The 72,089-nt window shown below is 37.7% G+C and overlaps 3 protein-coding genes across 4 annotated transcripts in view; 1 reads left to right on the plus strand and 2 right to left on the minus strand.

Moving 5' to 3' along the window:
* The first annotated feature begins 3,781 nt into the window (after positions 1 to 3,781).
* Positions 3,782 to 29,286, plus strand: IL17RA (interleukin 17 receptor A). Its single transcript, XM_052001641.1, has 13 exons — positions 3,782 to 4,461; positions 10,597 to 10,624; positions 11,671 to 11,817; positions 13,733 to 13,857; positions 16,488 to 16,614; positions 20,213 to 20,260; positions 20,643 to 20,806; positions 21,367 to 21,438; positions 22,184 to 22,271; positions 22,417 to 22,428; positions 22,883 to 22,984; positions 24,532 to 24,570; positions 26,100 to 29,286. Exons 1-13 carry the CDS (start codon positions 4,327 to 4,329, stop codon positions 27,599 to 27,601), a joined length of 2,589 nt encoding a protein of 862 aa, XP_051857601.1. The 5' UTR covers positions 3,782 to 4,326; the 3' UTR covers positions 27,602 to 29,286.
* Positions 29,287 to 39,398: 10,112 nt separating this feature from the next.
* On the minus strand, positions 39,399 to 46,294 carry TMEM121B (transmembrane protein 121B). The gene has a single exon (XM_052001638.1). The coding sequence runs from the start codon at positions 44,570 to 44,572 to the stop codon at positions 42,803 to 42,805; it is 1,770 nt and encodes a 589-aa protein (XP_051857598.1). The 5' UTR covers positions 44,573 to 46,294; the 3' UTR covers positions 39,399 to 42,802.
* Positions 46,295 to 71,488: 25,194 nt separating this feature from the next.
* HDHD5 (haloacid dehalogenase like hydrolase domain containing 5) overlaps positions 71,489 to 72,089 on the minus strand; it is a 19,013-nt gene continuing 18,412 nt past the window's right edge. For both annotated transcript variants that reach the window (XM_052001639.1, XM_052001640.1), the window contains exon 8: positions 71,489 to 72,089. This exon is cut by the window's right edge and continues 518 nt beyond it. The gene's annotated coding sequence lies outside the window, so the exon portion shown is untranslated.

The raw sequence follows: 72,089 nt of genomic DNA on the forward strand, positions 1-72,089 counted from the left end.
TTGACTCATTGTTGTATACCTATGAAACCTGGGCAGTCTACCAGTGCCATGCTAGAAAATCGAAGATTATTTGAATTGTCTTAGGAAGATTCTGAAAATCACTTGGCAAGATAAGGTACCAGATACTGAGGTCCTCTCTTAAGCTGAGCTACCATGCATTCAAATTCTATTGCAGATAGTACAACTCCAGTGGGCTGGCCACTTAGCCAAATGCCAAACACAAGTTTACCTAAAGGACTACATTGTGGAGAACCCGAACAAGTCAAGTACTTACATGGAGGTCAGAAGAAGAGGTAGAAGGACACTCCCAAGGTCTCTCTGAAGAACACTAGTATTTATTCTAGGACATGGAAGACATTGGCACAGAGTTGTCCAGCATAGCGTGCCCACAACAAAGAAGGCACTGTGCTCTATGAGCAAAGCAGAATTGCAGTGGTTCAAAAGAAACATAAGATGTACAAATCTAGACACATCTTCATCCCAAATGTTCATATAGATGATTTGTGCCTGACTTACAGTAAAGCGTTCCCAGCTTGTATTGGTCTGATCAACTACAGCTGAACAAACTGTATCTTGACTCCAACATGATGATGTCATTGGTCCTTTTTAAGTACAAAGGATAAACAAAAACATCTCTGTCACTGTGCATTTTTTCTGGTTATTTCCCATGGTTATAATGTTCTTCCTCCTCATCTCATTGTCTGTTTGTTAAGCTATTTTTAAATGCTTTCACTTTCTCCTTAATTGTTCCTGAGTACTCCTTTTTCAACTTCCTTTTTAAATAGAATCTAAACCAGTATCTGTGGCCAGAGATAGTTCTTCAAAATTTCTTCAATTTCTCCCAGATTTCCCCTCTCCAAGTCCAATTTCATGTTCCTTGAGAAATCCAAACCTCTCCAAGGAATCTATACTATTTTATTTTCTTTCTTATTCAGCTTAAGCCCTTTCCTGCTTCTCCCCTTTCCCCTGCACCTCTCACAACCAAAGAGCCAGAAGTAGAATTGCCTGTCTGCTAAACTGGGTGATCACTTCTTTCAAAGTTTAAAGAGAGAGTTCTGTTTGAGATAGAATAGTCAGATGAGGCTTCACAGTAGAAGTGAGACAACTTGGACCTTAAAGAATGAGTTCAATATGGAAATATGAAAGAAAGAAGAGAAGCTAGAGGAACAAAGGAACAGCATGAACTAAGCTATAGAAGTAAGAAAGTACACTAGACAATGAAACCAGACTGGAAGAGTAAGTATAAGTTAACCAATACTAACAAAGTTAGCTGAATAGACAGGGTCTGATCAGATCACAGAAAGTCTTGAAAATGAAGCTAAGGTCTAAGTAGAAGCCACTAAATATGAGTTTTTTGAGCAGGGGATTAACATGATAAAAATGGTGAGTTAGGAAGATTAATCTGGCATCAGCATGCAGGATAGACTAAGGACTAGAATCTACTTAGGAAACTGTTGCAATAATTCAGAGATGAAATGAAATAGTGGATCATGATAATGGCAGTAGATATGGGAAGGAATTGATGGATATAAGACTGAGATTCTTTACCTGTGATCTAGGAATCACTGGATAGATTTCAGGTGATGGGTAAACTGGAATGGAAGAGAAATTATTTCTTCATTTTCAGTAACTTCAAACTGAAAATTGGCATTTCTTTCAATAATTTAAAAATATTGTTCTGAAAAGAGGTCCATGAAAGTTATTACACTGCCAAAGAGGTCAATCAATCAGAGAGGGGGAGAGAGAGACAGACAGACAGACAGACAGACAGAGACAGAAGATAAGAATGACTAATTGCATGTGGGTGATAAAGGAAAGGAATTTTCATTTCCTTTCCCCAATTCCCCAGTTAATCAATCAATAAACCTACTATGTGCCAGGCACTATACTAACCATTGTTTCATTGTCTAGTTTGTAGGTACAAATAGAGGGGAAAATAGTTTCTGCCCTCAAATAATCCACAATCTAAATAAAGAGGTGATGAACAAATATACACAAACTACATACAACATAGAGTAAATATAAGATAATTCAAAGAAGGAAGGCACTAGAATTAATGGGGGTTGGGAAAGACTTCCTGTAGAAAACAGAATTTTAGTTGGAACTGAAGAGGAAGTCAGATCAGTAGTTGGAGTAGAGGATGGAAACCATTCTAGCCACAACAAGGCAGTCAGAGAAAATGCCCAATGTCTTGTGTGTGGAAGAAAAAGACTAGTGTCACTGGAGCACAAGAGAAGGATAAGTTATGGAGTGCTTTGAATGTCTAACAGAGCACTTTGTATTTGATCCTAAAGGAGATAGGGGGCCAGAGTGACATAATCAGATCTGATTTAGGAAAATCATCTTGCTGGTTGAAGAGAAGATGGACTACAGTGAGAAGAGACATGAGGGAAGCAGACCTACCAGGTCTGCTTGCAACCCACCACAGATTATTGCAACAGTCGAGGAGTGAAGTGATAAGAACCCACACCAGAGTTGAATACACCAGAAAAAAGTAGACATATTCAAAAGAAGTTTTGAAGATGAAATGGACAGACCTTAGCAACACTTTGGGTGGAGAGGGGAAGTTTGTATTGCCAAGGAGTTCAGGGTAACAAGTTTGCAAGTTTGAGGGACTAAGAAGATGATATTGTCCTCAGCAATAATAGAGAAGATAGGATCGTAGAAGAGGAGTATTTAAAAGGGAAGATAAGGAGTTCAATTGTAGACATGTTTGGTCTAAGGTGTCAATTAGACATTAAGTTTGAGATGTCTGAAAGGCAGTTGAAGATTTGAGATTAGAGATCAACAGTTCTCTGCTCTGAAAGTGGAGCAGGGTAGTTAGAACTGTGGTCGTGTAGCACTACCAGCAAAGAGACTACAAATAAATCCACTGGAGCTGATAAAAATAATAAAATGATTGCCAAATGGCAAACAAGGAAATATTAGTAACTGGAGAAAGCAGTTTTGATGGGATGATAAGGTCAGAAGACAGACTGTAAGGGGTGAAGAAGAGAGAGAAAGCACCTATCATTCACTATCTTTTCAAGAAGTTTAGCTACGAAGGGTAGACAAGATAAAGGATGAGAAACTGTATGGATAGAAAGATCAAACAAAGATGGTTTTGTTTGTGTTTTTCCAGAAGAGGGAGATACAGAGCATGTTTGTAGAAGGTATGGTCATAGATAAGGAAGTAGTGATAAGAAAGGGCAATCCCATTGGGTAGACAGATGACAGGTGGGGGGGGGGGGTGTTTAAACAGTCGGAAGCCCTGAAGACAACCAACAGTTAGAATTAGCACTTCTGGGGACTGAAAGAGGTTTCAAGTACAACCCAATTTTTCCCCTCTTGGTGAGAAAGAAAAAATTTTCTCTTCTCTTCACAAACCTATAGACTAGCATCTAACAAAAATTTTCTTTAAAGAGTATGGCTATGAAAAAAAGGCACGTTAATGAAGCAGCTAGGTGGCTCAGTGAATAGTGCCCGACCTGAAATCAGAGTTGAGTTCAAATGCAAGCTTAGATAAGTCATTTAATCCTTTTTGCCTCAATTTCCTCATCTATAAAATGAACTGGCTGGAGAAGGAAATATCAAACCGCTCCAATATATTTGCTAAGAAAACCTCCAAAAACTGGGATTACAACGGAATAGCAACTACAATGGCTTGGACGTTGAAGTGACTCTGGAGTAAGATCTCCTTTCACTCTCCCCATACTTGTTGGGTGACCTTTGAATAGATCTTGTTTTCTGCGCCTTATTTTCGTATAAAATGAGGGGCCTTGGGCTAGATGGTTTCTGAGGCCCCTCAATCCTAAGAGGTGTTAGAGGAACAATGGGAAAAGAGAAAGGAGCCTATTTTTAAACTGTCCAGGATCTGACTGATTTATTTGAAACTTCTAAAGATGGAAACTAACTCAAGTTACCATCTTTTCCACACCTTGAAGCTTTGAAAGTTCCTCGAGCCAAGCGGTCAGGATGGCAGAGACGGGATTTGAGTTTAGCATTTCCTGACTTCGATGCCTGTATACAGATACAATATGCGTCATTTAAAAAAAAAAAAAAAAAAGCAACTACTGTATAGGCAGAACTTCTACGTGACTTTGTTGTCATGCGCTGGGCTCTTCCTTAAAACACCCGACCGGAGTACGAGAGGAGGTGTGGCAGGTAAGGGGAGGGCAGAAAGTGGGGGAGCTGCAGCAAACCCCGCCCCGCCGGCCCGGGCCGAAAGCAGGAAGCGGGCGGCAGTGCAGCGGTACGGGCTGGCTGGCATCCTTGCGAGGAAAGCCCCTCCCCGCCGTGGTCCGGGTCCACGGGCCCCCAGCCGCCGCTGCCTCGCGCCCCGGGACTATGGGGAGTCCACCTCCGGAGCCCGCCGGACTCCCGCGGCGGCTCGGACTCCTGCTGCAGCTCCTGGCTGTTGTGTCTCCCGCCTGCTCGGCCCTGTGGCTCCTCGACAACCCGGAGCCGAGCTGCTCGGAGCCGGTAAGTCAGACGGTGACCCCAACGCCGGGGAGGGCAAGGATGGACAGCCAGGGCGCGGGCAGCTGAGGGAGAGTCTGGCCTGGGACGGAGAGGGTAGAGAGGAGCGGCGCCGGGGCCGAGAAAAGGACGGTTTGGAGATGGGAGAGTTTTGTGACGGAGGCAGAAAGTATGAAGAGGAAAAAAACTCCCCAGAGAGTCAGCTGCCCAGACTAGAGGGAGTGTGGAAAGCGATCCCCGTCGTGGGCTTGCACAATCCTGAGATCTCGAACCGAAAGAAAGCTTATCCGTCTGATCCTCGGGATCCAGAGGCCGAGCACTTCCAAGAGGTCTGGGGTGTGAGTGAGGGTAGATATTGAGAAGTCCTGAAATCGGATGGGGAAAAACAAATTACGTCTTTTTAAAAATATATATAAGTAGTTTATTTTGTAAGAAAATTTTGCATTATTCTGTTAATAGAAGCAATTAGGTGGTAGAGTGGGAAAGAAAAGCTCGACTTGGAATTGGAGATCTGATTTCAAGGAAAAGTTTTCTGATTTAGTGGAGTTTTTCCATGGATCCTGAATCTTGACCGACCAAATTGTGGAATCTTTGAGCAAGCCGTTTTAACTTCTCTGGGCCTCAATTTCCTCATCTGTAAAGTGGGGATAACAATAACATCTAGTTCACAGAGTTGTTGTAAAGACCAAATGAGACAAGCATTTTGCTATATTTAAATATTATTTATAAAATAAATCATTTATAAATCATATAATATATAAATATTGTTGTTACTGTAATTATTATTATATTAGGTCCATCAGACTTCCAAAGCAGTCTGTGACCCCAAAAATATTAAGAACTCCTCACCACTTAAATTTTACAGACGAAGCAACTGAGCCCCAAAGAGAGACAGAGAGACAAGACACACAGGGAGACACATACACCGAGAAACTTGCCTGCCTTAAAGGAAATTAAGTCTAGTTGCTAAAATTGTAGAAGTGCCCAAATGGCCTTTCTAATAGATGTGCAGTTACAGTTTCAGTGTGATGGATAAATCAAGTTCATTAATTCAACAGACATTTATTAAGCTTCTAATACTTACCAAGTACTTTGGGGGGCAAAGAGGTTGCAATGGGGTGCAGAGCAGATAAGTATAAAAAATCGAGGTTTTGTGAACTGAGATGTTGCATAATTGAGCAAACTAATCTCTTAAATTTTAGAAACTTCCAAGATCCACATGGAATGTGGAATTCTAATTTCTTACACATCAAGCTTAGAAGTAGATGGTCATTCTCTTGTCTTTGACAAGACCCAAAGTCATTTAAAGGAAATGGGGAAAGGGGGAGAAATCCCTAATCATTACTGAGTCACCGTGAACTCACTGAGGTAAGACTAAGAAGTGATGGTCAAGCTGCAATTTTTAAAGCCATTTTTGAGAGTTCTCCTGACCAATGGATTTCTCCAACCCACAGGTGGCTCCTTCCTGCCTCTGTCCAAAACCCTGTGGTATTAACATGGGGTGTTTGTTTAATAGCTACTGTTCTGAACCTGCAGGAAGTGGGACACACCTAAGTGTCAGTTAGTGGTCTGTACTTTAGAGAACATCCTTTTTTAAAAAATAACATTCTTCCAGTCTATTGTCTATATACATAATGAGGAATATCTGAGTTAGAGATGGGAGAGACTTTAGATATGATTTAGTTCAATCTCCTTGTTTTACAAATAATATCACAGTAAATGATTGAACTGTAACAGAAACTCAGATCTTCTGATACCAAGTCCAATGCTCTTTTCACTATATTGCTTGGTGTCTGAGTCAGAAGGTAGGAATTAGAATAGTAGAACTTATTAGTTGGTGGATGATTTACCAGCTAAGAAACAAAAGGTATTGATTTGGTGCTGGGGGTGGGGGGGAGAGACATTTGGGCACTTCAAAGTAAAAATGTGAAGGATCTTAAAAGATGCTTTTATAGGCCCCTCTGTCATTAGCCAAGGCAAGGAAACATTTTCTAACTTAGCGTACCTTTTTGGTGGACCCTGGCTTCCCTATGAAATCTATAAATTCAGCATTCATTAAATACCCATTATGCACAAACCAATATATATAATGTAAGCTGTACAAGTTGTGTACCAAACTGCTGATAATCTAATAAGGTAAAGCCTCTTAAACTGGATCAAAACCTAATATAGAATCTCCTAACTGAATGTGGGGACACAAAATTATGATTTGTTATCAGTAAATGTTTGATTTGTATATCTATTTTATATACCTATATACCTGGATCACAAACATTTCTTAGGCAAAAAGAGATCGTGTGTGGAAAAAAAGCTTCAGAAATCTTGTAATAAGAGAGAAAGGATATACATACATCAATGATTTTTAGAGGAATAGTGGGAGAGGAAAATAGGTGAGGATCAGATCAGAAAGAACCTTAAATGGAAGACTAATAAAGTATGGACTGTATTGAGTAGGAAATAAGGAATAATAAAAAAAATTTGAACAGGGAATAATAATGGTAAGAATGATCAGAGAGACGTACTCAGTAGTCAAACTTTTGAACTCTCATGGACCCATTTCACTGAGATATTTATCAGGGGAAAGAAGCCTGTCACCTATCTCAAAATTCTCTATAATTAGATAATACAAATATAATTCCCCCCCCTTTCAAATAAAAATGGTTAGATTCAGCTTGGTTAAGTGATATACCCACACATAAATTACATAACTTAATAATCCTTAAGTCAGGATACAAACTCAGCACTCCTAGTTCTAGATCCAGTGCTTCCTAAACTTATACTATCTGGTTTATAAATATTTTCTAGTAGTAGTGATGGTTTTTGTATGGAACCATCCACATTCTCAAATCCATTCCCAATTGCAGATTACTGTGTCTAAGACAAATTTATAGTTATGGAAGAAAATAGAGACAGAAGAATCATTCTCTGTATTTTACAGATAAATCTCATCTGGTGATCAAACCACATCCTTCTTGCCTACACTCTGACTAGGCTAAACATTAACCATTCATTAATATAAACTATACAATATAAAACAACAGCTAAGAAATACAGCAAATAAAATGAGATTTCCCCCCCCCCTTTAAATCCCTTCTACCACAAATATTTTTTTAAAATCTTTGTCAGTTGTTATGATTTCTTTTAATTCTTTTAATGTTTATCTTCTCTGAGGTAGACTGATTTGTGGGGTTCTTTTTTCTTATTTTTATGTAATTAGTCTTCTGATGTTGCTATTCTTAAAAGAATAGTCAGTTTGAGGCAGAGGGCAAAGAGCTAACTCTTTCATCACTATTTACTTATTTATTCAGTGAACATTGTGTCCACTTTGTATTGAGCATTATATTAGATGCTGATGAAGAGCAACAAATAATACCATATTTGTCATACAGCATTTATTAAACCTGGAGATGGGGAAACAAGAATTGAAATCAAGGGACAGCAAATAGTTCTTTCTATTTGGCAGGAGTAATATAAGACAAAACAAGGAAAGGCAGATTGGAGGCAGATTATAGAGGGACAGTTTAATTAAAGGTAAGAATGTGTATGGAACCAGAGAGAGATAGGGCTAGAAAATAGGTAAGTAGTCTTGATCCTAAAGAACGGATAATGAATCACACCTTCCTCTTCTCTGTGCAGAGGTGAGAGAGTACAGATGTAGAATATTTCCTACATTGTCAGACAGTTACATGTTCATTGATTTTATTTATCTAAGTCTTCTTTGTTGAAGGGTAGATAGGGGGTAAATTGGGAAATGATTATTGTATAAATGCAGAATAAATTTACAAAACAAGATGGAGGGAAGAGAAGAAGAAGGGATAGTCAAGATTGTGAAAGTCCTGGTATTTCTCCCTGGACTAAGAGACTCATTTTCCTGGTCCTCAGTAGCAACTGACACTGTTAGATGTTCTCCTAGTTACTCTTTCCTCTATGAGTTTCTGAGTATTGAAGTCTCCTGATTCTCTGGTTTACTGATTCATCATTTGAGTCATACTCACTATGTGTGTAGTATTCCTCAAGTTTCTTCCTTGGACCCTCTTCTATTCTCTTTCACTCAGTGATTTCTTCAACTCCCTTGTGTGCTGTTCCTACCTTTACGCAGATAGACTTGAAATCACTATATCCAGATCTATATCTCTAAGTCTCTCTCCTAATCTCCAGTCCATCATTAACTGATATTGGGCATATCCATCTGGATGTTCTGATAGCATCTCAAATTCAACATATCCTAAACAAAATTCAGTATCTTCTTTCCCAATCCCAAACCCGTTCATCTTCCAAGCTTCTTTATGGCTATTATCCTTCAACACACTCAGATTCACAATCATGTTGTCAGCCTCAGCTTCTCACTCTCATTCCATTAGCCTAGTAATGACTGTCTCCATAGCATCTCTAAATCCTCCCCCTGCTTTCCATTTAAGCTGTTCCACCTCAGTTCAAACCCTGTTGGCCAGCTATAGCCTCCTAATTGTCTTCCCTGTGTCAGGTATCTCCCCTTTTCAACATTTTCCACACAGTGGCCAAAGTAATTTCCCTAAAGGGCAGGGATTTTGTCATACAACCCACTCCACAGTGCTCAGCAAACTCCCATGGTTCCCCTGTGCATTTAAAGCTTCTCAGACCTTGATTGCTTCTTCCCTTTCTAGTCCTTGAACTCTACAATCTATATATAGCTACTGTTCCATGTGAAGTTTACCCCCTCTCCAAAGGGTTTTGTTAAGTTTAAATGAGGTAATTGGATATAAAACACTTTGAAAATCTTAAAGAGAAACTTATCAGTTATCATCATCATCATCATCATTGTGTGGAATAGAGAGATAAAGTGAAGAACTTACAGGAATGTGTGAATTCTTTTTCTGTATTTTATTTTCATTATTTCTGTGTTTCCCCTATAACTGTATAATATGTGTAGGCCCATATGTACTTGAGCTTTGGCCAGCTATATCTGAAGCCTGAAGGCCTGATTTTCTGTTTCCTAAAAATCAAGTGTTTTCGGGAAAACAGAAACCTTCCTTTCCAATCTCTCTGGATAGCAACAACCAATTAAATTCCTCCCCCTCCTCTTCTCAATGCTCTCTTACTCTCTTGTATAAAAGCTGTGTATCTTTACTACTTCTTAGCCCTCCTACCATGAGTTTTCTCTTTCCCTTATCTCGTTATAGAACGGCTCATCCTCTGAAGGTATAATAAATGACCTTTCTGCTTTCTATTTTGAGTGATCTCTGAGTAGTCATTTTGGGTAAGGGTCTTCTACATCCCACACAATCATCATCATCATCATTCTTTCACTAGACTTCTAGTCTAGTGATGACCATTCCCTGAGCCTTCCACTACACTTCTGTTGATTTGAAGCAGTATTTATAGAGAAATATAGAAGTATAGTAGTAAATGTTTAACAATCAGCTCTGAGGGTGGGGAATGGTAGAAAATCTGTGCTCTCACACTTGTTTAATCTGCCTTATTAACACTTTCTTAAATCTAGACAATCAATAAAAAAAAAATCAAATCTTATACTGATTTTTAGAAAGTACTAATTTTAAAGGTATAAATGTCCACACTGAAAATGTAAGTTTGTGCTTAGAACTGGCTCTAACACATCCCTATACCATTTCCCATCTCCATGCCTTTATTTGCTATTCCCTGTGCCTGAAATATACTTCCTTTTCACCTGGTTCCTTCAAAATGTAGGTAAAGTAATGATTTCTATTTGAAGCTTTTAAAAATTTTATTTCATTCCCCCAGATTTTTGACCTTGCCCTCCCATAATCATCTAATATTTTGAATACAATATACTATATATTTTATAAATGCCTGTTATCTCCTCCCCCCATAGAATGTAAGTTATTAGAGGGTAGGAACTGTTTAACTTTTTTTTTTATTTCTGGCACTTAACAAAGTGTCTTAATATTTGTTGATTCATTTGTAACCAGAATGCCTTAAAATAGTGGCCATTTGTTTTGTTTCAGTTGCAGTATCTATCTCCTTCACTGTTTTAGACAATTTGGAAAGAAGGTTGGGGTGGTAATGGACAGTCTGAAGGCAGACAGACATGAGAAATTTCATTCAGGGAATCAAGGAAGGAGGAAGTTTTGAGAGTACTACAATTTGTAAGCTGTAATTAATTTCTTGTTTCTCCCACAGGAGCTTTTAAACTGTACTGTCCAGAAGAGTAAGTCATCTCTTTTTTAATTCCCTTTTGTTTTATTAATAAAATGATAATCATTTTTCTAAGTTCTTGCATAGCACATTACCCTAATTACCAACACTTGGCTTTCAGGCTTACATCATGGATTATTACTAATGCTAAAGAATATCTTTAAATTGATACAAGATTGCCTTACTTTAAGAATGCCTTTATATATCAGTATGAATTTCAAAAACAGATTACAATTACTATTAGCTTTTTTTAAGATTCATCATCTCCTTTAAAAAGACGGCCTAAGTGAATTTTAAAAGATTCCATTTAAATTCATTTACTAAAATCAATTAGGTAAAGTGAAGTATACTTATGTCTTTTTTTTTTATTTTGTTTGGAACTAGGAAGAAGGAACTTTTCTGGGAAGAGTTTAAGGATTTTGTGCCATCAATGCTCTTAAAGGAATTTTGTCTCTCCTTGCTGCAATCTAGTAGCCATAGCTTCTCAATTAGTATGCCCAAAGCACAAGCCTAACTCTGTCATTACCCTTCTAAAGAAACTAGTAGCTAAAGGATCAAATAATAACCTTCTCTGTTTGGTATTTAGAGATCTTCCCAACCTGATTCCAGCCAACCTTTCTAACCTTATTAGGTATTACATGTTAAACCCCAGGCTCTTCTCTTCTAGTCTGCTCAAACTAGTTCTTCCCATACAGCATTTCAATTCTCATCTTTCCCAACTCCATGCTTTTGCACAGGAGACATCCACTCCTCCACCAATGCATATTGCTGTCTAAAATGCACTCCTTAATCTCAGACTCCTAGGATCATAGATTTAGAACTAAAAGAAAGCTTAGAGGTCAGTTGGCACAACTCCTAAAGTTTACAGTTAAGGAAACTGAGATTTAGATGACTTCAAAGAAATTAAAATCATATAGATAGCAAATGGCAAAGCCAGGATCTGGACCCTAAGCTCTGATTCCCATTTTAGCTTACCCTGCCATAAATTTATATATTTCAGGCAATTCGACTCTTCTTATCATCTTTCCAAGAAATAAACAAGTTTTATTCTCATTGAAGGTAACTGCCTGGATGACAGTTGGATCTACCCTTGCAACATGACACCCTCTGACCCCAGAGATGTCAACATCCAGCTGGGCTTTGAACATAGCAGAAAAGGAGACCTGTTTCCTGTGGTGCACATTGACTGGAAAGTGGGGACAGATGGTAAGGAGGTGATGGTCAGAAATGTTACAAAGCCAAACATTTTCATTACTGAAGTTAGAATTTTGGCTGGTTCTGGGTTCTGACAACTGGGTCATAGGATCAGAGCATTAGCAGCAAAGGAGATCTCAAAAGCTATCTGGTCTGATGCTATTGTTTTATAAATGAAGAGGTCCAGAAGCAGGAGGGGACCTGCCCAATATCATATAGCTCATTAATTGTCAAGCTGGGAGTGGGACCCAAGTCCCCTGATTCTCATTCCAGCATTATTTGCATTAAGAATTTATGTTCATCATAAGGAAGTTCTTCAGAACATATATGAGAGGTATCATGACTAAACGGATTCAAACCTGGTCTCAGACACAGGAAGGCTTGGGTTCAAAACTTGTCTCTGTGTCCTGGACAACTCTTTTAATCTCTCAGTGTCCCCAATCAGTTCTCCAAGACACTGGCAGAAGTTTTCTCAGCAGAGTTCTCTATACTAATAAAATCACAATTCTTATGCCCAAAGGGCTATCAAACTGTGCATACTCTTTGATCCAGTAGTGTCTTTATTGGGTCTGTATCCCAAAGAGATCATAAAGGGAAGGGCACCCACATGTGCAAAAATGTTTGTAGCAATGCTTTTTATAGTGGTAGGAAACTGAAAACTGAGTGGATGCCCATCAGTTGGTAGATGGCTGGATAAGTTATGGTATATGAATGTTCTGTAATATACTATCAGCAGGATGGTTTCAGGAAGGCTTGGAGAGATTTATATGAGCTGATGCTATATGAAGTGAGTAGAACCAAGAGAACACCTGTGTACAGCAACAATAAGATTATGTGATGATCAATTCTAATGGAAGTAGATCTTTTTAACAATGAGTGACTCAGGCTAATTCCAATAGATTTGCGATAGAGCCATCTGTATCCAGAAATAGTACTATGGGGACTGAATGTGGATCACATAATTTTTTCACTTTTTTGTTGTTGTTTGCTTGATGTTGGGTTTTTTCCCTCGTTTTTTTTCTTTTTCATCTGATTTTTCTTGTGCAGCAAGATAAGTGTGGAAATATGTATAGAATAATTGTACATGTTCAACATATATTAGATATTTGCTGCCTAGGGAATAGGGTGGGGGACAGGTGAGTACAAAATTTGGAACACAAGGTTTTTCAAGGGTGAATGTTGAAAACTATCTTTGCATATATTTTGAAAATAAAAAGCTGTTATTTAAAAAAAAAAAAAAGAAAGAAAGAAATCATAGTTCCAGGCCCCTCCAAAACAACTATTCCACACATTCCACAGTCTCCCCATGGAATTGACACTGACACATTGACATTTTCTATTGAGTCAGCATGAAGTCTTCTTCAGCTTTGGCAAATGGGCAAGTGGCTATTTCCCAGTAAATTCCTGGCAAATAAATACTAAATATTTATCAACTATATGTAGCTCTTATTTTTATTTTATTTTATCTGACAAGGATAATGGAGAGGGGGAGATACTTATCCTTATCCATAAGAGAGGGTTAGGTCACTTTTAAGGATGTGCACCATGGTCCAATCTCCCAGTTTAGAAAATGTACCGCTTCTTATCTTTAGCCTCTGACTTAAAAAAAAAATTTCACATTATTTCAGAGGAAGCCTAAATTTTGTTGCTCATGCCCATGTCCCAGAAGGTCCAAAGAGCTTCGGTTAAATATAATTTGCTTCTTTTGTTACTGTCATGGAAATGAGGATTTAGAAAGCAGGAGAGATTGAAGCCCAAGTGTAAGATGAAATGCTATTTCAACCGGAAATTAAAAGTTAAGTAAGACAGGCAGGATTCTCATAACACTGACCAGACACTGTGAAGAAAGGGTGGAAGTAGGGGGAGGGGAGGTGTTATGAGACAGAAGAAAAAATGGTTTGTTAATCTTCCTCCTTTTCTTTGACAGGCAGCATCCTGTTTCTTAAGGGCGCTGAACTTTCAGTGCTGCAGAGGAGCACCAATGAACTCTTGTGTGTTAAGTTTATTTTTCTAAACCAACTTCAGCAGCAATTTCGACCAGATGGGAATAGGGTGAGAATTTAAGGTGGCATTTTCTATTTGTAATCTGTGACCAAAAGCTTCATCTCTGTTTATTTTTGTAGTAGTGTTTATATTTTATTTTTTGAGGTGATGGGGAAAACTAATTTTATGGGTAGTTCCTTCATCCCAATAAACACACTGAACTTAGAGAAGAGGACTGGCTAATTAATTTATGTAGGAAGCATGATTTTTGATTGGCTAAAGAATAAGCCTGTTTATAAATTGCATGCATGACTTTGGGCCAGAACTCCTAGATGGCCCAAGTCCAAATTAATCTAAGACTGTTTGGGAGAGGGAAGATCATATTCTCTTTAGAAGGCATCATAGCAGAGTCGGCAGGTTGTTGGGCTCGTAGACCTAAATTTTAATCCTGACAAATTATTTAAATTATCTCAGTTTCAGTTTCTTCATATGTAATGAAAATAATAGGAAGTACCTCACAGTTCTGTTGTGAGTACCAAATGAGATAATACATAAATGTTTTTTCCACCAATGAGGAAAGTATTGTGTAAATGCTCAAGGTTTGAATTCAGGGTTACATATATAAAGTACTTTGCAAATCTTAAAGCATTATATAAATATTAATTATTGTTGTTATGTGGGGTTGGGGATAGTTAAACTGAGTAGCCTAGAAAGTTTAAGTACTTTCCAACCCGAGAATGGTTAATTTTCTTTACCACACATATATTTTCTTATGAATTATTTCTGAATGTTTACATTTTCTTTTTTTCTTGTAAAATAAGCTCTAAAAAACATACTCTTATAGTTTGATGTGTATAGCAAGTGAATTAGAAAGGAAAGGGAAAGAGAAGGATGCTGGCATTAAGCATTTAGTTGGAAATTGGAAATTGGAAAAAAAAATTGGAAATGGCAGATTTCTCAGTCTAGGGAGCCAAGCAACATCAGGGAATTAGAAAAAAGAAACAAGCACATGTTAAGCACCTCCTATGTGCCAGGTATTATACTAAGCACTTTTTAAAATATCTCATTTGATCTCATAACAATACTGGGAGGTAGGTGCTATTATCATCCCTATTTTACAGTTGAGAAAACTGAGGCAGACAGGGATTAAGTGACTTGCCCAGAATTACACAACTAGTAAGTATCTGAGGCAGTATTTGAATTCAAGTCTTCCTAATGCAAGACTCAATACTCTATTCATTGAGCCACCTAGATGGCTCTAGGCTAATAATGCCATCAGTAGAGGAGTTATTCTATTTTAATCACAGTGCGATGATTAGTATGAATATTTAGAAAGTAATGAAATGTGAAGACTTTGAAGCTAGACCTCCTGAATTACTTCCAAAGAAGAGGTAGTGTCTCAGGAAATTGGTCAGCAAATCCTAGAAAATGATTTCTATCACTGGACCAGCACTTATCATACAAAAAGAATAAATTTAGAAAAGTACGGAAGTAGATTCTTCATACCACTAATATGAATGCCCTCCCTATCTTCCCGTACCCTCCAAAGCTAAAGTAACATCCAGCTCTCCTAGGATTCCAGAGAATACAGAATATCTCTCACCTGGTAACATTGCTACATCCTTTCATGTTTCTATCACAACTAGATTGACAGGAAAACAGGTTAGAACAGCATAATCTGCTCGATCTCCTCTCATTCTTGCTCTCATTTCTGATTAAATGGGGGCTTCGGAAGGGAAATATGCTGAAGAAAAGAATTCAAGCCAGCATGGAGCTCCAGCAATGTCCAGCTAGAGAAGAACTCACAGACAAAGGGACATTTCACCACTGAGCTAGCTACTCAAAATTTGATTACTTCATCATTGTGGGTTGTAATTTGATTTCTTTGAAATTGTTTGAAATAAACAGCTAATTATAAAACTATTTAATTCTTAATGAACTATTTATATAAATATTTAGATATTTATTCAGTTTTTATTAAATATTTATATAAATATTCTATTTAGTCCCACCATTTCAGAGGACTAAGACAGGATAGTTCCTCACTTTTATTTTGGGGAGGACCCATGATGGGACAAAAAATAGAAAATACATCTGATAGCCACTAATCAGTCTTGGCTTCTTGGATTACACTGCTTTACTGGTGGTGAGAGCTCTAGCATTGTTGCTTAGATAAATGGCAGTGACCTCCAAGGTTTCAGGATTTAAAATGACCTGTTAGAGTACTTAGGAAGGAACTTTTTCATCTAAACCCTGAAGGTGTCTGATTCCCAAAAGGAATTTGTGTGAGACCTCCTGTATTCCCAGCCTTACCAAACTAAGAAAAAAAAAAAAAAAAAAAACAGGTCTGGCCCCTCTTTAAGAAGTCAGAAGATATCTTTCTCCCAGTAACACCCAACCCATTATTCCTATGGGCCCATGAAGCTATTTATTGCAATAGCTGCATAATATTTCAAGAGTTAAAGGTGATAGGATAAGTTATTTCATTTCTTGCCTCAAATTCTTTCCCATTTTGTGGCTCTTGGAACTCCCTTCGCGTAAACAACCTCTGCTGCCAGTGAAAGGCTGAAACATTGAAAAAATAAATTGGTAGCTTTATAGCACTTGAAGGCAGAAGGGGTCGGGAAGTACAGGAGGGATGGAAAAAATAATTTGGCCATAATGTTCACCACTTTATCTCTCTGAACTCTCTTTTTCAGTGGCATTTCACCTTCAACAACTTTGTGGTGGAGCCTGGCCAAGAATATGAGATAACGGTGCATCATTTGCCCAAATCAGTACCTAGAGGAGATCCAAACCATAAATCTGTGTTTTTCCCGGCACCTGGTAAGAGACCCTCCTGTTCAGGTGAACCTTTTCACACTCTAATTTTAGGCTCTTCAGAAGAACTTGCAAGTTGTTAAGACTTTAAAAACTCTTCTACTCAGCAAGACCCAAACAATTACTGCTGTTGTCAAGGGGCACTTCCCTGAAGAAGAAAACAAATGCAAATGACAATGATGTTGTATTGCTCTGTCTGGCTTGAAGCCTCATCCCTCTCAGCACAAGATGAATCTCTTTCTTACTGAGTAACCAACTTTGGACCAGAGGGATTCCAGCAGAGTTGAACATATGCAGAAAACCCTCTCTCCTTTTAAGAAATAAAACTAACTCCTGAAAAACTAAAAAAAAAAAAAAAATCACCTAATGTCTATCTATATCTTGTATAAACTATCATTCCCTAATCATAATGAGACATATCATAGCACTTTAAGGTTTGAAGAAAAGACCAAATTATGTGACTTTAAAGGTATCTTCCAGCTCAAGATCCTATGTATAATCACAGCTCTATCAGATAGATTCTTTTTTCCTCTTAATATGTATCTTTATTTTGTTAAAACATTTACCAATTGAATGTAAAATTAATATTCAGTTTTCAAAATTTGGAGTTCCACATTCTTTCCCTACTTCCTATCTCTCCCACATCTCTTGAGAAAGCAAGCAATAGTATATCAATTATGAATGTAAAGTCATGCAAAAGAAAACACGCACACACACACAAAAAAAAAGACAAGAAAAATAAAGAACACAAAAAGTATGCTTCAGCCTGTACTCAGGATTTATCGGTTCTATGGAGATGAATAGCATTGTTCATCATGGGTCCTTAATTAGTGGAATTGTTTTAATTAGTGGAGCTTTCACAGATGATCATCATTACAATATTACTATTATTATGTACAGTATTCCTCTGGGTCCTGCTGTGAAATAAGTTCTACAGGTAGCATTCTCACCACTTTTTTAGATGAGGAAACTAAATCTCAGAAAGGTAAGACCTCATCATACAACTAGGAAGTGACAGTGACAGGATTTGAACTTATAAATCTCCTGATTTCATCATTTTTGTCTCTGAGTTCCACTGCCTTCTACCTGAGTCCATACATACTACAAGACTATAGGATCATAATAATAATAATAATAAATAATAAGTAGGTAAGGACAAATTTCATACTTATGTCTTCTGATTTCAATAATCTTTCATATCTTTAAAATTGCAATCACTTCATAACTGGTTTCCAATTAACATATTTTTGTTAAGTACTTACTCCAGGCAAATCACTTCCCCTCTCTCCAATTCATTCTAAATAGTTATTTCCTAGAATCATAGAATTTGAGAATTTGATAATTAGAGGAACCTAAGACAGCATCTATCGAATTCATCTGCCTCAAAGCATAGATATTGGAAACTCAAATCAAGAGAAGGGAAGTGTTGGCTCTAAGTTACATAACTGAGAAATACATTTTGCACACATCATTCATATCTTCTCAAAAAACTTTGGTTTCCCATTGCTTATGCTACCAAGGACCAAGACTTAGCTAAGTATTAGAGATGGTTCTGCCTCTCCCACCTCTTCTCTCTTTCTGTCTCTATGTTTATATCTCTCTCTTTCTCACACACATACACACACACACACACACACACACACACACGAAATCATTCTATATGCATACTTCTATTTATTAGTTCTTTCTCTGGATACAGATAGCTTCTTCATTCATATGTCCTTTATCATTAATTTAGGTATTTATAAGTCAAAATTGACTTATTTACTTAAAGTTGTTCTTAACACAATATCGCTGTCATTGTATACAACATTCTCTTGCTTCTGCTCATTTTACTTTTTATTATTTCGTGCAAGTCTTCCATGTTTTTGAAGGTCAATGAGCCCATCATTTCTTATAACACAGTAGTATTTCATCATAATCATATAGCACAATGTGTTCAGCCATTCCCCAATTGTCAGGAATCTCCACAATTTCCAGTTCTTTATAGTAATTCTTGTTTCAAGCCTGTTATAATATTTTTCAAGCAAAGAGATAGCATTAAGATGGTATAGAGGCTTAGGAAGACAAAGAAATGAGGAATGGAAAAGTAAGAAAATGATTAAGGCTTTCCTATTTTACAAACAGTAAGTGAAGGCAATCTAGCAAGAAGAAGATCTAGAAGTGGACCAGCAGGAGTCAAATCTGAAATGATTTCAAGAAAAATGGCCTTGTCTCATTTCTAAAATATATAGAGAATTGACTCATTTATAAGAATTCAAGCATTCTCCAATTGAAAAATGATCAAAGGATGTGAAGACAGTTTTCAGATGAAGAAATTGAAATCATTTCTAGTCATATGAAAAGAGGCTCTAAATCACTATTGATCAGAGAAATGCAAATTAAGACAACTCTGAGACACTACTACATACCTCTCAGATTGGCTAAGATGAAAGGAAAAGATAATCACTAATATTGGAGGGGATGTGGGAAAACTGGGCCACTAATACATTGTTGGTGGAGTTGTGAACTGATTCAGCCATTCTGGAGAGCAATTTGTAACTATGCCCAAAAGGCTATCAAACTGTGCATAACCTTTGATCCAGCAGTGTTTTTACTGGACTTATGTCCCAAAGAGATCTTAAAGGAAGGAAAGGGACTCACATGTGCAAAAATGTTTGTGTCAACCCTTTTTGTAATGGCAAAAAACTGGAAACTAAGTGGATGCCCATCAGTTGGAGAATGGCTGAATAAATTGTGGTATATGAATGTTATTGTTCTGTAAAAAACGAACAGCAGGATGATTTCAAAGAGGCCTGGAGAGGCCTGAACTGATGCTGAGTGAAATGAGCAGAACCAGAAGATCATTGTACATGGCAACAGTAAGATTATATGATGATCAATTCTGATGGCTGTGGCTCTCTTCAATGATGGATGATTTAAGCAAGTTCCAATGGTCTTGTGATGAAGAGAGCCGTCTATACCCAGAGTGAGAACTGTGAGAACTGAATGTGGATAACAACATAGTATTTTCATTCTTTTTGTTCTTTGCTTGCATTTTGTTTTCTTATTTTTTTCCTTTCTGATTTGATTTTTCTTGTACAGCATGCTATTTGTGGAAATATGTATAGAAGAATTGCACATGTCTATGAGAGAGGGTGGGAGTAAGGAAGGGAAAAACTTTGGAGCATAAGGTTTTGCAAGGGTGAATGTTGAAAATTATCCATGCATATATTTTAAAAAGAAAAAAATTTAATTAAAAAAAACTTTATAGAATCTGAATGCAAATTAAAGCATACTTTTTTGCCATTAAAAAACTGACCTTGAATCCAGAGTCTAATGACTATGAATAGACGAGTTGAGTCTAAGACCCTTTGAATTTACCCTGTAAAGAGTCTTCTGTGGCCACCAGCTAGAGCTGAGAATATAATGCTTTTAATTCTAAGAGGAACATTTTTAATCCCAAAGGATTGTGAGGGGTCCATTACTAAGTAGACCTCTCTGACATGGAATTTCCAAGCAAACAGATTTTCCTATTAGTCTGCTGTTCCCAAGATTTGGTGCCTGAAAAGGTCTGCCTCATAGCCTAATACCTAATAGATTTCCTTTTCTTCTTCCCTTGCAGACTGCAGGCACTCCAGAATGAGAGAGACTACCCCCTGTGTGAGCTCAGGTAATTGCTGTTGTTTTCCTCTTTCTGGGTTGTTTAGGTTTAAGTTTGAAGTGGATGTGAGTTAAGTTAAGGAAGTTAAGTGTCCTAACCCTTAAAAGGTTCCTAATGATCATCCTCACTGCCTCCTCCCTGATCTGTTTAATTTTTTCCTAAGTTTTATTGGTGTCTTTTGTTTTTTATACCAGTCATTTCCTAAAGCAGCCCACTACCCCTTTCAAAACTTTCCCTTGTGACAAAGAAAAACAGTTAAACAAAACCTAGAAATGCAACAATTACATCTGATAGAGTGTAACATTCTATTCTCATAATCGCCTACTTCTCCGGAGAGGATGAAGTTCCTTTCATCTGCTATCTTCCTGGTCTCTTTCTACACTCCCTCCAGGAAGCCTGTGGGAGCCTAATATCACAGGAGAAAGACTAAAGAACAACTCCCTGCTGGTGAGTTTTAACCAGGGGAATGAATCAACCTCTTATAATGTCCTCGTGAATGGTTTTCCAGACACAAAGACCAGCCGCTGTTATGAAGACTTTCAGATAATTAAGCAGGTAACTTCTCCCCCCAGATCAGCCCCATACCAACTACCCTCTGATGCCTCTCTTAAACAGTCCCACTGCAAAGGATGTTGGACTGGGACTGAGGAGACCCAGTTCTGAGTCCTAGCCCTGCCACTTGCTATTAATGTTTAAAATACCCCTTCAAGGTTTTCAAAATGTTTAATACATTATTTCATTCAATCTTCACAACAACCCTATGAAGCTAGTATCATTATCCCCATTTTACAGATAAGGAAAAAAAAAAAAAACATTAATCAGATTACTCCAGAGTCAAATAGCTAGAATTTGAATCCAGGTTTCCTGATTTCCAAGTCTAGTTCTCATTTCACTGCCTCTCTTATTAACTCTATGACTTTGGAGAAATCATTCCATCTTCCTGAAGTTGAATTTCCTCAATTCTAAAATAAACAATTTTGTTCTCCCTATCTATCATCACATCCCCAATCCCTAAATTTCCACTGATGTCTTTCTTTCCCTTTTTTCCCCTTGCCCTTCCCTACCCTACCCTAACTTTTCTCTCTATGCCTTCTTTTCTTCCCTTCTCTTCCCAGCCCACACAAGATCGGGTAAATGTCACATTCGCCTTGCAAAATATGAATGCCTGCTGCCAATACAGTGTGCAGGTAAGACCTGAGTCCAGGGAATGGCTTTGATGAAACAGCAAAGAATATCAGAGGGAGTTCCACTAGCAAAAGGGAACTCTGAGATATAAGATTGTTCTCTCTCCAAATAGAGAAGATAGATTCTTTGCAAATAAGGCACTCTAAAATTTTCTCCAGGTTCTTTCTCTCCCCTATTTGCTTCCATCCTAAGTCATGAGCTTTGGTTAATTTGGGAGAGAAAATCAGGTATGTTAAATCCTTTAAGCTTGAGAAGAAGAGCCTATGAACCTCTTCTGCTTACTGGAAGATCCTGATATAAGAGCTACTTGGAAACTCTTTAGTACATATAATAGCAACAAAACTCCTCACGTTAAATTCAACAGACAACATTGGTTCAATTTGTCCAAATCAAACTCTGTGGTTATTATTTCCCTAAGTGGAAGAAGAGCATACTTACATGTGCAATCACCTACAATTTTTTGTGTTGTTTTTACTTTCCAATTTTGGGACTATTGTTTTTGGAAGAAAGTTGCTTGTTGGTTTTAATATTCCTACCCATATATTTGAATGATTGTTTGAATTGGACATTAAAATTTATGGGCATGCATTTTTTTTCTAAACTAAAAGAAACTTTCTTGTAGGCAACATCTTGTACAGATATTCTTTGTAGAGTCTCTTGGTTGGGAAGGGCCAATCAGTCAACTAACATTTACTGTCTAACTCCTCTGCAAGAATGACTTCTCCCTTATTTCTCTGTTATTCCCAGATCCAGCCATTCTTCAAGAGTTGTCAGAATGACTGCCTTAGACACACACTATCCATCCCTTGCCCAGTGCTACCATCACCAACACCCAGTAAGACCTTCCATTGCTGGGGAATTGAAGGGAGATCGGGAGGGGCATTGGAAAGGGACAAGAGTTTGGGCAGATTCCCAGTTTGTGTTCTAGATGATTTATAATGTGTTTTTTTCCTCTTGTCCTTTCTTTGTTCACTTTGCAGGCTGCCTTCCAGGTAAGCAAGCCCTAAACCCTGTCCTAGAGCATTTCACAAATGTGACACAAATGTGCCATGTGAGTAGCTACCTTTTGATACTGAGATAGTGAGAGGAGCACAGTGACTCTCAAAGTTATTTGAAAGAAACTGTCACCTTTCCTTGCTGTGTGGCCCTGGGATATCCATTTCCCTTTTTGTGTCAGCTTTCTCACTTGTAAAACTCAATCCAATAAGCATTTATTAAGGGCCTCCTGTATATTGAGAGCTTCATGAAAGTTTAGGTATGACACGATTATCCCTGCCCTTATAAAGCATACAGTTACTAGCATCTGTGCACAGTGGTATGAATCCCAAACATTGATTGATTGATTGATGCAGGGAGGATAGACCCAGAAGAATCAGGAAGGAGGGGCACTGGGGTTGTTGGGTAAAGTCCTTCCTTCTATCTCTTACTGGTTTCCTTTTGCCATAGATAACACATCACTATGGGTTTATTGGTTTATCACTGGCATCTGTATCCTGCTGGTGGGCTCTGTCATACTCCTGGTCATTTGCATGACTCACAGGAAACCTGGTAAGAAGCAAAGTAGCTAAAGCTTTTATGTTTCATTTCACTTATTACTGTCCCCCTTTTCCTTCTTCCCTCTGTCCCAGGGCTAAGCCCCCATTTGAGGCTGATGCCAAGTTACTCTTACCCAAAGCCTTTCATTCCCTGATCATATAGAAGCCTCTTCTCCTTCTCTGTTCCCTCCTCACGTGCATTGACCATAGATGTATTCCTCACAAGTCCTTACTGGGATGGAGTTCCCCTAGAGCCTAGCTTCTTAAGCTGTGCTTTGCAACCCCATATAGGGTCTCATAACTGCATGTAGGGGGGAGGTCACAAAATTATTATTTATTATCAATTAATGTTTGATTTATAAGCTTGTTTTATAAAACTATATTCTTGGGGTCACATAAAAATTTCTTAGGCAAAAAGGGATCACAAGTGGGAAAAGTTTAAGAAGCTTTGCTCTAAAGTAAAAAGTTAGCCACAAATGAAATACTATAGTTGATTATCATTTTAATTAAAGCTGAGATTGCATATTTAGGATTTTCACAGTGTTCTTTGCTTAGCATTACACATTCTCTAAGCAAATTAAATACTAGGCACTGGGCCTGAGATGCAGAAGGGTTGGATTCCAAGTTTACTGACTGCTGATCTCCTTCCTCTTACTTTTGCAGACCACAGTTTCCTTTACCCACCCTCTAAAAAAAGAATAAGACATTATTAGAATAGGAAGATAATTACTGTATAATAGAATTAAGTTCTGATTGAGTTAAGATAATATCCAGATTTCTTTTTTATTATAAGAATTTTGACCATTTCCTCCAGAGTGAATCCCTTTAGTTCAGTGGGAACAGCCCTAGAGGGAAAAGACTTTAAAAACCATATAGAAATGGTTATCTTAAATATTTGCCTTAGGTTTGTTTGTTTGTTTTTTTGGGGGGGAGGGTTGTTTTGTTTTTCTTTGATATGGTTAATTCCATATCTTCCCTTGGAAAACATGCATATTAGTAAAGGTTGACTTTTTTTAAACATTGCATCACTGTATTTTTGGATTGTTTAAGTAAGACTATATCCCTTCCTCTTCTCAAAAAACATGAGGAAATATCAATAAAGAACTCAGTAAGGACTGCTTGTAAACGCTTATCTATGCAAGATTTAAGCTTTTAGCACTGATGCTTTTGGGGAAGATATACTCCCTGAAGTGCACATTCTAATAACGTGTAGAATAGGAAGAGTGCGTTTACAAGGAAATTAGGTCAAACCTGGACTTGGTCCCAGATTACAACTCAACATTCATTTATTTCATTGTTCTAGATCAAAGTCACGCTTCCTACGTAGCTCCTATCACATCCTATCTCTTTCCCCCAGAATTCTGCAAGGCCTCCCTCTGGTAGCCAATGATATTTTCCCCTCTGTTTTGACACCAGTTGGGACTAGGAAGGAGTGAGTGCAGGAACTCTCCCATCCCAGTTTTTGCCATACTGTGTTCCCACTTCCCTTCTAAGAGAGCAGTTCTAGTACAAGATGTTTCAGGCCTTTGTTCCTCAAACTTGTCATTTTTTTTTTTTTAGAGTTCTCTGATAAATCTGAAAATGACACCAAAAACCCTGGCAAGTACCTCTTTTTTGTTGTTTCATTAATTTTTTATCTTTCTTTTGGGTTAAGGATTGTTGTTTGGGGGGTATTTTTTTTTAAAGTAGGAATACTAATACTAATTCTACTTACTCTTTGGGTATAACTGTTGATCCCCTGTCATACATATGATTGCAAAATTCTTTCAAGAAAAATCTCACAAAAGACACATTCCTCACAAAATCCCTCAAGATATTTCCTTGAATTAAAAATGGGATTTCAGGAACAGTGACTGTAAGTGCCTCAAACATCAGGGTAGAGAAAGAATCAGTCATAGAAGGAAAAACAAGGTAAAAGAATTGCATTTTCACAGAATCCAAGTTGCAAGAATTTAATTCAATTCAAATCAACATTTATCAAATTCTTATTACATGGAAGGCACTGTGCTATATGTTGAAGATACAAAGACATAAATAAAACAGTCCTTTTCTGTCCTTAAGGAGTTATTTTATTGACAGGATATCACATGTATACAAATAAACATCATGCAAGGTAATTTGAGAGAAGAACAAATAGAAATGGTACCAGCAATGAAAGAAGGCTTCAGAAAGGAAATGCTTCCTAAACTAAGCCTTGAGGCAAGGCAAGGATTCTGAGATATGGCATATAATCAGAGCATGTAGAATCACTTATATGAACCCTGAAAGGCAAAAAAATAAAACATTTGGATTAGGGAACAACTACTGATCTCATTTGGCCACAACATAGATTGTGTAAAAGGGAATAATGTGAAATAGGACTTAAAAGGTAAGTTGGAGCCAGATTATAGAGAGCTTAAACTGGCATATTGAGGAGGTGTTTTTTTTAATCCCAAATAATAACGTAGGCCCACCCAAGGTTTTTGAGTAAAGGAAAGTATGGTCAGATTTATGCCTTGGGAACATTATTTTGGCAACTATATAAAGGATAGACTGAAAAGACAGAGAGATGAAAGGCAGGAGAACAAATAAAAGGCTATAATATTTGCTAGCACAAATTTACAAGTCATTTGGTTCAGTCCGTACATAAACAGAAATTCTCTCTATAAAATGTCCAAAAGCTAATTGTTTTCTCTTCTCTATAACTTCAAAATCTACATCTCTCAAGAGAAGTACCTCTGCATCCTGAACCTGATCTCTGATTCTTTTTAAAATTATGACAGTGATGAAATATAACATTAAGGGAATATGATGAATACAGAAACTAAAAAAGAGAGAAGGGAATTTCCTGAAAAAAACAAACATGTTTGATGCTGTTTTGAAAAAAAGTTTTAATGTATTTATTTTATTGTAAAATGTCATTATTCTGACTGCAAAAAGAAGCAAAGGCTTCTGTACTTAGGCCAAGGATCCTTCTAGTATAAAGGAGCCACCTTGGTGTAGCATACAAAATCTTAAGCATTTGACAATCTCAGTTAATAGACTGACTCATGACTTTAGGCTTTATATTTCAGTCAATGTTACCAGCATTGGAAAGAATACCAATTTAAATTCTTGGGAACTTGGGGGGTTATTCTTGTTTCTTTCAGACATTCCACCCCAGGATGATCAGACTCCTCCCCCCTTAAAGCCCCGGAAAGTCTGGATCATTTACTCAGCTGATCACCCCCTCTATGTGGATGTGGTAGTTAAGTTTGCTCAGTTCCTTATCACTGTCTGTGGTACTGAAGTGGCTCTGGACCTGCTAGAGGAGAAGCTGATCTCGGAAGTGGGAGTCATGGCTTGGGTGAGCCGACAAAAGCAAGAAATGGAGGAGAGCAATTCCAAGATCCTCATCCTGTGTTCTCGTGGCACCAGAGCCAAGTGGCAGGCAATCCTTGGTTGGGAAGAGCCTGCCATTCAGCTCCGGTATGACCGGTGGAAACCTACTGGAGACCTGTTTACGGCCGCCATGAATGTGATCCTTCCAGACTTCAAGAAGCCAGCCTGCTTTGGCATGTATGTGGTCTGCTACTTTGATGCCATCAGTGATGAGTCGGATATCCCTGACCTATTCAACATCACCTCTAAATACCCACTGATGGAGAAGTTTGAGGAGGTTTATTTCCGGATCCAGGAACTAGAGATGTTTGAGCCAGGTAGAGTGCACCGGGTCAAAGAGATCACTGCTGAAAACTATCTCCAAAGCCCCAGCGGCTGGCAGCTTAAGGAAGCAGTACAAAGGTTCCGGGAATTACAGATTAAATGCCCTAACTGGTTTGAACAGGAGAACACCTGTTTGGAAGATGAAGACAACTTGTCATTGCTGAGTGAAGAAATGATTGAGGAGTCTCTACTACCACCAGTAGGGAGAATAATTAAACAGGTGCCTCTAGTACAGGAGCCTTCTCCTGGGGACCATTTGGTGGTAGATCTCTTCTTAAATGAGGAAGAAGGGATCTCTAGACTGAACCCTCAGGTTCTGCCCCAAATAGCTACTCTCAACCACCAAACAGTAATCCCCATAGAAGAGGCTCAACAGACTTCCATAATAGAGCCTTTACATAAGAATGGTGATATCAAAGCCAGCCGACAGGCAGTGATAGGTGAAGATGACATGGAATGTGTCCCACTGATGGAGAACAGTGTTCCCCATCAGAATGGTGTATTCCTCCTTCCCATGGACTCTGAAGCTTCCCTTCTCTCAAGTACTCCAGTGCCTTCCCCCAACTACCTTCCAGCTCCAGTGAGAGAACAGTTAGAGGGTTTAATGTATTCCTTCTTCCAGCAGAATCTAAGCGTCCCAGGTGAAGAAGAATGGAAAAGACAGCAACTGGTCTTCAATGACCCTTATACACCCTATGAGGAAGAACAGAGGCAGTCAATGGAGTCTGATCAGGGCTACATCTCGAGGAGCTCGCCACAGCCTCCCGATGGGCTTGTGGAAGAGGAAGAGGAAGAAGAAGAAAACGAAGAGCAGGATGCAGAGTATCTCTCACCCAGTGTTCTGGAGAATCTGAAAAGCCTTCAACAGCAACTGTTATTCCAGGAGATACAACAGAACTCTAATTGGGACTGTCTAGATGGAAGGAGATTATCTACAGAATTGTAGCCATCCTATTAAGTGTGTTAGACATTTGAATCTTCAAAGAGGAAGAAAGAAAATGCATACATATAATTCTATCTTGATTCTAATGATGAGAATCTCAGAAATAAACTTTTCTTTCTTTTAAATGTGACTTCCTCCTAAAACAATTCCATTTATAAACATGTATAACTCTTTCCCAGTGACTTAGCACTGAAGTATCAATTAATTCCCAGTAATGAGCTATTACCTATCCATATTGGGAAAAGGAAAGAATATTGATAGAGAACAGAAAAAAGGAAAGGTTTAAAATACCAAAAGAAAAGGAATCTAACTAAAATCCTCAGTTCTTGTCTGAACATAAAACAATTAGGTGATGAAGAGGGATCCCTTATTTTCTGAGTTGCAGTAAGAAGTTTTTCAGATGGTAACTGGGATGGATCTTTAAAGTTGTAGCTTCCTAAGATAATTTGAGATCTGGGCTCTCACAGTGTCCCACTTAAAGACTTTAAAGTCCCTTAACTACATAAAGTCTGGCTAAGGAGTGTTTAATAGCTCAAAAGTACAGACTGACATGTTAATTTAATGAGGAACACTTTGTGGAGAAAAATCATCATACAGACTTATCACCTTCCCTTCAAATCAGAATAGCACTTTGAAGCTCCATTCTTATACTGATTCCCTGGGATGAACTTGAATTGTAAACTCAGAGAACATTAAAGCTACAAGGTACCATAAAGATCATTTATTGTAACTTCCATTTTTAAAAAAACTATGGAAATTAAGACCCAGATTGCCAAACTGCTACTACTATGACTACTGCCCACTTTCGCTCCCAGAGGGTTGAATCACCAGAGGATGACTGTATCTTTGGTTATACAGTTTATGTTCCTAACACTATAACTCAAGAGTCTTCACCAATGTGTTTCCCATTAACAGTCATCCGGTATATCTGTTCAATTAGCTTTTTGCAATGGTATAATAAAATAGTACATACAAACATTTCTCTCATAAACTGAAATATAATCTTCCACAAGTACACAGGAAGAGTGGGATCAAACTTAAAGAATAAATTTATGGTGAAACATATGAGTGAGATAGAAATTCCTCCCTCATCTCAATTTTGTTCCACTTAATTACATAGCAACAAGGAGAGCAAAGTAAAATCCAAATGCGTTTCCCCAAGCTTTATAGCTTCACTTTATCCACATCATGCTTCACTTGGAGCTATGGACGCTGGCTTCTTGCCAAAAAATCTCTCAACTCATCAAAATTTTCATGAAATTTCCCCTAGCCTCTTCAAGAAGCATGTATTGTTAAATGTTTCCATATTGATGTCATTTGGCAGGCTCCTTCACCACCACAGTCATAGTGATGATATGCTCCTGTGCTGGATGCATAATTGTATCCTGTTTATTTTTTGTTCTCCCTTATTTTGTGCCATTTCTATATTTAATACCACTACCACCCACAAGGATTTCCAAATAAATGTCAAGCAGTCTTGAAAATTCTTTCAGACAGAATTCTTCCTCAATTCACAGCACTAGCTAAGAGTGAAGGGTGCTACTGATTTTTGTCATAGAGTTCTTTGACCCAGGATATCCCCTAGCCTCTACCCTAGATCAAAGTCATTAATGTTTTATGAATCTTTTTGCATATTTGTACATAAGTGTATTATTTTGACTGATGGCAAATAAACACCTTAATACTTAGACTGACTCTATGATTTATTCCCAGAATGATGTCTGCTTTTCCTAGTACACATTCCTTCCTAGTCTTTCAATTTCACTTTTCCAGTTAACTCCTCTTGGCAGGGAGCCTTGGGCCTAGGTCTTGACAAGAACATTTTTAAAATGTTTTATTTTAGTCCCGGTTACATTGTAATTTAAACATTCTTTAAAAAAAACAAAATTTTGAGTTCTAAATTTTCTTTCTTTCTCTCTCACACTCCCACCCCCATGACAATAAGCAGATTGACATAGGTTATACATAAGACAAGAATATTTCTTAAAAGTGAGCATGATCTAGTCATTGCAGATCTGAAACTGTATATTAAAGCAATCTGGTACCAGTTAAGAAATAGAGTGATTGCTCAGTGAAATAGATTAGGTACACAAGGTAACAGCAGTAAATGACAATAGTTGTCTAGTATTTGATAAAACCATAGACCCAAGATTTTGAAACAAGTATTCACTATATGATAAAAACTGGAAAACAATATGCAGGAACTACATGTAAACCAACATCTTACACCACATGCTAAGATAAGGTCAAAATGAGTATACCATGAAAATATGTGTAGAAGAATGGCACATTTAACATATATTGGATTACTTGTTGTCTGGCAGGGAAAGGGGATGGTGGGAGAAAAATTTGGACACAAGGTTTTGCAAGGGGAAATGTAAAAACTATCTTTGCATGTATTTTTAAAATAAGCTGTTATTTTAAAAATGAGTATATGATTTAGACATAAAAGAGAGCAAGGAATAGTTTGCCTGTCAGATCTGTGAAGGGAAGAATTAAGAATCAAGTATAAGACAGCATTATGAAATGGAAAATTTTTATTATATTAAATTAACAAGTTTTTACACAAACAAAATCAATGTAACCAAGATTACAAGGAAAACAGAAACCCAGGAAACAATTTTTTATAGCAAGTATCTCTCATAAAGGCTTCATTTCTCAAATATTAAAAGTGAATCAAATTTATAAATCATTCCCCAATTGATAAATGGTCAAAGTATTTGAACAGTTTTCAGATGAAGAAATTGAAATTATCTGTAGTCATATTTTAAAATGTTCTAAATCACTATTAATTAGAGAAATGCAAATTAAAACAATTGAAGTATTACTTTGCATCTATCTAATATGACAGAAAAGGAAAATAAATGTTGAAGGAGATATAGGAAAATTGGGATACTAATGAATTGTTGGGGGCGTTGTGATTCCCCCATCCAAATTGCTCTTTAAAGCAATTTGGAGCTATGCCCAGAGGGCAATAAAACTGCATAACCTTTGATCCAACAATACCACTATTAGGTCTGTATCCCAAAGACATTTTTATTTAAAAGAGTGGGATGAGAAGATGTTTGTACAAAAAAAAAAAATTATAGCAAATCTTCTTAAGGTGGCAAAGAATTAGAAATTGAGGGAATGTCTATCAATTAAAGAATAGCTGAAAAGTTGTAGTATATGATTATAATGAAATACTATTGTACTATAAGAAATGATGCACAAGATAATTTCAGAAAAACCTGGAAAGGCTTACAGAAACTGACGCAAAGTGAAGTGAATGGAATTAGGAGAATATTGAACACAATAACAACAGTACTGTACAATGAACAACTGTGAATGACTTAGCTATTCTCAGCAATAAGATGATATAAGAATTCCAAAAGGTTCACGTTGAAAAATGCTGTTCACATCCAGATAGAGACTGAATGCAGATCAAAGCATATTATTTTAAACTTTATTTTTATGGGACTTTTTTGGTCTAGTTATTCTTTTACAACATAACTAATAAGAAAATACATCTTGCATTACTGCATATGTATAACATATCAAATTGCTTACTATCTTAAGAAGGAGGGAAAAGAACTTAGAACTCCAAAAATTTTTAAATGAATGTAAAAATTTGTTTTTACATATTATTGGGGGAAAATAATTTTTTAAGTGAGTATGGCATTATTGTCACTAAAAAGCATTCATTGAGTATGCTCAGGGATTCAAGGTGGAAGCAAATTCTCCCGGTTCCATTTCTTATCATGTATTCACAAGGCCTTCCTAGCCACTTTTTTCCCTTTAAAAAAAAATGAGATTGGGATATTTGCATCACATAATACAGATGACGTGTTTGCTCCCAAACACAAATTTTCAGTCCTATTCAGGACTCAAAAAGTGTTTTGAGTTTTTTATTGAAGGAAGAGGATTAAATAAAATTAAAAAAAAAACAAACAAACAAAAAAACTTCCAGCCTATCTAAATGGAAGCAGATGGTTCTACTCACAAGCACTCCCAACAAAAATAATTTATATCTCCTCAAATATCAATCAAGAAAACCAGTAAGAAACTGACAAATTCTTCCCATGGCTATTCAAATATCACCTAGACCTGGCAGGGGTCCTCAAACTAAGGCTCGTGGCCAGATGTAGCAGCTGAGGACATTTATCCTCCTCATCCAGGGCTATAAAGTTTCTATATTTAAAAGCCCATAAAACAAAGTTTTTGTTTTTACTGACCTTTTAGTATTTGAACAACCAGAGAGTCATGTCAATCACTGCTCAAGGTAAGTTTCAGCACATTTCAAAGAAAAGAACTAGTTCAGTCCTCAGTTGAGGAAGCTGGTAGATACCTCCTTCTATGTCCAAGGTGGAATGGGAGGAAGAACCTTAATATTGGATAAAGTTTCCTATTTTAATATTTTTTCTTATTAGCTAAGTGCAAAGTTCAGTTATTTTAACTGTTGTCAAACACCTTCTAAATTTTAGGGAGCTCATCATAATTCTTGTGCTTCACCCTATGAAATTCCATCATCATCAACTCATTCCTTTGGTTCAAGAACTGCACTCCAACAAGGCTGTGTTAAGCTACTATGCATCCATAAGACCAAAATATAAATTGATTTTTCAGAATTTCTGGCTAAAAGAATTAAAACAATGTGAAAGCAAAGGTTGCTTGAGGGTGAAGATAAAAGGAGCAGGAGAATATTGGAAATTATATTGAACAGGGAGAAGGTAAATTCCATACAATTCACAGTTTTGCCCATAGAACAAACTATCTTTTCCTGGATTTCTCGATTTTCATCATTAGAACTTCCCCCAAAGGACTGGCTTAGAAGGGAGAGAAAATAAAATTAAAACCAACTCCTGCTTTTCAACAATTGCTTTATGAGTTGAGTAGCAAAGAACATTAAGATCGACAGCTTATCAAACTGATTGGAGCTTTCCTCCTCTGGTCCTTCCTGAATAATACTAATTGACAACCATCGAATAATGTAAAGGAATTGGTATGGGGATCTCAATTCTAAAAGTGCTGGAATCTGGTTTGTTGAAAATCTAAAAATACTGCCTGCTAGTCATTGTATCCAGAAATTTAGGGAAACTTTCCATTTTCTATCACAGATAGAAACTTCAGATTAGAGAAAAGTAGAAAAAGGTGAAGCACACAAGTACTTTGTCTCTAGTCTTAGGCTCTCATTAATTGAGCTTAGAAAGAAAAGGCACTCAAACTCTGTTATGATGGTGAAGAAAAGTCTTTTGTGTTTGTCTCTTCTTGTTATTAGTCCTGTTCTCAGAGGAACGTGACCTCAGGCCAAGACATGCAAGTCAGCTGGGTTTAAGTGAGGGTGAGCTTTGCTGAGTCACCAGCCTCAGTTTCTCCTCCAGAACCATCTGGGTTCAGTGGCCAGATACATATCAGCCTGACAGGAGGTGGTTTTTGATGTGATGAGAAACCCTGACCTTTTTAAGTTAAGGGCTTTATCAGGTCTCAGTTTGAAAGAGGCAATGCCCATTCAGTGATTAAGGATGGATAAGAATTGAGGCCATTCAAGAGCAAGATTATATGATGATCAATTCAGATGGCCTTGGCTCTTTTCAACAATGAGTAGATTGAGGCCAGTTCCAATGATCTTGTGAAGAGAGCCATCTGCACCCAGAGAGAGGACTGTGGGAACCGAATGTGGATCACAACATAGTATTTCACTCTTTTTGTTGTTGTTTGCATTTTGTTTTCTTTCTCATTTTTCTCCTCTTTGATCTCATTTTTCTTGTGCAGCATGATAAATATATATGTATACCTTTAAAAGAAAAGAATTGAGACCAGTTCTTTGAATTGAATTGAATAATGAAGAGACCAGTCTCTTCATTATTTGTCTGTCTGTTCAAATCTCAAGACCAAAACCTAGGCCATCCTAATGAAGGCAAATTATCTCAAATTTCTTTAGTTTGCAAGGATTAGCCTTGAAAATTCAAATGCATAAGGCAATGATAGCTATTCCAGTGACATTTAAGAATTTCATGTGAGAATAAGAACAGGAAAGATCTTAAAACGAGCCATACTAAGCATGTCACAAGTCTCAAGATTTTATTTTCAGAACGCAATCTAATTTTATTTTTAAAAGAAAAAAATTGAAATGGATGCTAGTGAGATTGCCACTTCCCTATATCTCGCAGGCTCTAGCTGCCATCACCCTTTCACGATCACACTTAGTAGCAGAGGAACATTAGAGCTGGAAGGCAGCTTAGAGCTCATGAAGTCTAACCTCCTCGTTTTACAAATGAGGAAACAAGCCCAGAGAAGAAGTGAGTTTGCCTGCACTGTTAGCAAGGTGATAGAGCTGGTACTGGAACTCATGTTCCTGAGCTTTTTTCCACTCCACCATGCTGCTTGATAATAGAGGAGGGAGGGATTAAGAAAGAAAATACCCTAGATTCCCTGGAGTTTTCATGATTAGCTCTCCTGTTGCTGCTGAGTCTTTTTTAGTTATGATTTTGTGACCCCCTTTGGGGTTTTCTTGGCAAAGACATTGGAGTGGTTTGTCATTTCCTTCTTCAGCTCATTTTACAGATGAGAAACTGAAGTAAATAAGGTTAAGTGACTTGCCTAGGGACACATGGCTAGCAAGTCTCTGAGGCTGGATTTGACCTCAGAAAAATGAATCTTCCTGACTTTGTGCCTGAAGGTCTATCCACTGAACACCTCACTGCCTTGATCAGTTCTCCTAATCTTTCTCTTCAAGCTATTTTTTTTTTTCCTGAGGCAACTGGGGTTAAGTGATTTGCCGAGGGTCACACAGGTAGGAAGTGTTAAGTGTCTGAGATAAGATTTGAATTCAGATCCTCCTGACTCCAGGACTAGTGCTCTATCCACTACACCACCTAGCTGCCCCTCTCCAAGGTATCTTAATGGATATACTATTAAGCCAGGTGCTTAAAAATGCTGCTTTCACTTGTTGCCTATACTTTCTCGCCTCCCACTCACATCTCATCCCCTTGCAATCTGGTTTCTAACTCCCTACTAGTCACATGAAACTGCTCTTTCCAAAGCCACTAATGAGCTAAATCGAGAAATCTTTTTCTTCACTTAAACTTCCTAACTTCTCTGTAGCATTTGGCATTGCTAAAAATCTTATGTATGTTTTTTTTTTCCTCCCTGGGTTTTTCAGTCAGTGTTATCATGGTTCTTTTACTAACTTGTTCCTTCTTTGTTTTCTTTGTACACCCACCCACCATGGACCACCCCCTATTCCTGCATATACTCCAGATCTCTATTATGAGCCTTCTCCTCTTCTATCTTTTTTCTCTCTGTGAAATCATCGGTTCCCAGGATCTTAATGATCATTATAAAGCAGATGATTCCCAAATCTAAATGGCTAACCTTCATCTCTTTCCTGAGCTAATTTCCCATATTTCCAAGTGTCTATTGAACCTTTCCATCTGTATGTCTCATAGACATCTCGAATACAAACTAGATCTCATTATCTTTTATCCAAACCCACTTTTCTTCCTAATTTCTTTATTATTGTTGAGAATACACTCATTCTTTCAGTCACTCAAGCTTATAACCTAGAAATCATCCTTGAATCTTAAATCTTACAATTACATCTCTACCCAATCAGTTGCCAAGTTTTCTCAATTCTACCTCCTCCAACTGTCTTGCATCTATCCTCTTCCCTCTATACCATCCTAGTACAGTCCCTCATTCCCTCTGTCTAATCTATGACAATAGTTTTCTAACTGGTCTCTTTGCATAAAGTCTCTCTTCTCTAATCCATTCTCCATATAACTGATAATTTGATAGTCCTAAAGCACAGATATGAGCATGACACTCTTGCTCAAAGACTTTCATTACTTCCACATTGCCCTTGATAGAAAACACAAACTTCTCCTTTTAATCTATAAAATTCTTCACAACCTGACTTCAGCTTATCTTCCTAATCCACATTATTTCCCCTCATATATTCTATATTTGAGTCAAACTGGTCTAATTGCTGTTCCTGTACACAATACAATTTCCTATTTTTGTGCCATTACAAAGACTGACCCATCTTATCTCCATTTCTTGGAATGTCTAGATCACTTCAGGACTCAATTCAAGTGCAATATTCTTATAGAGGTCTTTCTTGACTCATCCAGTTTTTAGTGAACTCTTCCCAATCACTGTATATTTTGCAGATCTCCTATATGTCTTTAGCTATGAAACATGGACCTATTGTTTACCCCTAGTTAGAATGTCAATTAAGGACAGAGGTAGTCTTAATTTTTTATTTGTATTTCGAGTAATATATCCTTGCTGATTAATTGAATGATTTTGACCCTTTCCTAATGTGGATTTCAACAGACTGAGTTTGAAACTTGAAAGCATTCATTGCAAGTTTGTTTTTGTTTATAATTTATGACTATGCCCAAGTTCAAGCTGTCATTCTGTATACCACTAGTTCACAGCTTATGTATTTTGAAGTGAAAGTGATTTAGGAATTTCTGTCAAAGTTCTGGCCCTTTTAACTAAGTCTTTTATATTAGGTGGCTTGTGTTTTAGATATTCTGCCCTCCTTCGCTACCCTTAACTATCCTTATAGCAACGAAAGAAGCAAGGAAATCTCTTCTTAATTTCCATCACTCCTTTTCAGATCACAAGTTTGGTCCTTGAGATCAAACTTGATTCTCTTTCTCACCTCCTCTCCACATATCACATCTCACATCCTTTCACTTAGTGTGCCATCCACGCCCATTCCAAGGATTACCTGTCCAATTTCTTCAAGGACCATCTTAAAAATGCCACTTTCTCTCCCTTAAAGAACTTCCTAATCCTTCTAGCCCAAAGTTCTCTCTTCTCAAGATTTCTATAAAATTTTCTACCTCAGTATCCTTTTATGATTTTATTATATAAGTATTCATTTACTAGACTATAAGCTCCATGATGTCAAAACCTGTACTTTTTTTTTTCCTGAGGCAATTGGGGTTAAGTGACTAGCCCAGGGTCACAGCCAAGAAATGTTAAGTGTCTGAGGCCAGATTTGAACTCAGGTCAATCTGACTTCAGGGCTGGTACTCTATCTACTACACCAACTACTCCATCTTATTCATTTTTTTCTAATCTCCACTTCTACAACCATACTTCCTCCTGCCTTCAGGACCTAGCAGAGGACATTACATAGGTAATTTATTTAACAAATGTAGGTTCAGGAATTCTTCAGCCTTTTTTTTTTCCTGTTCTGTGATTTTGTATAAGGTTAGGAAAATAGAAAGAAAAGACAAGACTTGAACTTTGAGGAGGAATATTTTGAATTTCAAAGATGAAAAAGCAGAAATTTAAGAGCTGCTAATACTTTGGGAAGATTCTCCAGTAGCATTTTGAAAGGTTTTTCATCTTAACACTTTGTCTGCTTCTTTTCCTACTTCTTTTCCTCCTACTTTACTGTCACATCTCCCTGAAGATGCTGCCCACATCTTGTTCTCTGGTCAGATGACATAATGTGTGTGAGTGCTTTGCAAACTTTAAAGTGCTATAGAAATGTTAGTGATTAGTAGCTGGCATGTCTGTATTATGTTAATCTTTGTAAAAAACTTTACAAATGTTTCCTCATTTGACCCTCACAACATCCCTGGAAAATAGGTGCTATTATTATCTTCTTTTTAAAGTTAAGAAAAATGAGGCTGGACAAGGGTTAAGGCAATTGCCTAGCGTTACATAGCTAGGAAGAATCTCAGGCTGGATTTGAACTCAAACCTTTTTGTCTCCACTACCAAAGCTCTATTATTCCCTGTATTACTTAGAGTTATAATAGGTAGCATTTAGGTAGTGTTTTAAGGTATGCAAAGTGCTCATGTTATGCAGTAGCCCATGTTTTCTGCACAACACTGAGAGGTAGGTGTTATTAGTATTAGTTGTTATAGTTCCAACCACTGTTCTGAACTTCAGAACCACATTTCCAACTGTAACCATCATATTTCCACTTGGCATCTCAAATTCTACATGTCCAAAATTAAATTCACTAGCTAATCCTGAAAAATTGGCCCTTCTCCTAACTCTCCTATTTTACCAATGGCATTACTACCTTCCCAATCATCCTGACTGGAAACCATCTTTTATTACTCACCCCTACATCCAATTTTTTAGGGGAACCCCTAATTAGTACAGATTCCTCTTATATCTCATAATCCTTTCTTCATTCTCTCTCTTTGAATTATCTTTTTACTTTCCTATCCACAGTGCCTGACACATAAGAGACATTTAACAAATGTTTATTGATTAATTAATTGATCATTTAGATGGGACCAGATTTGCCTGGGGGCAGAATAAAATGTTATTTATTAAATGCAATCAGAAGAATGAAAGGAAAGACCTCTAACTGTACTCTGCTGGAAATAATGAGTTTATTATTAGGGGTTTTTGAAACCTGAAGCAATACAAATGATATTCAGTTTGGAGCACAGGAACATGGAGCATGTAGGAATTCCATTCCAATCTCTCTATCTATTAGCTTCTTATTTTAACATTTTTTTTCTTGCTAACTAGATGTGAAGCTCAGTAGTTTCAAGTATTGTCAAGGACCCTAGTGAAAAATCCAAAGGATTGCACCAGATATACAGGAGATGTTTTTCTGATGTCTCATTGCATAAATACAAGTAAACGTAGGATATAAACGAACCGTTGTATTAAGTCATTGTCCCTCACTAACATCTGTCATAGCATCTCTCTTGCCAGGAGTGATTCCATTTTAAATTTGGAATGAGTACACACACTCCAAGTCCCCAAGTATATAAACAATTTGAATATGTAAGTCTAATAATCACCTGGTTAGCTTGATTTGCTTGCACAAGATGCACAGATATATTTATCTGGAAGGAGGAAAGTGAAAGAAAGCAATTTACTGTGTAAGAGTAGGGTGATTGATTTATTCAACCTCACCCTCACTTGATAATAAAATCACTGCCCAATTATGAACATTGGATTAAGCGGGGAAAACCTTTTGATGAAATGAATATGATATTAGACAAGAGGTCTCTTCCAAAGTCCACTTTAGTCTTCTATTATATCCCCTGGGTCCTATATAGAAGCATCAAGTTACCTGGGGTAAGATATTTTCTAGAAATTTGAGCAAGTATTAATTTTTAAAGATTTCACTGAAAAGAAATTAGCTTGGTTGGGAATGGACTTGGGGAGAAGAAGATCCTTGCTCTCCTTCCATCAATAAACCTTTTGACCAGAGAAAGACTTTGTAAATTTCCAAGGGTTTGGAAGATTTTAGACTTCCCATCTTCCCATTGTTATCCTGGAGAAATCCCTGAATCACCTGTTAACACTGTTAGACCAAGGACAGATAAATTCAAATTTGTCATACTTAAAACGAATTTCTTGGGCATCTCACAAATTGGAGAAAAGGATTACAGCAATCATGTGAATTATCCCTTTGTCATATGTGTTATCTAAGCTTGAGCTCGCTTTCCTCAGACTTTGAAGGTATCTCTTTCATACCAACTGCTCTACTACCCTAGTAAATTTATACTGCTCCCTAAAACTACCTAAGACTGACTTATTAAAATAGTTCTCAATGATGATCAATTGTGAAAGACTTGATTCTTCTCAGTGATTCGGTGATTCAAAGCAATCCCAATAGACTTTGGACAGAAAATGCCATCTGTATTCTTAGAAAAAGAAGTAAGGAGATTGAATGTAAATCAGCACGTGCTATGTTCACTTCTTTTTATCTGGGTTGGTTTTTTTTATCTCTTCCATGGTTTTTCCCTTTTGCTCTGATTTTTCTCTCCCAATATGACTCATAAAGCAATGTGTGTTTAAAATAAATAAATAAATAAATAAATTGGTTATCAACTTATAATTGACATGTACAGAGGGAACAGAGAACATCGAGCACAATGAGTGCTTGAAACAATAACCTTGTTAACTCCCAGGGGCACCCCTAATATCACAAAGAGGAGATGGGAGATGTAGTTAGATAAATTCTGGGCACCCAACTCATCAATGGAATGGGAATTAAGATAATGGTAACTCAGAGCTTACATGAGCAATTATAATGAAGTAATTATAATAACTGCCAAAAGAATTCAAAGCATTTTTACAACTGAGAAAAGATGTCTTTTTGCTTGGGCTGGTCTGTCTTTGGCTGAAGTTTTCTCGAGTATAATCATCCTTTATCCATGACCAGAGAGGTGGCAGCTCCTTCACATTCATTCTAGCATCACTTCGGAAAAGCTAATAGCATTCCAAGGTTTTATAGTCACAATCACTCACAGCACCAAAATTGTCCAAATGATAGCAAAGGAATAGGAATAGATACCAGTTAGGAAGCTGATCATGGCTCCAACGCAGTCATCTTTTCACATTTATTTTATGTATCAGAGAATTGTTTTCTCTCAAAAAACAGGAGATGGAAAGATGTGGAAAAAAGGAAGGAGAATTGGAGAATGCATCTTGTGCTTTCTAAGGTAAATCTGGGACCAAGGCCCTCAGCCCTTTAGCAAATGGGATTACAAGGAGAAGTTAGAAATGCAAAAGAAGAAAATAATAGTTGGTTCCAAAGTTCAAAAGTCTTGTACAATCAATGACAGGAAGAGCAGGGAAAGCAAGTAGGAAAAGAATGACAGCATTGTCACTCTTTCAAATTCCCTCTGTCATATCCTTCTTATTTACTCTTTATGAAATCCCAAAGGGATTAGATTGTTCTGGGAATGTTTTAGTGGAGGCTTTCTTCAAAATCGGGCTCACTGGTTCCATTTCTTTGAGCCAGTGATATATTACTTGGCTCTTGTTTTCCCTTCCTCATGCATGGGGGAGGGGACAAAAGGGAAGGATCTAGGAAAAATCTGATAATAGTAGTCATTATAAGCCCCTCACAGCAATATGTCTTGTGCTCCTACCCTTAGCTGCTTACCCACAACCTCAGAAATACCGTTGTGAGTGCATATCAGGTTTTCTATATTTGTCACCCATGTCCGCCCATCCTAAGTACTTTTTTAGCTAGGTCATCTTACCAAGGAATGTTAGAACCAGGGCTTTAATAGTCTATCCTTTATAAGTCAATAAGGGAAAAGAAAAGGAGAGTTCCTCTCTCTTCTTTCCTGTTCTATTTAATTGACAGCTAGCAACTGAAGGAAAGGGAGTTTCATCTTACCCTGATCCCTACAATTTCCTACCCCACCCACGAAAACAACACGAACAACAAAAATCCTCAGAATATCATATATGAAAATTCACAAAACTCACCAATCAAGGTAAGCCCTGGTTGTAACAAGCTCCCTTCTTCATCAATTACCACAGAAATCAATAAAGGTGGCACAGAGAAATATTGACAATATTGTTACCCACCCTTATCCACTTTCATCCCTCAATTCTATCCTCTTGAACTCACTCCATTTTTGACCTAAGCAACATAATCTTTTCTGTTCCACTAAAAGCTCTTGGAAGGGGCATTGACAAGAGAGTGGTCTCCCCTATTTCTCCCCTTAGGAAAAGCAAATCTACCCCAAAATCCATCCACCAAGAACCCAAGACAACTCACTTTAAGCCATATTCTTGGCACAAGGAAAATAAGAGTTCTGGCAGCGAAGAGGGGAATAGTAGGACTGGTAGCTAACAGATCCTGTTATCACTGGCATCAAATCAGCAGGATCTAAGGACAAAATTTAATTCAATTTTTTCCTTTTTATGTGTGTGTAAGCAACATCAGTGCACAATACAACAAAGGTTCAAAACACAGAGGTAGTAATTCTTACTCACCCAAGAAAGGGTGGTTTGGTCCTTGAAATATTAAAAAAAAAAAGAAAGGAAGGAAGGAAGGAAGGAAGGAAGAAAGAAAGAAAAAAGAAAAAACACATCCAGAGCTGGAGAGGAGATCTGGACTGGGAAGGGATAGGAGGAAACATTTACCCTGCCTGAAAACATCTGGATAAATCCCAGGTGCTCAGCTCACTCAGGGATGCATAGCCATGAGTTCCTAGAATCCTAGGATTTTGAACTGGAAGGGAATTTAGGAATCATAGAATCATATGTTTAGAGTTGGAAGGTACTTTAAAGGCAATCTTATCCAACCCCCTCATTTTACAGATGAGGAAACTGAGGCTTAGAGAGTTTAAGTGACTTGCCCAAGATCACACAGGTAGTAAATACTGGAGCTGTCCTTTGCCTCCAAAGCTAACATTCTTTCCACTTCATGACCGATCCCTTCATATATAGATCAGAAAACTGAGGCCCAGAGACACAAAGTGATTTGCCTAAAGTCACAAAGGTAGTAAGTAATTAGTAAAGCTAGGATTTTAACCCAGCTCATCTGACTCCAGATCCAGTGTTTTCTACTCAGTCATGTTCAAGTATGAGTGGAAAGTTGAGGAGAAGGAAGTGAGCAAAGCTCATTGCTTCTTGTCTCTTACCAAGTGGAAAGAATCACCTGGTAAGTGACAAAAATGCACACATACATTACACATACACACATTCACTCACTAACACATCCTATGGCCATCACTTATAAAAATTAAGAGCTAGAAAGGACTTTTGAGGTCACCTAGCTTTCATTTTACAAGTGAGAAAACTGGCCTGAAAGGTTAAGTAGTTTGCCTAAGCTATTACACATGGTAAATGGCAGTGCCAAAATTCAAAGTCATGTTATCTGACTCCAAGGTCAGTGTTCTTTGTACCACATACCTCCCTCTCTGCTTGCAAAAAGTTCATCAGGGAAAGAGAAAAAAACAAAGTGGTTAGGTCCATTACCACTTGTTGGGCATAGGTTATCACTGACCCTAGCATGGGAGAGCCTTATACAGGGAGAACTGTTACTTACTGAGAGCAAGACAAGGGACTGAGTTAGCTAAACCTCAGGTCCCTCTCCTACTGTTTCCCCCTCTGTCTCACCTTCCCCTATAATGACTGTACACATACATAATTTGTATGGGAAATGATGAGGAGCAAGAGGGGGGAAAAGCTCTTCAGCTTATTAGTTGTTCTTTTGTAGGCTTGAGTCTGGGAAGGAGGAGGAAGGATGAATTTGCAATAGATTAAAAGGACCCACTTTCCTCACTGTCTATTGCTCCTTACCCCAGAAAGCAGCTCTCTTACAGGAAAACAGTAACATGGTAGTGGGAAGGTCCTTATAGTAGTTTTCCCTTCCTAAGGATAATCTGATCCAGATCTAGATGAAGGAAAAGTAGAAAGAACAAGTGGGAACATGGGTGAGAAGTAGAAAGTATGAGAAGTCAAGATGTGACTTCTTCCTTAATTTTGGGAGGAGACAACCAGGGTATTGACGTAGCCATGGGGTCCCGTGTCATTCTCTGGGATGCAGTGACCCAACTGAGAACCTCCCTGAGGGGTGGTCGGCGGTGGAGATGGGGGCGGAGCTGGGGGAGGGACTCCGTAGCCTCCTCGGATTCTGTTAGGAGAACCCAGACTCCCTTGGCCCCAACAACCCTCCAGGGCTTCCAATCCCCGGCAACCAAGGAAAAAGAGGTTCTTGAGCATGAACACTGAGAGCGGCTGCTGGTAGCTCACCACCAGAAGGCAGCGCAAGGCCAACAAAGGCACGTCCACCAAGCAGCCAGCCAGCAATCTCAGGAGCCTGCTACAGCCCCCGGCCCCGGATCCCCAGGACGGGGCTCCCGTGGGCGTGGGGGTGTTGAGTTCATAGAGCCAGAGCACTGGAGAAGTGAGCGTCAGGAAGTAGACAGAGATGAGCAGGTAGCGTAGGTGGGAAGGCAGAGGTACCCGGCCTTCTAACATCAATTCCACCAGGGTGAAGCTGTCCAGTAAGTCCAGGCAAGTGCCCAGGAAGCAGCCAGCGGCGCGGTGCTGCTGGGGCTGTAGGAGCAGGGGTCCTGCCGATCCCAGGGGGGCGCCAGCCTCACTGATGGCCCGTACCAAACCGTAGAGCAGGGGCGCAGAGAGCGCCATAGTGAGACGAAAGCCCGTGGTACCGAATGGCGCTCGTAGTTCGATTAGGTCCAGGATGGACGTGCCAAGTATCAAAATCACCTTGGGCGTGAAGGCGATGGAGTAGATCAGCCAGGCCAAATAGGCAAAGGCGAATTCTCCCCCCGAGCCGGCAGAGTCCAAACCATCTCCCAGGCCGCCCCCACCCCCGCGACCCCGCACTTTGCCTCCAGCCCCGGCTCCCACGGCTGCGCCCGATGAAGCGGGCAGGTGGAGAGGTGGGGGTGCCGAGTGGTGGTGGTGCTGGTAATGATTGTGCAAGCTGGCAGCACTTCCTCCTCTTCGGCCCCGGCTGTTCTTAGCGAAAAAAATGGCCCAGCCAACCACGACCACCAGATCCGTGGCGATCCAGGAGCACCAGTACAGATCGGTGACAGTGATGAGGTACAAGTCCAGCAGCCCGCCTTGAGCCAGCAACAGCACCACGGACAGCGCCTGGTAACCCCACTTGCACTCAGAAGTAGGGGCACAACAGCCTCGCCGACCCCTGGACGGGGGCCTGGATGAGTGGCCGCAGCAACAGCAGCAGCAGGCGCAGCAAAAGGAGCCGCTGCCGCCGCTGGGCCCACCGGGGCCCCCGGACGAACGGCCCCCTGGCCCTCCAATGGGTCCCGCTCCACCCCCGCCGGCAAAATCCACTGCGGTCATACTACAAGAGGAGGTGGATGTGGACTTGGAGGAAGAGCAGGAGAAGGAGGCGGTGTGAGCGATCAGTTGAGCGCCTCCTTGAGCAGGGGGCTGCAGGGGGCCAGAAGCTGTGGCGGGCACCAGGGGTTTGCTAATACTGATGCTCTCTTCGTCTTCGTCTTCCCGCTCCACTCCTGTGCTGCTGCTTGGGGAGCCGCCGAAGCTGCCGCCTCCTCTGCCTCGTCTCCTTCCTCCTCCCCTGCTGGGGCTGGTGCTGGTGCTGGTGCTGCTATCCTTAGAGCCCCTCCGGCAGCTGCGGTACGAACCCCCCCGAAAAAAGAACGGCTGCAGCTGGGAAGCGGCTGGGGGCGGTGGAAAGGAGCCGGAGGAAGAGGAGACTGGACTGTGGTTGCGAAGCGCCGAGTGCATTGTCTTCTGAAGAAGTGCTTCTGGGGGGGCTCCCAGCTGCTCCTTCCCCGCCAACCCCTGGGGGCGGCGAGGTGGCCGTGGGAAGCCTTGGCGATCTTCTCCGCTTCCTCCTCCTCAGCTGCTAGGTCTCGTTACTGGACCAGGTGGTTAAGAGATCCGAAGTAGAGCTGCCGGACTGGCAAGCTAAGCCAGAGAGTGGGAGAGAGTGGGAACTGAGGAGACAGACGGTGATGGGCGGGGGTGATGGTGAGGGGGTGTTTGCTAAGAGAAAGCCCGGGAAGGGAGGGAGAAGAGGAAGGGAAGAAGAAAGATAGGCGGAAAGGAAACCAGGACTGGATTCAGTAAGGAAGGAAAATAAAATGGGAAAGAGGAACATAAACCTGGTTTGCTGGATTTATCTTGGGGAAAAAAAGGTTGAAATATAATGGTGAAGATAGGAGCTGAGAAGCTGCCATGAGACCCGAAGTTCTTAGCAAATCTGCTTAATCTCTGCTGGGAAGGACAAAGGAAGGGAACAAGCATAAGGGAAGGGAACAAGCATTTTTAAAACATCTACTATGTGCTGTGTGTTTTTCAAACATCTCTTTCCTCCCAACTCTGTGAGGTAGAAGCTATGATCCCTATTTTACAACTGAGGAAATTGAGGCCATCAGAAGTTACTCTGATGTAAGTTACTCACCTAGAGTCATACTGCTATAAATGCTAAGGATCTTCCCAACTCCCCCGCCAACTCTATCCATTTCACTATCTAGTTACCTCTAAGAGGAGAAAATAGGCCAGAGAGGTAGCTCTTTTGTCTTTGCCAAAATGGAGTTGAAGGGGCTACAAGTGAATTATAGCCTCTCTAATCCTTACTGTCTACCCTGCATTGCCTATCAGGTGAACAAAGCACTATGGCATCAGGTCAGGTTTCTGGATGTGTAGTAAGAACATGGCAATAGAGAAAGGAGAGGAATAAATTCAGTTCAAAAGAGGACATTCTTCAAGGCATTATGCTAAGCAGTAGAGTTCGACAAATATGCAAAAATCCCCACCCTAAAGGTTCTTCCTTACTCTCTGTAGTAGATGCAATGATTTGAAAAGAGTGAGAAAGCAACAAGATCATGTGATGATCAACTGTGATGCACTTGGCTCTATTCAACAATGAGATGATTCAGGGTAATTCCAATAAACTTGTGAAGGACAGAGCCACCTGCATCCAGAGAGAGAACTATGGGAACTGAATGTGAATTACATATTATCAAAGACAATGAAATGTTACTTTAAAAAAAAAAAAGCTTTTTAATAAGGGAAAAATTTGAAGTCATGGAAGGAAAATGACCCTTCTTGATGGGCTCCAGGAAAAAGACCATGTCTCTGACAGTAACCCAGTATCTGACTGAGCCCCAGGGAGAAGCAAGCTGATCCTCTTGAGTTATCTTATACAGACAGAACTATCCTGTATTGACCCCCCACTGGTACTGTATGCAACCTGAAAGATAAATTATAGAATCAACTCCCAAGACTATTTTGTATAAATAGGATGATCAGGATCACCAGTTGATTTACTAATGCACAGAATTAGCATAATTACCACACCTTGCTCTAGGTTCTTTCCCTGATTGTTAAGCTGCACAATAAAGGTTTGCCCCTCGACTTAGAGATGATTTGAGCTTGTGAATTCATTCCTGGATGACTACCCACTTTTGTGACTTGTACTCATCACATCACTAAGTTGGAGATTGGAAGAAAAACATGGGAGGAGAAAGGGAAGGAAAAAGATAAGAATACTCTAGAAACTATAAACAAATTTGAAGCTCTTTGAGAGGGCAATTTGATGCTCTGAGGAGGAAGCACCTATTTTTGTCCTTCAACTGACTTCCAATTAGTGTCAGAGAAAAAAAATCACAACAAAGAAAAGAAAAAGGTGCTCAATTCTTATTGTGTTCATTTTTTCTCTCAAGGAGACTGACCATAGTACTGGAACATAACAGGGTAAAAAAATGCTTTGTGGAAAGCTGATGTCCAAGACAAATTAGGAGATTTTTAAAAAGCACCTATTTGCCTTTGATGAAGTCAAGTGTCCTTACCCAGATGAACTTCATGGATGGAAGAAAAAATGGAAGCTGTAATTGCCGGGCCACTGTAAATGACATGAAAGATCATGGAGAATGATATTCGAATTCTCCTTCCCAAAACTGAAGAGAATTGAATCTGCAAACTATTGGCCAGTGGGTTTGACTTCAATTCCTGTAAAAACAAACAGATAAATGATAGCTAGATAGATAGATAAATAGATAAATTAAATAAAAAGTAATTTGGGAGGAGATCAGCATCAGGATAATGAGAGGCTTCCAGCAGAGGGTGGTGCATTGAAAAAACTCCATCCAGAGTACTGTGTTCAGTTCTGGTATCAGTTTAGAGACAAGTTGGAGACAAATTGCTGAATTCAGGGAACAAAAGCAAGTCAATTTAAATGGAATATTGAGTGTAAAAGCCAGCTATCAAAAATTAATTTTGCAAGATAGACTAGAATCAGATTTGTAAAAATCTGGTCTTAAATATCAAACTGAAGAATGTATTTTTTATCCTACAGAGTATAGGGAGCCCCATAATAATAGTCAGATTAGCATTTTAAGGAGATTTATATGGCAGCTATATAGAGAATGCATTAGGAACCAATTAGGACATTATTATATAATAATAAATAACAAAAGGTGATGAGGGCTTTGGTTAAGATGATAGTACCTTATGAGTGGAAATAAGGGGCCAGATAGTAGAGATGCTATAGGATGAGAGAAACTGATGAGATTTGGGAGATGAGGGAAAATAAAAAGTGTAGGATGACTCCAATGTTGCAACCCAGGTTGACTGGAAAAATGATAGTACTCTCAACAAAAAAAGGGAAGTTTGAAGGAAGGATAAGTTTTGTGATGAGAGGAGGGTGAAACATAAATAATGAATCCTATTCTGAATATAATGAATTTATGATATCAGGATACCCTCTGGGAATTGGGATTGGGACTCAGTAGAGAGAGTCATTCACATAAAGGAATTATAGGAATCTATGAGACAATTTGGTAAGAGGATATAAAGAGAAGACAGTTCTTTGAAATCTGTTTTCCCCCAATCCAGACTACATGTTAGATTCTATCCTACTCTCTTCTCCAAGACAGATCACCTGGCTCCACCCATACTTAGGAAGCAGGACTTCTACAATGGACTAGAAAATGAGATTGTGGGGTAATCAGGTTGGGAAAAGAACCAAGAAAGAGCAGTGTCACAAAAGCTTAGGGAGGAAGCAGTACCCAGTAAAGGGAAGTGGTTAACAATATCAAAAACAATAGAGAGTACAAAATGATACTTCATACACGAAGTATATACTCTTTGGTTCCCAGACTTTAGTGATTTTTCATTGGTGCAGGCATTCATATATAAGCTACCAAAGATTCAAGACTCTCATGGTGGTCCTGAGATCCATCAGTAAAGGCCCTTACATGAAGCATTTCAATGATTGGGGATCAGAGAAAACTGAGATCAGGATTTAGTGAATTAGAGCAATCATCCCAGCCTCAGAACTTGGAAGAAAAAACAGGTGACTAGGTAGTGACTCAGGAAGATATGGAAGTGCTGAAAAAAACCTGAAGCTCTAGGGGCTGCTAGGTGATGCAATGGATAGAGCACCAGCCCTGAAGTCAGGAGGACCTGAATGCAAATGTGATCTCAGACACTTAACTTCCTAGCTGTGTGATCCTGGGCCAGTCACTTAACCCCAATTGCCTCAGCAAAAAAAAAAGAAAAGAAAAGAAAAGAAAAAACCTGAAGGTCCCATATGCAATTAACCTTATTTTTTCTCATTACTAGACAAGTAGAGAGAGTGGAGTAAGAAACACATAGTATTATCTGCCTTAGATCAAGGACTTCTCCTAGAATGGTAATTATCTATACATCTCTCATCTTGAGCTATACTTATTTCCAGCCCTGTTGAAATCAGAAAAGAATGCATGAGATTGGATAACACAAAATGTTATGATAAAGTTCACAGTTTATTAGGTCATCTTCTGCTCTTTATTTTTCCACTCTAATATCCCATCTCCATTCCCTTATTATGTTCCCAACTTTTCTGGTACTTCCTTCAAGCTTTGAATGGTTATGACATGTAATGAGCAAATGGCAAGTAAACACAGACCTACATAAAATGTACCAAGTTCCCTGAGACTTTCTAGATCACACTTATGACCTGTGCCCTAAGTTCCCTGGAAATATTATATCTGGATGGCCACAATCGACATCTGAGGTAATTTCCTTCCCTTCCCTTCCCCTAGAGATAAGTTTTCATAGCTTTACTCCTAGAAAATTAAAAGGAGGAAATGTAAAAATGTTGTCAACAATAGCTGCAGTTTCCCAGACTGGTGTTCTTGATTTGTTGTAGCTCATTTATACCAATGTATGCCATGATTCTATCTACACCCAGTACCCCACTTGATGGTGATTATATGCTTCATTTAAGAATTGGTGGACAAATATCTTGGTTACTGATGCCCATAGTGGCTCAGGTTAAAAAGTCAACCAGTTAGGTAGCACAGTAGATAGAGCACCAGCTCTAAAGTCACCTGACTTCAAAAGAACCTGAGTTCAAATGTGACTTGAAACACTTAACACTTTCCTAGCTGTGTGACCCTGGGCAAGTCACTTAACCCCAATTGCCTCAGGGGGGGGAAAAAGTCAATCAGAGTCAATCTAGTGGTAAACAATCAAGTAGTGGTTAAAAAAGGAGAGCTGTCATGTTAATGAGAATGCTAATAGCTCAACATCATCAGCAATACCACAACCATCACTATCATCATTTCACTCCCCTTCTAGAAGCACAACACCACGCATTTAGCGTAAGTCATTAGGTTGGTCAACAGCTTGCTACTGTTCAAGTTATGAAGCAATATTTCTCAATAGGAGCAACTCAAAAGCAATGCAGCTAAAGTAAAAAGGAAAACTTGATTGGGAAAACAATATTTGCATGAATTATCTCTGATTAATATCTAATATCTATACCATATAAAGAATTAACACAAAGATGAGAACAAGAGAGATAACATGGCATAATGAATAGAGGGCTATCAGGAAACCCAGAGTTCAAATCCTGCTTCTGATGCAATCTGCTTTGTAAACTTGAGAAAATCAAATGTTTAAAAAATTATAATGGTTAACATTTATGTAGCATCTTAAGATTTGCAGGCCACTAGGAACTGGAATCTTAAGTGGATGCCCATAGTTGGAGAATGGCTGAATAAATTATGATATATGAATGCTATGGAATATTATTCATCTATAAGAAATGACCAGCAGGATGATTTTAGAAAGGCCTGGAGAAACTTCTATGAACTGATGCTGAGTGAAAAGAGCAGGACCAGGAGATCATTATATACTTCTACAGCAATACTATATGATGATCAATTCTGATGGACATGGCTCTCTTCAACAATGAGATGAACCAAATCAGTTCCAATTGTTCAATAATGAAGAGAACCAGCTACACCCAGCAAAAGAACTATGGGAAATGAGTGTGAACCACAAAATAGCATTTCTACTCCCTCTGTTTTTGTCCACCTGCATTTTTATTTCCTTCACAGGTTAATTGTACACTATTTCAAAGTCTGATTCCTCTTGTGTAACAAAATAGCTGTGTGAATATGTATACATATATTATATTTAACATATATTTTAACATATTTAACATGTATTGCCATCTGGGGGAGGGGGTGGGAGGAAGCAGGGGAAAAGTTAGAACAAAAGATTTTGCAATTGTCAATGCTGAAAAATTACCCATGCATATATCTTGTAAATAAAAAGCTATAATTAAAAAAAGATTTGCAATCTACTTTACAAATATGATCTAATTTTGTCTTTGAGAGGTAGGACTTATTATTCCCATTATACAGGCAACTCTATGAATTTCAGAGAAGATACAGATCTTCACTAGTAAAGGAGCTACCTCCCTGGAAGCTGCTTACACTGATGAAGTACAGGATTCATAACACATATATGCAAATTACATATATTGCTTATGTGCACGTTGTAATGGAGTTTGTGAGTGCAGGAATGGGTCTGTGGGGGACATCTTGGGAATCAAGTTCCAAAGCTCCCCTGGGAACCTCCAGATACTTCAGGGACATGTGTGACTCAATAATGAAGAACTCTTTACTTTGTAATAACAAGGCTATCTTCCATTTTTCCTTTAGCAGCATAGACATCAGCAGGAGAAGAGCTGGATCAGTTTTAGAAGCAAAGATATTCACTTCCTTCAACTCTTCCATGTTTCAAATAGATCTTCTTCACTATGTTTTCCATAAGAGGAATCGTCCTTTCCCCCACCATTTCAACGTGACAACTACTGCTGTGTGTCATGAGACATGAGCAAAAAAAAAAAAAAAAAAAAAAAAAAAGCTGGATCTAAGTCTTGAGACCACTGACTATATTTTTTTTATATTTTGTGTTTGCTTGAACATAGGTGGCAAAAACTGCAATTCTGAAATGACCACATCCAAAGTTGGAGGCAACTTTGTGCATCTGAGGAATCTGGAAGAGATCCTGGGTTCTTTGGTCAGAGTTTACTATCCACTGAGGGAGATTCTACATCATACAAGATACACTGGCAGGAGAAGGAGCTCAGTCTCTGAATGAGCTTTCCAGAAAACATCTAGATCTAGATCTAGAGGAAACTGGGCACTGTACAGCCAATGTAAAATGTGAAATGCCTACTTAACAGTCTTGCTAAATGCTTTATGCTTTGATATTTAAAAATCTCAGCCTCCCAGGAGAGGAAAGCAATAATTCCAAGTTGATTTATTCCTGTTTTAAACCTTTCCATAAATGTGTGTTTGGGCTGTTGCATGCATTAACCATTTCTTTTGTGAAGGGGAAATAAATAGTTGTCCCATACCTGATTCACATTGTCCATTAACTGCTTTCTACAACTACTTTTGGGGAGATCTTAGAACTAGACCAAACCTAAGCTTTAAATAATTGGGATAGGGATGTAAAGAGTCAAAGAGCATGAGAAAGGGAGTGCAGTTTTTCATATTAGAAGCTAGGTTTACCCAAGAAAGAACCCAGATGATGGGGAACCTTTAGTGGGAAAGGAGAGAAAGCAAAGCTCCATCCTGTCAGGCAAAGCAGTAAATGTTGTTCATATACCTATTCATACATGTGTAGATGCATGCTTATTGATAATTTGCAATTCTTTTGATGATATATATTTTCAAATATATATATATACATATATATACACACATGCATACGTACCAAAATGATATGGAAGACTGCTCCAAGTAATAAGAGAAATATAAATGAAAATAACTATAAGTTTTTGCCTCACTTTACATAAATGAGAAAATGTGATTAAAAACAAGAATCAGAGAGGCTGTGAGAAGGCAGGTATACCAATAGACAGTGGAACTATGAATTAAATCAACTGTTCTGGGAGCTAATTTGAAATTGTGCAGGAAATGTTCTATAAAGTTCTAAATTCTTTTGTAACATTTGACTCAGATAGCCTGTTGGTGAACATACACCTGAAGGAGCTCAAAAACAGAGAGAAAGAGTCCTATGTATAATAAAATATTCACTGCAGCACTTTTTATGATAACAAAGAACTGGAAAAAGTTCCCATCAATTGGAGGACAGTTATACAAATTGGTATATAAACACAATGGAATATAACTGTGGTCTATGTAAAAAAAAAAAACAAAAAAAGCAAAAAAAAACCAATGACAGCTACATGGCACAGTGGATAGAGAACTGGTCCTGGAATCAAGAAGAGTCATCTGAGTTTAAATCTGGCCTCAGACACTTACTATGTGACTCTGGGCAAGTCACCTCATCCTGTTTGCCTCAGTTTCCTCATCTGTAAAATGGGCTGGAGAAGGAAATGACAAAACACTCTAGTATCTTTGCTAACGAAACCTCAAATAGTGTCACAAAGAGTCTGTTGTCACTTGATATAACATAATCTGTGTTCCTAAAAAAAATCATTATGATATATAAAATTATAAAAACAATAAGGCTTATAAGAAAAATGAGGTTAAAAATCTAATATTCAAAAACTTCATAAGTGACATAAAAATATAATAACCTAATAAAAATGGTTTCAAACTTTGAAAATACATATTAAATTGTTAAGAAATACACAAATACTACAAAAAATAATGGTGTTGTCCATGCCTTGGGCTGCCATTCAGCTTGTATCCTGATTGCCATAGGTGAGTTGGCATAGTTCACTATGACTGAGTGGGTGGACTTTGGAGGGCTGCAATTTCAATTCCCAGGTTCAACAGCTGTGGCACAAGGAGAAATGATTGAGTTCCTGGGTTCAGCCCAGTCCTCTTTGGTGAAGAGTCCCTACTATATTAGAAGCTATACCTTAAAAACAGTATTTTACCTTGAAAACAAAAACTACTTTTCTCATAGAAATCAGTGTCAGAGAAGGGTTGCAACTTGTGAATTTTTATGAAATAGTGTAGTTTTCTGTTTAAATATTACACATTAGCATACTTGTGGTATGCTCAAATTATTTCCTGACATATCAATCATGTGTAATAAATTGACATTTTCTTTTTTCTTCTTTTTTTCAGTTAAAAAATAATAGCTTTTTATTTTCAAAATACATGCAAAGATAATTTTCAACATTCACCCTTGCAAAACCTTGTATTCCATATCTTTTTCCCTCCCTCCTTTCCTTCCTCCCTTCCCATTCCTCTAGACAGCAAGCAATCCAATATAGGTTAAACAGGTATAATTCTTCTAAACATATTTCCACATTTATCATGCTGCTCAAGAAAAATCAGATCAAAAAGGGGGGAAAAACAAGCAAACAACAACAACAAAAAAAAAACAAATGAAAATCACTGAATATGATCCACATTCAGTCTCCTTAGTCCTCTCTCTGGATGCAGATATTTCTCTCCAACACAAGTCCACTGGAATTGGCCTGAATCACCTCATTTTTGGAAAGGGCCACGTCCATCAGAATTGATCATCATATAATCTTGTTGTTGCTGTGTAAATGTTTTCTTGGGTCTACTTACTTCACTTAGCATCAGTTCATATAAGTCTCTCCAGGCCTCTCTGAAATCATCCTGCTGGTCATTTCTTATAGAAAAATAATATCCCATAACATTCATGTACCACAGCTTATTTAACCATTCTTCAACTGATGGGCAGCCACTCAATTTCCAGCTCCTTGTCATCACAAAAAGAGCTGCTGCAAATATTTTTGTACATGTGGGTCCCTTTCTCTCCTTTATGATCTCTTTGGGATATAGGCCCAGTGAGACACTGTTGGATCAAAGTTTGATAGTCCTTTGGGCATAGTTCCAAAACGCTCTCCAGAATGGTTGGATCAGTTCACAGTTCCACCAACAATGTATCAGGCCCCAGTTCTCCTACATCCTTTTCAACATTATCTTTTCCTGTTATCTTAGTCAATCTTAAAAGTATAGAGTACCCTAGTGTTTCTTAATTTGCATTTCTCTGATTAATAGTGATTTAAAGCATTTTTTCATATGACTAGAAATGGATTTAATTTCTTCATCTGAAAATTGTCTGTTCGTATCCTTTGATCTTTTCAAATTGTCATTTTCAAAATAAACTTTTTAGCAAAACTGACTATATATGTGTAAACATATACAGTGAAAGAGGAGATGCTGATTCAAAGTTTAAAGAAGTAAAGAATACATCTTTCTCTACACTCCACCCTTGGCTGCGACAAAACCTCTAGATTCAGCTATCTCTCCTTCCTTTTCTCCTCTCTAACTAAACATAGGTTTTTATAAGTATATCCTGGATCATTATACACTTCGACAACGATATTGTATGAGGATGTATTCTGATGGAAGTGGATTTCTATGACAAAGAGACCTAACTGAGTTTCAATGGATAAATGATGGACAGAAACAGCTACACCCAAAGAAGGAACACTGGGAAACGAATGTGAACTATTTGCATTTTTGATTTTCTTCCCGAGTTATTTTTACCTTCTGAATCCAATTCTCCCTGTGCAACAGGAGAACTGTTTGGTTCTGCAAATATGTATTATATCTAGGATATACTGCAACATATTTAACATATATAGGACTGCTTGCCATCTTGGGGGGGGGGTGGAAGGAGGGAGGGGAAAAAAACGAAACATAAGCGAGTGCAAGGGATAATGTTGTAAAAAATTACCCTGGCATGGATTCTGTCAATACAAAGTTATTATTAAATAAAATAAATTTTTTTTAAAAAAGTAAGTATATCCTGGTTTCCTCCATATTTGTCTTATGTGACTCTTTTCAATCCAAACTTTTCATTTTCTCCAAGATTTCTTTTTCTTTTTTTTTCTTTTTTTGTTTTTTCTACTAAGGCAATTGGGATTAAGTGACTTGCCCAGGGTCACACAGCTAGGAAGTGTTAAGGTCTGAAACCAGATTTGAACTCAGGACCTCCTGACTTCAGGGTTGGTATTTGTCCATTGTGCCACCTAGCTGCCCCTTCTCCAAGACTGCTGAATCAAAGGTCAATTTCCTCTCTGCTTTATCTCTATCTTATTTTTATTTTTCTTTGGTATAAGATCACAGGATAGATTATAACAAAGATTAGCTCTGCTTTATTAATGCTAGAACAAGTTCTGGAAGTATTCTCAAAACCCCACTCACACTGGCAGATCTGGTCTCCAGGTGACAGCTGCTATATCTTCCCTTCAGAGTTCTAGGGGCAGCCTTCAGAGTTGAGATGTTTTCTAAGTCTATATAGCTCACAAGCCCAATCAGTATTCTTTCCCCTTCTCCAGTGATAACTCTCAGTGGATATCAAATAGTCAAGCAGATAGTTTGCTTTTAAAAAGAAACATTTAATAATGAGCATAATAACAGTTGGTACAAAACATTCTCCCCAAACTTTGTAATATTTTCTCTGCCATACATATATATATATAGAGAGAGAGAGACAGATAGAAAGAGACAGAGACAGAGACAGACAGGCAGACAGATACAGACAGAGACAGACAGCAGACACAGAGAGACAGAGAGACAGACAGACGGAGACGGAGAGAATGAGAAACAGAGACAGACAGAGAAAGAGAGAGACAGAGAGAGAAAGAGAGACAAAGACAGACAGAGAGACAAAGAGAGAGACAGAGACAGACAGAGATAGAGAGCGAGAGACAGAGACAGAGAGAGACAGAGAGACAGACAGACAGAGACAGAGACAAAGAGACAGAGAGAGACAGAGATGGAGAGAATGAGACAGACAGACAGACAGACAGAGAAAGAGAGAGACCGAGAAAGAGAGACAGAGACAGACAGACAGAGATAGAGAGAGAAAGAGAAAGAAAGACAAAGACAGACAGAGAGACAGAGACAGACAGAGATAGAGAGACAGAGACAGAGAGAGACAGAGAGACAGAGACAGAGACAAAGAGACAGAGAGAGACAGAGATGGAGAGAATGAGAGAGACAGACTGACAGACAGACAGAGAAAGAGAGAGACCGAGAGAGACAGAGACAGACAGACAGACAGAGATAGAGAGAGAAAGAGAGACAGAGATAGACAGAGACAAAGAGACAGAGAGAGAGAGACAAAGACAAAGAGACAGAGAGAGAGACAGAGACAGAGAGACAGAGACAGGGAGAGACAGAGACAGAGAGACAGAGACAGAAAGACAGAGAGAGAGAGAGACAGAGACAGAAAGACAGAGAGAGAGAGAATATCCAGGGCAAAGTTGATTTGATTGCTTGGCTTTAATCCACCTCCAACCTTATACCTTCAAAGGTAAACAGACCATAAAATAAAGTAAGCAAGAGTAGTACCAAGAATATTAGCAAGATCCTGTAACATTCTATATTGTATATAACCTTTTTTTTTTATACACAGAGACAACCAGATTCTGGGTCAGATCTTTGGTTGTGTGATTTAGGCAATCACTTAATTTCCAGTACCTTATCCAGTGCCAGGGCATTATCATTCTCCTAATCACCCAGTCAAAATGACCACACATATCTACTCTATTGCTAAGTCATGTCAAGTCTATCTTTACAATAGTTCTTATATATCCCCTTTCTTTTCCCTGACATTGCTACCACCTTGGTATTGGTCCTCATCACCTCATATTTGGACTATTGCGGCTATAGATCCCCCAAAATTTTTCCTTACCTGACTATAATCTAGCTACACATTGCCTGATACGTGTTCCTAATTCCAAATTGGACCCTGCCTAGAAAAAGGAGTTTAGTGCTTCCCAATTCCCCATGATTTTCCTCCTAGATTATAGCCAATTTTAAGGTCAATACTTGAAAGATGTCTCTGTTGCCCTTTCCCTAGTAGTCTCTATGGCACCTCTCCTGTAATTACATCCTCACTCTGGGTTCTTTTCTAAGCCCAGAGCAATAAAATGAAGCATTCTCATTAGCTGCTGATTGAAGCTGATTCCTCCCAAGAGGCAGCCCCAAACTTAGAGACGGAAGACCACAATTGTAGTTTCATTCTTTACTAACTTAGACAAGTTGCAACTTCTTAATTTCTCTATCTGTAAATAGGAATAACATTTATTATAAAAGTAGCAGATTTCAACAGATTCAGAAAAAGGAAAGGTAGGAGATAGATGGCTTAGTAGATAGAATGCTAGGCCTGGAGTCAGAAAAACCTGAGTTCAAATCCATTGGTATCTTTGTCAAGAAAACCCCAAGGGCACGATGGTCCATGGTATCATGAAGAGTTGGCTACAACTTAGCCACAACAATAAAAGGAATCTATGATTCAAAACTAGATGGAAGAGGTATTGGGAATTAGTCAAAGATAGGAGGAAAGCCCCCCAAAATGAATTTTGATAATACAATCAAAAACTGAATTCTACTAAGGAAAAAATGGATGCCAATTTTCAGAGAAGGGAAGTGAAGAATCTGGACAGAAATGACAAGGTAAAGGAAGGACTTGTGAAATAACTGTGCTTGTATCTTATATGCTTGTATCTTTCCTGCTTCTGCATTGCCACTTAAGTAAAAACTCAGGACTTAGCATGACGAAAAAAGGAATAAGAGGAAATGAAGCCTCTGAATCTCATTCAGAGATGAATCAACAAGCTACCCTAAAGGAGAGATAAACCGCAGCCTATGCTGGACAGTCAGACTCCTACCATCACATTCTTGACCACTATCTCCCCACAGACTCTGATGAAAACATGCTGAACCCAAAAGCTATAGTAATGGTAGTCCCTCAAATAACAAATGAGATATTTGTAAAGCACTTAGTACAGTGCCTGACACAAACAGACATTGTAAAAATTATTTATTTCCTTCTTTCTGTCTTTTCTTTCTTCCAAGATCACAAATCTCCTAAAATTTATCCATGATCTGTGAATACCAGGTTAAAAATGTACCCACTAAGAAAAGGAGTAACAGTTATACCATAACAAGAATATCATAAGTGGATTAGTAATCCATGGAACACAATATAAAAAAGGGAATTAGCAACCAACCCATGTCTATATAAAAATCAACATGATTTTTAAAAAAAAGAGTTCCTAATGAATGCAAGGAAACAAATTTGACTGCATAAATATCAATGGATTTGTGAATATGGCTCCCAACATATATACCTTCTTCTAAAAGAATGGAATAAATAAAAATTAAGCTCAGAAGGTAATAGAGTGTATTAAGAAAATATTCTAATGTGAGGAAGTCCAGAAACCTGAAAGCAGAAAGGTGACAGTGAACATATGGGTAAAGATGAATGGACAAGATAAATTATATTACTGTGGAAGAAAACTACAAATCACCAAGTCCGAAGGTGGAATTTAAATGAGATTAGAAAACAAACCTTATACAGAAGCATAATGTGATGTGATGAAGAAATCCAACTACACAAACCTAGTCTAACAAAAACAAAATAATTGATAAAACTGTAACTTGCTTTAATGAATATTTCATCTTTTGAAAAGTGGAGGAAGCAACAAGATGAATTACTGTTCTTAACTTGATTATGACTAAAAGGAAACTGAGAATTGAAATGACCTGGAAAATCTATTGATTATACTTATTTTAAAGATTTACCCTGGAATCTGTGTGGCCAGCTCAGATATTATTCTTTGCTTAGTTATGGGGTTTTGGGGGGGTTTTGGTTTTTTGTTTTTTAGGATAATGTGGGGTCATTAATGCTGGGTAGTTATAAGTTGTAAGCTGGGTAGAGAAGCATTTATTAGGTATCTGGCACTTAGAAGACACTTAATAAATGCTTGTTTCTTTCTTCCTCCCCCTCCCCACTTATTTCAATCCTCTTTACAACATCCTTTATAAGTAATCTGTACTTAATAAGTGAAAGGGAACCACCACCTATATTACCTGCTCCTTTTGGACAAAACTAATTATTAGGGAGCTTTTCCCCTTTATGTTGAGCAGAAATCTGCCACTCTCTAACTTCTGATTACCATCTAGGTCTAAGCAAACCAAGAATGCTTTTCCTTGACTCTTTCAAAAATTTGAATGTCTTTTTCAAAAACTATCTTATTTCTCACTAAGTTTTTTGTTCCTTAAATCAAATATTTCCAGCTATTTCAACCTGCCCCCGTATGGCATGATTTTTAGCATCTTGATTGGCAACTTCTGAAAGTTTTTCAGTTTGCCAATGAACTTTCTAAAATGTGTTTCCAAGAAGAAATCAAAACCATTTATAGTCATATGAAAAAATGCTACCATCCATTATTATGATTCAAGATTATGTCCAACTCCATGGGTCATAGCATATCGGGTTCTTCTATCCTCTACTATCTCTCAAAGTCTGTCCAAGTTCATATTTATTGTTTCCATGACACCATCTCTTCATCTTATGCTCTGCCTTCCCCTTCTCCTTTTGCCTTCAATTTTTTCCAATATCAGTCTTTTCCAATAAATCCCATTTTCTCATTATGTGTTCAAAATATTTAAGCTTCAGTCTCAGTATTTGACATTTCAGCTAATAGTCTAAATTAATTTTTTTACGTATTTCCTCAGTTGATCTCCTTGATGTCCAAGGGATTCTCAAAAGTCATCTCCAGCATCACACCTTTCTTTATAGTCCAACTCTCACAGTCATAAACTGATGCTGGAAAAACTATAGCTTTGACTACACAAACCTTCATTGGCAAGGTGATATTTCTGCTTTTTAGTAAGCTATCCAGATTTGCCATAGCTTTCCTTCCAAGGAGCAAATATCTCTTAATTTTGTCATTGCAGTCACCATCTGCAATCATTTTTGAACCCAAAAATATAAAATCTGATATAGCTTTCATTTATTTTTCCTCTATTTGCCTGTAAGTGATGGGACCAGTTGCTAAAATCTTACATTAAGGTTCAAGCTAGCTTTTACATTCTCCTCTTTCACCCTCATCAAGAGGCTTAATTCCTTTTCATTTTCTGCCATCAGAATGGTTATCATCTGCATATCTGAGATTATTGATATTTCTCCTAACAACTTTAATTCCAACTTTTGATTCATCCAATTTGGGATTTCACAATTGTTTATTCTACATGTAACTTAAATAAATATGGCAATACCTTGCTTTGTCATACTCCTGTTCCAATCTTAAAACAACCAGCTGTTCCATGTTCAATTCTAACTGTTGATTCTTGAACTATATACAAGTTCCTTAAGAAACAAGATGATTTGGTACTCCCATGTCTTTGAGGACTTGTCACATTTTATTATAATTTACACTAATTGAATTTAGTGTAGCAATTAAGAAGTTGACTTTTTTTCTGGAACTTCCTTGCTTTCTGTATAATGTAGTAAATGTTGGCAATTTGGTCTCAAATTCCTCTGCCTCTTTGAAAAAATTACCAGACTGGTAATTCCCAGTTCACATATTGCTGAAGTTTGTAGAATCTTAAAGCATAACTTTTCTGGCATGTGTGACTTGACCAGGATCACACAGCTTCTAAGTGTCTGAGACCAGATTTGAACTCATAAAGATAAATCTCCCTGATTTCAAATCTGGTGCAAGATTCATTGTGCCATCTAGCTCCCACTACCAGAGAAAGGGAAATTTAAAACTCTGAGATACTATCTCACATTTATCAGAAATAACAAATGTTGGAGGGGATGAAAGAAAATAGGTAACTTAATGAACTACTGATGGAGTAATGAACTGGTCTAACTATTTTGGAGAATAGTCTGAAACTACACCCAAAGAATTATACCACAATTACCCCAAATAGACTAAAGAAAAATGAAAAGCACCTCTGTGGACAAAAATATTTATAGCAGCTCTTTTTGTGGTAGTAAAGAATTGTAAATTGAGGGGAAGCTCATCAATTGAAGAATGGCTGAACAAGTTTTGACATGAGAAGTGTGATGGAGTTATTATTTTGCTTTACAAAATTATGGGGGGAGGGGATTCAGGAAGAAAAAAAACATGACAAGATTTGATGCAAAGTGCAGTGAGAACAGGAGATCATTGTGCATAATATTAGCAATGTTGTAATGATGATCACTGAAAAACTTGGCTACTCTGATCAATACAGTGATCCAAGATAATTCCAAAGGAATCACAATGAAAAACTGTTAACCACTTCCAGAAAGAGACTGATGAACTCTGAGTACAAACTGAAGTATAATTTTCTCACTTTATGGTTTATTTGTTTTTTGTTTTGCTTTTCTGTGATATGGTCAATTTGAAAATATGTATGATTTCACGTGTGTAAGTGTTAAATAGGTTGTTTGCCTTCTCAGTGTGTTGGGGAAAAGTGGGAGAAAGAGAATCTGGAACTCAAAATTTAAAAAGAAAAGAATGTTAAAAACAAATATTTTTAAAGATAAAATAAAATTCATTCCCCCAAACTAAAAATCATACTTCAGGTATCTGACCAGGACAGGGTACAAGGAGTACAAGGGTGTCCTCCTACCGTGTGGACACTGTGTTTCTATTCATGCTATCTAAGATTCTATTAGCTAATGTGGCTGTCCTTCCAGGCAATACAAGCAGTATTGCCTAGCGATAAGTCTCAACCTATATTTGAATAGTCAATTTTTTAAACTTACATCTAACAATAGATCTATTATTTCATCCTAATCATCAGGAGTCAGACTGCAGAGTTTAGAAGAAAGGAAGTAATTGCATCAATTAATGACAGTTTTCTAAAGGAGTTTAGTCATGAAGGAGAGGAGAGATTATAGTTATGGGGATGGTAGGATCAAGTGTAGTTTTTTTTTTTAATATAAGTAGTTTAATAAATTCAGAGGTAATTGGTTTGTAAGTAGCTGATTTTTTAAAAATTTCAATTAACATCTTTTTTATTCTTTCATGTTCCTCTTTCTCCCCTGTTGAAAAAAAAATATATAAAAACAAAACCCTCATAATTAATCTGCATAGTCAAACAAAATAAATTTGCACATTGGTCATGTCAAAAAAAAAAAAAAAAAGAGCCAAATTCTGCACCTTGAGTCAATTACCTCTCTGTTTCCTAGAATTTGGATTATCACTGCATTAATTTTAAGCTTCTAAATTTTTCAGGTTTTGTCTTTATATTGCTGTTATTGTTCACTCATTCTCCTGATTCCCCTTCATTCTGCATCTGCCCTTTCATAATTTCTCATAGCAAAATGGTATCGTTACATTCATATATCATAATTTATTCAGTTATTTGAAAAATGATTTTAGTTTCCAGTTCTTTGCTACCACAAAAAGTAGTTCTATAAATATTTTTGCACATATGGATGCTTTTCCTCTTTTTAAAAAATCTCTCTGGGAGTATCAACTTAATACTAAAATTTGCGTGTATACACAGCTTAGTAACTTTTGGAGTATAGTTCCAAATTTCTTTCCTGAATGACTGGAATTCACAGCTCTAACAACAATGCATTAATGTGTCCGTTTTCCCGTTTTCCTTTTCTAATATGTTATTTTCTTTTGTCAATTTTCCCCATCTAAGAAGTGTGAGGTGCAACCTCAAAATTACTTTCATTGCAATTCTCAAATTATTAGTGATTTGGAGCATTTTTTAATATGGCTATTGATAGTTTAGATTTCTTTCTGAAAAAATTGCCTGTGCATATCCTTTGAATATCAGTTGGGAAAAAAATTATTATTAAATAAATCTATTCCTTAAATATCTTGAAAATGAGATTTTTATCAGGGAAACTTGCTGCAAATATTTTCCCAGTTATCTATTTCTTTTATTTTTAGTTGCATTTTGTGTGAAAACTTTTGGCTTTATGTAATCAAAAGTATTAATTTTATGTTTTTTCTATTTTTTATTTTATCATGAACTATTCTTCTGTTCGTAGACCTGAAAGGTAATGGCTTTCTTGCTCCCCTTTTGAATAATTTATTTCTAATATGTTTATTATTTAGATCTTTATGTTTAAAGCATGTACCTATTTGGTATTTATCTTGCTACATGGTATGGGACATAGGTCAACACCTAGTTTCTGCCAAACTGCTTTCTGGTTTTTCTGGCAATTTTTGCTGGAAAGTGGATTCTTACCCAAGTAGCAAAAGTTTTTTAGATTTAGCAAACATTTAGTGATTCTGTTTCTATGTTTTGAACACTTAATCTATCCATTGATTGTACTTCCTACTTTTTAATTAGGATAAAATAATTTTTATAATTTTGTATTATACTTCTGTAATATTCTGATATTGCTATGTACTTTTCCCCCTTCCTTCCCCCATCCCCCCCATTATTTCCCTCAAGATTCTTTACCTTTTTAGGTTTCTAAATTTTTCTAGATTTTAGCTCCGTAAAATAATCCTTTAGTAGATGGACTGGTATGTCACTGAATAAGTGCAAAAAAAATCTCTCCCCACTCTAATCTATTCTCCACTTAGCTGTCAAGTAATTTTAAAATAGCAGCAGAAGCAGCACCTCCACCACCACCACCATAAACTCCAATAATTCCATCTGGCATCAAATATAAAATTTCTCCCAATACTTAGGTCTGTTCCATTTTTGTAAGGGTGCTTCACAGTTGTATTCATATCGTTTCTGGGAATGGGTCTTCGTGGGTAGATTCCTAAAAATTTTATACATTCTGTAGTTATTCTAAGTGGAACTTCTCATCTCTTCTCTCTAAGGTTTGTGGTTAGTATACAGAATTACTAGTGTTCATGTATATTTATTTTTATGCCCTGCAGTTTTGCTTGAAGTTATTGCTTTGATTAATTTTTAGTTGACTCTCTAGGGTTAACTAATTAAACCATGTCATCTGTAAGGAGAAACCATTTTGTTTCATTATATTTCTTCCCTAAATCTTTTTCTTATTGTTATAGAAAGCATTTCCAAAACTGTATCAAATAGTAATGATAACAATGGACATTTTTTTTAACCCCTCAATCATACCAGACCTCCAGTTTATTCCTATTATGTATAATTTTGGTCTTGGTTTTAGATACTACTTATTAGGAAGACCAATTAATAAATAAAGGCCAATTTATTCATCTATTTTAACATTTTTCATAGGAATGCATCCATTGATATAATGAAATAGTTTTTGTTGCTTTTATTAGTCTATTTATTTTTGGTCTATATTGGTAGTTTTTCTAATATTACTGTGACAATAAAGACAAGTCAAGTATAATAATCTTTGTGATCTGCTGCATATCCTTGCTAATTTCATTTAAAATTTTTGCATCAATGTTCATTAAAGATATTGGTCTATCATTTTTTTCTTTGCTTTTCTCTCATTTAACTATTAACACATTTGTAACATGGAAGTTAGTAAGATTTCTTTTTTTTTTACCCTATTTCAAACAGCTATAAGATACTGGAATTGTTTTTTGAACAGTTGGTAGAATTGACTTGCTAATCAATCTGATCCAAGAGAGGTTTTCTTTAAAAATTTATGGGTTACCTGCTTTTTTTTTCTGAGATTTAAATTTATATAAATTGTTTATTTTTTATTCTGTTGATCTGGGTACTTAATATTTTAAGAGCTATTTATTGCTTCACTTTGTTTATGCATTCTTATTGGTATATAATTTGGTAAAGTAACTTGTAATAATTTTCCTTTATTTCTTTATTGGTTGTAAATTCTTCATTTTTTACATAAGTTGGTTTTCCTTTTAAAAAAAATCAAATTAGCTAATGGCTTATAGGTTTCTTTCAGACTGAGCTCTCATATTTATCAAGTCAATTTGTTTTCAATTTTGTTGGTCTCTTTTTTGAATTTCAAAAGTTATATTATGTTTAATTGGATTTTTAAGGTTTGCTGATTTCCTAGGTTTTGTTTGGGTTTGAGGGATTTTTTCCTTAATATTTAACTTTCCCCCAATTACATGTAAAAACAATTAACATTCATTTTTTTAAATTTTAAGTCCTAAATCCTCTCTCCCTGTCTTTCCTCCTGCCCCCCAATTAAAATGGCAAGAAATTCGATACAGGTGATATATGTGCAGTCACGTAATATATATCTCCATATTAGTCATGTTGTGAAAGAAAAAACAAGATAAAACAATACAAAAAAAAATTGTAAAAAGGTATGCTTCAATCCACATTCAGACTCCAATAGTTCTTACTCTGAGGAAGAATAGCATCATGTTTTGGATTTTTTTAGTTGTATGACAAATTCACTGGTCTGTGTATTTTCTCTTTTGTTGATGGAAGTTTGCAATTATGAGAATTTTTTAAGAATTGCTAAAGCCAAATCCTCAAAATTTTGGCATGTTGCTTTATTTTCATTAATTTTAGTACAATTATCTATTGGTTCTATGTTCTTGTTCTTTGACCTAACAATTCTTTAGAGTTAAGCTATTTAGTCCCCAATTAATTTTCACCTTTTCTTTCAAAGCCTTTTATTAATGTAACTTTGAATTATATTAGCTATTGAATACAATTTTGATATCCAGGTAAGATATTTAGGGGATTGTAATATATAAAGAAAGATGGAATGACAAAAGATTGTCATCAAATAAATACCAAAAGTCATAAAAATGGAAATTGAACATTTGTGGATGATGGCAAAGTCACCATCTTGTTGTATAGCTGTGGAATGGAAGAGTAAGTCATGAGGATTTATTAGTTTGAGAAAAGGGAAATTAAAATATTTGAAGGAATATTAATCCCTATATGTTGAAGTCTACTAGTATGATGGCAAAAGACAGGAAGACAAAAATGGTGAAAAAGGCACTTAAATCAATAAGGAAGAAAAATATCTCAGATTGAATCCTTAAAGAAGTTACCCAAAGTGGTAAAGGGAGGGTCCAGAAGTGACATTGAGGAGTGAGGAATATTCAGACTCTCCCACTAGGAAGTGAATCAGGTATATATATGTACTGGAAAGGAAGTGTCTTGGTTGGGAGCAATGTCTTGGTGAAGGCAATAAGATGGAAAGAAAAAGCAGGTTTAAAATAAAAGGAACTGTGTTCATTATGGAACAGACATTGCAGAAAGCACATTGGAAAGGATAATTAGATCTGAAATGGGGCACAGCAGGGATGAATGGGGTAGGTTTGAAAGTACATAGGCAAATATGGGAAACAGGATTTGTATACTGTCAGTTAAAATAATCACTGGAACGGGATAGAAGAAAACATTTGGCATCAAGTCCTGACAGAATATCAGTAGTTGTTGAGAAATTCAATAAGGGAGGCACAAAATTTTATTGTTCAAAGTCTTTCCTTAAGGTCCAGTCTTCTGATAGATGGTGATTTTGTCACCAGTAAGACTTAAGGAAAATGGCATGCATCACATAGGGTAAAAGAAGCAGGGGGAAGTCCGCCCAGTCAAGAGACAGAGGAGCCTTGTTATCTTAGAAAAAGGCTGGGGGAGAGGAAGTAAGAGGTCTTGGCCCAGAGGGAAGCCTCATGCTGGAGATGGTCTTAGATCAAAGCCCCACTAGGTGGAGAGACAAATATGGCCTGGCAAACTGGTAGGCAGGAACATCCAGGTGTCTTCCTCCTCTGGTGCCTTCAGTGGAGCTGAAAGACTTTAAGCCGTGAGGGTCATTGGGAGAGAAGGCAAACAGCTTGTCAGCACTCCAGTGCCAGTTCAAAGTAAGTGAGAAATTTTTATATATAAAAATTATCTACTTTGAGTGTTTTGTTTCTTGTATCTGTCCTTGCACACTTATGAATCCCTTGCCTCGTATGTATTTTCTGTGGTAGTCAAAATCAAAAGCTGTCTCACACCCCAAACCTATATTGTCCACTGAGTATCTTTGTGGGAGAGCACCTTCTTACTAATGTTAACTCCTAAATAAGTCATACCAAAGCTTTTTATTTCCAAGAGATTTTCCTGGAAAAATCTAGATCAGAGCTGAGCGATTTGACCCTGTGGAGTCAGACCCCTAGAATCAAACCCAGTCCCGTGAGTACCCAGAATCCTTGAACTAGGAGGAAGCTAGCATTTAATGCAGAAGTGTCAAACTCAGAAAAGCTGGCAGCAAAACTCCCAGTGCCTCGCACCAGATTAAAATGTAATTGGGAAATGTTTAGCAAAATAAATATACAACAGAAATGCTGCTAATCTGTGGTTTTCTAAGTCAACCACAGCCTACAGGGATCTGTTTCCATTTGAGTTTGACACACCCATTCATTTTTACAGATGAGGAAGCTAAAGCCTTGAGAGGTTAAAGCATTTTGACAAAGATTACAAAGGTTTTAATTCTCAATTAAAATTTGAGCTCAGATCCTAAGACTCCAAATTCTAGTCTCTTAATTTGCTTCTTTCCTTAATTCTTAAGTAAATCCTTTCAGTGCAGCTTCCCAATTCAACTTAACATTTACTAAGTACACACTGTGTGCAAGGCACTCTGATAGGCTAGCTAATAATGAAAAGTTTGGACATGTAAAGGAGACAGGTAAGCTTATCCCCACTGTTGACAGGGACTTTTACATGTGTAAAAAGGGATGTGTCTATGGCTATGAAGGAACCCACAAACTCCAGGAAGAGAAAGAGACTGCACAGGAACCTGCAGGGAGGCCTATATACTCATACAGTGCTTAGAGGGAGCCATGTGCACCAAGTAGTAATCCCCAAAGATGCTAAAATGTCCACAGTCACAGGAGACAGAGAGAAGGAATTGGGCACATATGCATGCAGTGGGGCTGCGTCCAAAGCTGGCATCAGTGCAAGCTTTCTGGGGCCACTCCCTGGACAGGTTGAGCCTCAACACATGAAAAAGGCCAGAGATGGAGCTTCAACAAGAAAAATAAAAAGGGACAAGCTTCTCAAAGAGCATCAGGGCAGGAAGCTGGAGTGAAAGGAAGCTGCTGAACTAGGAGCCATGTTCTTTGAGAAGCTAAGAAGCTCAGAGCCAATGTACAGGAGCAAAAGCCCAAATTTTACCTTTTCCAGGAACTATAAGTCACTCAGGATAAAGGGAAATGGAAATGGCAGTCATACCTCGAGTTATTTTCCTCAGTTAGATAGGGTCTTCCAGGGAGGTCTGATGAACTTACTAACAACCTGACCAAAAACAAGCTAAGACCTATGTTGAAAGGACCATGTGCCTCCCTGTGGGAAGGGTCAGAGAGTCTTCTTAACTATGGACAAAATCATTTTGTCAGATTAATGAATATGTATCTGATTTCTCATTAGCTTAAGCACTTGTTCAGGTCTTTTCTGAGAAACAGAAATAAAATTTCCCCATGAAGGTACATGAACCAGAAAATATTTTGTTGTTTTTGTTATGTTTTGCTTAGAGTTTGTTTTTTGGTGAGAAAAGAACAATAAATTGACATTACCAGGGTTTCCCTAAGTGGAAATATAAACTAAAGAGGTTTATAAGAGCCTCATTATATCCTTGTCCACATTGGCAAAAAATAGCATGCCCCATGACAGGAATCAGAACCCAATTTAAAGTTCTGGCCCTCACAGACAAGGATCAAATTTTCTCAGTTATCCTCAGGTATTAACAGTGGGAAAGTGAAAGGAAAGGAAGGTTTTGGGGGAAACTTTACAATTTAATAAGTTGTCCCATCTTTCCAAAGACCTTTATTCATAAAGCAAAGTTTATCTTTAGTATTTTCCCAATCCTCCTTTAAATACTTATCTTTTAGCCTTCTCCCTTTCCAGTACACATATATCTAACTTGGACATCCAGGACTTCCTACTATGGTACCCTACCAAACAGAGTTCTATTCCCTTCTGCTTGCTCCATCAAAATTTGAGACATTCTTCATCCCAGTCCCTCAAAGATCTGATTTCAGGTATTTGGCAATAAAGGCTATGGATTAAATCTATAAATTAATCCCTGCTAAAATCTTGAGTTTGACACTGCTCACACAATCCAATCCCCACACAGCTAACTTCTGCCTTCATCTAAATATGCTCTCTAAGAAAGCCGTCAAGGACCAAGTGGAATGCTAAGGATGTTCAGAATCATGATTAGGGACAGTGAAATATTTTGAGCTAGGTAAGTCAAAATCACCTCATTTTAGGACTTTATATTTTCAAAGTCCAAGTTCCCTGCACTGGTGTTCCAAAAGTTAGTAGAAGTTGGATCAAGTTTTATGGATGAAGCGTGAAGTACAAAAAGGAAAACACCCTCATCAGATAAAGGACAGGGCCAGGCAACTCAAAGCCCCTAGAAGCAAGTGTATAAGCTAAGAGGGTTTAAGGCAGTGAGAGGAAAAGCCTCAAAATAGGGGGATTTTTTTATATAGCCCTCCAAAAAGGTAGAGGTAAGATTTTTAAACTAGTGAGTCAGAGGATCATAGAAACTAAACTGTAGTTCTTCTAGCTCCCTAGAAGGTTATACCAGAGCTAAACACTCCTACATGAGAAGTAGTTACCTGGATCTCTGCATGTGGAAGAAGTGATGCCTACTGTAAGTCCTTGTGACAACAGCAGTCACCTGGTTCTGGGGGAGTGATACAGCAAGCTTTTAAAAACAATTACAGCTATTTTAAAATTTGGGTCCCAAGGCAGTATCCAGTTGCTATGACAACATCAGCTCTCCAAGGAAACCCAACAACTAATGTGGTTGTTCCCCTCTTCAGGCTACATATACACCAGAAGGCAGCCATGAATGCCACAAGATGCTTCTACTAAAAAAAAGGTTATTCTAGGACACTAACAGCTCCTTCCCAATGCCAAATGTGGCTGTTATGATCACCAGGAATTTAAAGATAGATGGATAGACACTACACACACACATCACATTCATAGACATGTGTTCATACATAGATGCCTACATACATGTCACACATTCATGTGTGTATATCTGTCGTGTATTCGTGTCCACACACATACATATATTTGTACATATGCATTTATATAGATCTATACAACTGATCCAAACCATCACATTATATTGTGGAAGACAATTTGAAATTCCAACTCAATCATTTTAGAAAATATACACATGAAATTCTGAATATTTTGGCTCAGATTGGTTCAAATAACTTTAGTTTGGCTCAGAAAGAGGCATGAATGTTTAATTTTAGGATTCAGCAAATGAATCCAGTTCATTGTGGCATTTGCTTCACAGTTGAATCAAAAAAAAAAAAAAAAAAAAACAAGCAGGAGATAGATACACACACAATCCTTCTGCCATTTTGTCAACAAAAGAGAAAATTTAGTCTGGATGAAGGATTCAGACTTACATGTATCTCAAAAGTCTGTTGAGAGAAAAATGTTTCATAAACCCTGAAAAGTTCTAACTCAAATTACTATTAATAGGCATTTCTAAGACTACATTCCTAATCCTGGTGGGTTTTCTTCTTGGGATGATTTTACTGTATCCTCAGCTTTATCTGTTCAATTGCTACCCATTTTTCAAGGCCTACCTCTTCCATGTAATCTTCATTGTCTTTCCTACTCAGAACCTTTGAAGAAATAGAGCAATTTAAACCGTATATATTATCCTCCATAGGACAGGGACTGAACCTGTGATTTCAAAGGTATAGGGAACTCCCTGGTGAAAAAAAAAATTAATCTTCCCATGTAGGTTAGCATTTTTTCTATCTTGGAGAGGTCAACTGAGTTGCCCAGGATCAAATAGCTAACATGTGTCAAGGGTGAGACTTGAACCCAGGTTTTCCTGGTTTTGAAGGCCGGTTTTTCTATCCATTATGCCATGTACTTCAGCATTATATATTATATAACTGCATACATATAATTTTACTAAACTGCAAGCTTCATGAGAGCTTTTTTTTGAGGGGGAAGGAAGTTGTATCTCTTACAGAATATAGTACAATGCTTCATTCAAAGGGGACAGTTGTTACATATACATTGAATGGATGATAGGATGAATGGATTCTGAATTGATCAATTTAGCTAAATGAGTCCAGTTTCATGGCATTCTTTAGAATCTTCCTCACCAAGGCTGAGTACACAAAAGAAAAAAGAAAGCTGGTAGCTTTTACTCTGGAACACAGAACTGTCCAGAGAAGGAGAGAGAGAATTCATAATCTAGTTCCAACTCAACTGGAGTGGGATCTTGTACAAATGATTTACCTGTCTCATGAGTTGCTTCACCTATAAAAATTAAGTTAATATTACCAAAGTTTTACTTTGTAGGATTATTGTGGAATTCCAACAAGATATTATATATAAATATGCTTTGAAAAGTATATTGTATCATACAATTATGAGTATTGTTGCTGTAACTGCTATTATTATTATTATTACCTGATCAAGAATTCTGGTAAGGAATTATGTAAGGCCAGGATTATCTGTGAGAAAATATGTGGGGATATAGGACTATGATCCAGTAAGAAAGGACTCTGGGGCTCTGGAGATAAATTGTAAATGGGGTAATCAGACATTCTGGGTCAAGAAAATTAAGGGTTATGCTTTTGCAGGGAAGGCTAATAATAAGAATAAAAAATCTATTTTATGAGACTCTTCTCAGTCAAGAAAATCAGGGGCTATATATCTTTGTAGATGGTAGCAAAAAAAGGGGAGGGGAAGTACTCATATTCTAGGATGACAGCTATTATGGGAAGGGGTCTTTATCAAAGCAGACGCTAAATGAAGCAATGGTGATAATTCATTACTATAAAGAAACAAGTTTAATCACCCAAAATAATCATTGAAGGAGAGCAAGAACAGACTATAAAGCCTGCTGCACAGATATGTGCACGGGCAAGCGTGCACTCACACATTCACACACCCTTCTATGGGAAATTAGGTCATAGCATATCTGGGAAGGAAAATGTTACAAAAGTCTTTCCCCTGAGTTCACCAACAACCTCCTCCCAAATAATGAAGCTTTGCTGTAACATCTAGATAAAGAACCTCTTACTAGACAGGATAATGAAAATTTATTTTCATTTCGGTATTAATAATTTTAAAAAATCAGTGCAAGGTCCTCTGGATACCATTCAAAATATACTATGTAATGTTAGTGACACTTTATAGACACATGCAACAGCATATTTCAATGAGGGCAAAAGTCCTTTAAAACGATTACTTTTCTCTTCCCTTCCTCCTTTTGTAGAGACATCTAATCCCATTTAATTTGCAGTGAAAATGAGGCACAGAGGTGAAGGGACCAGTCATGACAATGTACAGTCACTCTGTATCAGAGTCAGAAATCCTAACTTTTCCACCAAGGTGCTGCCTAACCTATTTTCCTATGGAAAGGACTAAAA

Source organism: Antechinus flavipes, chromosome 5 (assembly GCF_016432865.1).
Source record: "Antechinus flavipes isolate AdamAnt ecotype Samford, QLD, Australia chromosome 5, AdamAnt_v2, whole genome shotgun sequence".
Taxonomy (NCBI): domain Eukaryota; kingdom Metazoa; phylum Chordata; class Mammalia; order Dasyuromorphia; family Dasyuridae; genus Antechinus; species Antechinus flavipes.

What these genes read in the sequence shown, in the direction of transcription:
- TMEM121B (XM_052001638.1), bottom strand. Translation starts at nt 44,572, where the DNA reads ATGCACTCGGCGCTTCGCAACCACAGTCCAGTCTCCTCTTCCTCCGGC.
- IL17RA (XM_052001641.1), top strand. Translation starts at nt 4,327, where the DNA reads ATGGGGAGTCCACCTCCGGAGCCCGCCGGACTCCCGCGGCGGCTCGGA. An exon ending in CTGGAAAGTGGGGACAGATG is followed by an intron (nt 11,818 to 13,732) that starts GTAAGGAGGTGA and finishes TTTCTTTGACAG; the next exon opens with GCAGCATCCTGTTTCTTAAG. An exon ending in ACTTTCAGATAATTAAGCAG is followed by an intron (nt 20,807 to 21,366) that starts GTAACTTCTCCC and finishes TTCTCTTCCCAG; the next exon opens with CCCACACAAGATCGGGTAAA.